The sequence below is a fragment of the Nothobranchius furzeri genome, chromosome 7, assembly GCF_043380555.1.
Source record: "Nothobranchius furzeri strain GRZ-AD chromosome 7, NfurGRZ-RIMD1, whole genome shotgun sequence".
NCBI lineage: Eukaryota > Metazoa > Chordata > Actinopteri > Cyprinodontiformes > Nothobranchiidae > Nothobranchius > Nothobranchius furzeri.
The window spans coordinates 26814728-26885225 of NC_091747.1; the positions used below are offsets into that span (position 1 = coordinate 26814728).

The 70498-nt window shown below is 45.5% G+C and overlaps 3 protein-coding genes across 6 annotated transcripts; all 3 read left to right on the plus strand.

The window, feature by feature from the left end:
• The first annotated feature begins 2785 nt into the window (after window positions 1-2785).
• On the plus strand, window positions 2786-5505 carry ifngr2 (interferon gamma receptor 2). Of its 2 annotated transcripts, none has more exons than NM_001360795.1 (7): window positions 2786-3152; window positions 4010-4121; window positions 4193-4356; window positions 4485-4630; window positions 4718-4853; window positions 4946-5094; window positions 5167-5448. In NM_001360795.1, exons 1-7 carry the CDS (start codon window positions 3035-3037, stop codon window positions 5278-5280), a joined length of 939 nt encoding a protein of 312 aa, NP_001347724.1. In that variant the 5' UTR covers window positions 2786-3034; the 3' UTR covers window positions 5281-5448. The 2 variants fall into 2 exon arrangements, with proteins under 2 accessions (NP_001347724.1, XP_054590932.2); XM_054734957.2 differs by lacking the exon at window positions 2786-3152 and adding an exon at window positions 3402-3516 and having other exon boundaries at window positions 5167-5505.
• Window positions 5506-20443: 14938 nt separating this feature from the next.
• Window positions 20444-57240, plus strand: parp4 (poly (ADP-ribose) polymerase family, member 4). Of its 3 annotated transcripts, none has more exons than XM_054734958.2 (36): window positions 20444-20557; window positions 23759-23885; window positions 24367-24595; window positions 25907-25970; window positions 26102-26180; window positions 26262-26366; window positions 26496-26654; window positions 30502-30639; window positions 30709-30879; window positions 30961-31109; window positions 31180-31311; window positions 31382-31480; window positions 31560-31743; window positions 32015-32156; window positions 32226-32368; window positions 32438-32569; window positions 32668-32754; window positions 32831-32995; window positions 35272-35318; window positions 35422-35503; window positions 35620-35757; window positions 35862-36051; window positions 36126-36196; window positions 36265-36452; window positions 42764-42863; window positions 45173-45343; window positions 49270-49350; window positions 49424-49504; window positions 49576-49671; window positions 49752-49859; window positions 52908-53174; window positions 53285-54327; window positions 54440-54506; window positions 55259-55361; window positions 56110-56242; window positions 56812-57240. In XM_054734958.2, the coding sequence occupies exons 2-36, from the start codon at window positions 23760-23762 to the stop codon at window positions 57017-57019; spliced, it is 5478 nt and encodes a 1825-aa protein (XP_054590933.2). In that variant the 5' UTR covers window positions 20444-20557; window position 23759; the 3' UTR covers window positions 57020-57240. The 3 variants fall into 3 exon arrangements, with proteins under 3 accessions (XP_054590933.2, XP_054590935.2, XP_054590934.2); XM_054734960.2 differs by lacking the exon at window positions 20444-20557 and adding an exon at window positions 23131-23238; XM_054734959.2 differs by lacking the exon at window positions 20444-20557 and adding an exon at window positions 23133-23242.
• Window positions 57241-66362: 9122 nt separating this feature from the next.
• On the plus strand, window positions 66363-67896 carry LOC129154814 (serine/threonine-protein kinase pim-1-like). The gene has a single exon (XM_054735034.2). The coding sequence runs from the start codon at window positions 66494-66496 to the stop codon at window positions 67814-67816; it is 1323 nt and encodes a 440-aa protein (XP_054591009.2). The 5' UTR covers window positions 66363-66493; the 3' UTR covers window positions 67817-67896.
• Window positions 67897-70498: the final 2602 nt, after the last annotated feature.

Here is a 70498-nt window from a genome sequence, read left to right on the forward strand (position 1 = left end):
CACCTGCATACTTGCTACCGATTTGCTAACTTTCTGTAATATTTGATATTTAAGTTGAAAACATGAAATGCTGTAACACAAATTCCAAATGTTCTAGTTGAGCACTTGTTTCTACTCAACTAATCATTATTTCTGTGATTAGTCAGCTTTTTTCTTTTCAATAAACACATGGAAAAATTACAATTATCTTACTGAAAAATGGTTTAACAGTGTTGCACATGTATAATAATCTGCACTGGTTTTCACAGTTACGGCATTCTTCAAACTATAATAATAAAATAAAGTGAAACGATATTTACAATTGATTACTTCCTACTATTTACATTTTATGCATCGATACTGTAAATGGCTGTTTACTAAGGCATACAAAGTCAGTGGAATGTTCTCATACGGGTTCTTGCCTAGTAAGCAGGGGGTTGCCTCCTGTAAAAATGGAGATGATTAGCCTCATTGTTGTCTTTCAGCACACTCCGTAAAGTCCTAAATTTAAAAAAATGTGGTTTGTGGGAGAGGCTCATCTACTTTCTAAGGCTAACACTTTTAAACTCCTCTTAAGCACACACTCAACTTGTTAATAACTAAAAGGATTGTTCAATACCTGCTCAAATAAACAAGGCAATTCTACAGACTCGTGGATTTGTAAGTAGCATTAATGAAGAATACAGGATCATATAGAACAGAAATATGTAGATTTACAAGCAAACTACCTGTGTACAGGCACTGACTTTGTATGCCTTAGTAAACAGCCATTTACAGTATCGATGCATAAAATGTAAATAGTAGGAACTTGAAGTAATCAATTGTAAATATCGTTTCACTTTATTTTATTATTATAGTTTGAAGAATGCCGTAACTGTGAAAACCAGTGCAGATTATTATACATGTGCAACACTGTTAAACCATTTTTCAGTAAGATAATTGTAATTTTTCCATGTGTTTATTGAAAAGGAAAAAGCTGACTAATCACAGAAATAATGATTAGTTGAGTAGAAACAAGTGCTCAACTAGAACATTTGGAATTTGTGTTACAGCATTTCATGTTTTCAACTTAAATATCAAATATTACAGAAAGTTAGCAAATCGGTAGCAAGTATGCAGGTGCTTCAGTATAGTGGCATAATCATCAACAGGCACGTTTGTTTTATAAGAGGTTAAAAGTAATTTGTTTTAACCAGCGTTTCAGGATCATGAGGACATTTTCAGTCATGTCTTGGTGAAGCAGCAATGAAAAACGTGTTTCTTGATTATGTAAATAAAAACATTTAAGAGCATATTTTAGCCAAGAAAGCTCATTAGCAAATTCTAGTTTAAGGCTTCTATAGGAGAACAACAAGCAGACATGTTTCAAACTTTAATTAAAGTGCTCTGATCCTGGATCTGGGAAGGTTCTGGAGTGGCTGGTCTGAGGAGCTGGAGAGTGATGATGGAGAAGCAAGACAGAACATCTTCAGAAGCTCCTGTAAGACAAGTATAACAGTCGTTAAAAAAAAAACGAAAAAAAAAAACCAATAGTGTGGCCAGGTGGATAAACGAGGGCTCGGGCGGGATTCGATCCCCAGACTCCCGGGTGAAAGTCATACGCTCTAACCAGTCAGCCAAAGGAACATTCCCTTGACTAAGTAGCCAGGGCGCATGATCAATCGGGACGTTGCGACAGCACACACTGTCACAATAGTAAATACTGAAAGTGGATGAACTTAAGAAGAATGGAGTTTTGGACAGAAAGAGCACTGATGTTTCAGCTGGACTCACGAGCCACGAGGACAGACTGATACGGCAGCCACACTTTTAAGTAATCATCAGGTCTGACTGAAACAGCGTTTCTGCCTTTTACAGGTGGACAGAAAAAATAATAATGTTGACACATTGTTGATAATATTACTACATTTCAAGGCTTTTTCAATACAGTGAAATTAGTTGAAACAGAGCCGAGTTGTATTAGAAAACAGCAATCCGCACAGCCCGACAGCCCGGCGAATCTGGGATGAATTAGTGCTGCCTCAACCTCCTCGTCTTTCATTGGGTCACTGGAGTTTAAATTAAGTGGATGAGAAACCCATGGGGAGGGCTCTGCATAAATGAGAGTAAAGTTGAATTTTAAACGCGTTAAAACTGTCACAAAGTGGCGTTAAAAGCGGCGTTTTATGTCACAGAACGGCGAAAAAAGCGGCGTTCAATGTCCGTACCAAACGCCGTATTTTACGCCACCCACACAGAGAACGCGTCTGGGATTAGGGTGACGTAAAAAACGGCGTTCAATGTCCGGAAAAAACGGCGTATTTTACGGGCGTTCTACGGGACCATTCAGAACGGCGTAAATTACGGCGTTCTGGCAGAGTTTTCGCCGTATTTTACGACGTCTTGGCACATCAAACGGCGTTTTTTTTTGCCATTTCTTAACTAGACGGGTTGGGAAAGTGGCGTATTGTGACGGTTTTGGCTTGCCATAGTTTTCGCCGTATTTTACGACGTCTTGGCACATCAAACGGCGTTTTGTTCGCCATTTCTTAACTAGACGGGTTGGGAAAGTGGCGTATTGTGACGGTTTTGGCTTGCCATAGTCTGCAGCCAGATGCTCTTGCAGAGATAAGCGACCACCGAAGCGAGAAGAGGTGATTGAATAGTGCGTACGTGGGGACGCTTGCTACTTATAGTAGCAGGGGGACGCGTACGTCACGGTCACTGGCCAATCAGGATTGGCGTATTGAGATAAGTGCTTCTGAGGAATCCGCGGAGGGGCGTATCCCATAGTGAGACATCGAAACGAATGTTAAGAAAGAGAACAGTCAGCTGGCTGATGACATGACTTTATTTTTAAAGGATTCTGCTCAGATATCTTTAGCATTAATATTACTGCTGCAGGACCAAAACTCAAGTGGATTATTGGTTGTCAAGTCCAAAGGGGTTCAAATGAAAGCAACTGGAGAACCTAACACAACTGGAGGTGGCGCTAGAGCACCACCGCGCTGTTTGCTGATGAAAACCACAAAGTAGAGGCGGGAGACTTCCTGGAGCACTGTCCGGTTACCGTTAGATGTTTGGGGAAATAAATCCAGCTGCTGAGATGGACATAAGGACACTCATGTCGTCATGGACGCGCGGCGGTCTGCTGAATATCGCGGTTCTGGTTCTGGTTCTGATACTGGTTCGAGGTAACTAAACTTTAAGTTTCGCTTTTGTTTCATCGATGTTTCTGATCAAACCCGTTTCCGGTGTTGCGCCAAAAAGCGACTGGCTGCCAAAAACTGATTAGCCACCGCGGGATCGCGCACGGTTAGGGTAATTGCATTTCTAGACGAAATTCCCCAGGATTTCGGCTTAAAACTCGGCATATCTAGCAATATGGACATTGAGAAAGCAGAGATAACCTCTTCCGGTACTTAAACAGATGCTTATCGCGGATATTAGTTTTTTCCAGTTCGGAAGTTGTTTTAAGTGTTGCTATTTGTCTTTAACGTTCACAATGAGGATATATTAATCCTTTTTGCAATATTTGCGATTGAAAGATGGTTTGTGGTAAGAACTGGCTTTCTTTATGTTACAGCCTTGATACTAAAAAATAAACAATGTAAAATGGCGCCCTGTATGGAATGTAAACGTTGTATAAATGTAAATAAACAATTGTCCAGCGTTTTGTTTTCCTCTTCCTTTCTTTAGTCCACCTGACATGGAGCCACAGTTAACTAGTTTGGGGCACATTTTTACTTGAACAATAGTATTTAAATTGATCAGACTTTGGCTTTACTGACACTGTGTAGGTTACTATCACGTTACTTTGCTCTATAAGTAACGAGATAAAAGCACTTCAGCACATCAAATTAAGATTGTCACGTGCCATCGAACATTCTTTAGATCGTTTGTATTTGTTAGATTTAAACACTAAACCGGAACCGGTTCTGAACATGAAACTGGATTAAAGTCGCTTTGTTTGTGTTTGTTAATCTGAATTGGACCAGTACCAGTTCTGCTGTGGTTCTGGTGTTTTATTCTCATTAAAATCATTTTCCAGTTGTTTCTGAGGAGGTTCTGGTTCCACCAACCCGTGTCCACCTCAACGGGTCAGAACTGAAGTGGACCGCGGGTCCAGTCCAGGATGACGTCACGTACTCCGTGTTTTACAGGTGAGTACTCACGGAACCGATGGCTGATCCTGATGCACAGTTCTGAACTGGTTTGGGCTTTCTGGTTCCAGTAACGAGTCCAGCGTGTGGGTGCCGGTACCGGAGTGTGACCACACCAGTCTCCTCACCTGTCATCTGAGTGCGACCCGGTCCCTCTCGGAGTGCTTCAGGCTGCGTGTTCAAGCCTCGCGTTTCAGATTGGAGTCAGAACCGGTGGAAGCCTGCAGCAGTCACGGTACTGAGCTGGAGGTTCTGTTTAGTCCAGAAGATGTTTATGAAAGCAATCGTGTGACCTTTGACCCCATCTTCACACCCAGCTGAGCTTTTTTGTTCCAGAACCTGAGAACCTCCTGTGTCTTCCAGGTTCCTTATGTTCTCCAGAGGTCCGCTTGAGTGCAGGGCCCGGTTCACTGACGGTCCTCCTGAGCAGAAACCACAGCCTGTTCCACGAACATGCAGATCACGCCATACATGTGATCTACTTCGGCGCTGAGGGAGAAGAACTGAAGGTGAGAGGTTCTGGTGGTGCAGGCTGAGGTCCTGCTGCAGGTCCACATCGGTCCGTCAGAGTCTGTTAAACCTTCTGTCTCCATCAGGAACAGGAAGATGCCTCAAAGCCCTTCAGAAACCTGGAAGTGGGTCGACGATTCTGCGTCACGGTCCAGTTCCGGCTTCACGGGAAAGCCTTTGGACCTGCTAGCTGTAAGCAGTGTGAGGTCATCCCAGAACGAAGTGAGACTTCCTGTTTCTGACGTTTGAGACAAATGGAACCAATGATCCACTGGAGGCTTCTAATCTTTGACCCGTGTTCTGTGCGTGTTTAGTTCTGGGAGGTCCGGAGCAGAAGATGATCATAGCGACGGTGGTTCTGGTCGTTCTGCTGGTTTCTCTGGGTGTCTGGCTCGCCTACGTCTTCATTTACAAACACAAGTGGATCAAACGGATCCTGCAGCCTCCGTACACCATACCAGATGTAAATACACACACAAACACACACACACAGGAAGTTACCGGAACGTCAACAAACAACCGATCTTTCTTTCAGTTTTTCCAGGAACCGATATCTGAGCGGACCGTCCCCATCCTCTGCCCCTCCCCCCTCGAGGAGCGCTATGACGTGGTCCTGAGCGTGACTCCTAGGGAACTGGGGGGAGACTGAACGGAGCCCCCTCCTGCTGCTCCTGGAGCTCTGAGCTTCTCATCCTGCTGCTGGAAAGCTAAATGTGAACAGTGGTTCTGCTGTGACCCGTTTGTCCCTGGCCCAGACGGAACCACTCTGCTCCTAACTAACAATGACCTGATTTCCGGAACTGCGCTGCTCTGGGCGGCTGCATGTTGGAGTAGCTCTGTTGACTACATGTAAGTTTTGCCTTTTCTTCTAGTTTCTCAGGAAAAACTGTATTTTTTGGACACTTTACTTTCCTGTTTCTGGTGCTGTGAAGCTTGGAGGATTTTTACTGCTATTTTTTTAAAAGCTTTTTTCACTTTTTGAGCATTTGTTATGATGCGTAACCATGGCAACAAGCTGGTTTACAATCGGGAGCAGCTGATTAACATTGGAAAGGCTGAAATAATACCTCAGCTGAAGCCACAAATCCCAAATGAGCTAAAACACAAGAAGCGTGGGTGCAGAGCGGGAGCAAAACGGAGACAGAGAAAGAGGAAATTCAAACCATCTCTTCCATCGATCATAATGGGCAATGTGAGATCACTGGCCAACAAGATGGAGGAACTCCAAGCACTTTCAAGGACTCAGCCAGAGTTGCGCAACCGCTGGAGGCTTCTTCAGTTTGGCTGCAACACCGACCACTACTGGAGATCCTTCCTGCCAACAGCCATTGTAATATACAATAACTCTTTGACGACTTGATTATTATTATTATTCTGAGCTATTATTCTGAGCTACTACAGCAATCAGTTTCCCTCTGGGATTAATAAAGTATTTTTGAATTGAATTGAATTTCATTTATTTCATTTGGTTCTGATGAAGACGGGTCACCAGGTCCGAATCTGAACTTTAACCTGAGATCCCATGATTATCCCTGTTCAAACCCAACCGACCTTCCAGCACCACCAGAACCAGCACCTGTTACTCAACAGGAGTGGGTCTTTGTTCACAAACAGCAGAACTGAAACAGAACTGGTTTTCAACCATCAGCTGAAACATGCCAGCCACCAACAGGAAGTGGAGAGGAGATGGTTCTGATGGAGAGCACTGGGACTTTACGGGTCATGTGACTCAGGATTTTGTTTTGGTGAATTTGTAGAGAACAGAATTAAATTAAAGAACCCAGAAAGAGTCAAGAACCAGATCCAGCAGAGCATCGGTTACAGCTGCTGCTGGATGATTTGGCTGATTGCCGTGTGATTTTTACGAACCAAGAATCTGATTTGGTTCTGATCCAAAACATCAGGCTGCTTGGGGGCAGAGCCTAAATGTGCCATAGGTGACTTTGTATTTAAGATGTTTGTAATAAAATAAAAGTGAACGGCAGACCCGTGTGGGGTAGTTACATCTGGTGTCCTGCAGGCAGTGTTGCCAACTCCCTAACGACTTTTTGACCCCCTTAATGACCTTTTTTCCATAAAACGCCTAGCGACATTTCTCAGGACCCGTTGCTACTTTCTGTAGAACTTTCTTGTAGATAATCCCCACAGATTAGCAACAAAGAAACCATTTGCACTCTGAACTGTTCTTCCGGGAGTAAGGAAAGAACGATAATCTGCACACGTGCACGAGGACTGACCAATCATAAACAGTTTTCGGCCGGGCTGATTCGCCGAAGACAAAGGTACAGCTGCAGAGCTGGAGACCGCCGATGCCTGCTGCAGACTCACGCTTCTACTAGAGATGGCGCAGGCGTCAACCTGCGATCTCTGGTTCTGCAGCTGTCAGACACTTTGGCTTTTCCTGCATTTGGCAAAACGCCAAATGCAAGCTTATGAAAAATTAATATATATATATGATAAAGACAGATTTCAATTAGAAGATGTGCAAAGCAAGTTAACAGAGAGATAACGATACAAAAAGGAAAGGAGATGGACCGTGTCGCACCGTCGTCACCCCCCCGGCCAGCTGCCCGAGCCACCTCAACTGGCTCCTCTCGATGTGGAGGAGCAGCGGGTCTACTCCGAGCCCCTCCCGAATTACTGAGCTTCTCACCCTATCTCTAAGGGAGAGTCCAGCCACTCTTCGGAGAAAACTCATTTTGGCCACTTGTATCCGCGATCTCATTCTTTCGGTTCCTACCCAAAGCTCATGACCATAGGTGAGGGTAGGAACGTAGATCGACCGGTAAATCGAGAGCTTCGCCTTCTGACTCAGCTCTCTCTTTACCATGACAGACTGGTACAACGCCCGCATCACTGCAGATCTGCACCAATCAGCCGATCTAGCTCACGCTCCAGTTTTCCCTCACTCGTGAACAAGACCCCGAGATACTTAAACTCCTCCACTTGGGGCAGGACCTCATCCCTGACCCGGAGAAGGCATTCTACCCTTTTCCGAATCAATACCGTGGTCTCAGATTTAGAGAAGCTGATTCTCATCCCAGCTGCTTCACACTTGGCTGTGAACCGCTCCAGCGAAAGCCGAAGATCACGTTCTGATGAAGCCAACAGGACCACATCATCTGCAAAAAGCAGAGACCTGATCCTCAGGCCACCAAAACGGATGCCCTCAAAACCTTGGCTGCTTCTAGAAATCCTGTCCATAAAGGCTATGAACAGAATCGGTGACAAAGGGCAGCCTTGGCGGAGTCCAACTCTCACTAGGTACAAGCCCAACTTAATGCTGGCAATGCGGACCAAGCTCTGACACTGGTCATACAGGGACCTAACAGCCCATATCAGAGGGCCTGGTACCCCATACTCCCGGAGTACCCCCCCATAGGGCCCCCCGAGGGACGCGGTCAAACGCCTTCTCCAAATCCACAAAACACATGTAGACTGGTTGGGCAAACTCCCACGCACCCTCAGGGTATAGAGCTGGCCCAGTGTTAAACGGCCAGGACAAAAACCACATTGCTCCTCCTGAATCCGAGGTTCAACAATCCGACGGACCCTCCTCTCCAGAACCCCTGAATAGACCTTACCAGGAAGGCTCAGGAATGTGATCCCCCTGTAGTTGGAACACACCCTGTGGTCCCCCCTTTTTAAAAAAGGGGACCACCACCCTGGTCTGCCAGTCCAGTGGGACTACCCCTGATGTCCATGCGAAATTGCAGAGCCGCGTCAGCCAACACAGCCCCACAAGATCCAGAGCCTTGAGGAACTCCCGGCGGATCTCATCCACCCCTGGAGCCTTGCCACAGTGGAGCTTTTTAACCACCTCAGTGACCTCAGCACCAGAGATTTGAGAGGCCAACTGAAAGTCCCCAGCTTCTGCTTCCTAGGGCTGGGGGTAAACGATTATTTTTAAAACGATTGTTCTAACGATTATTTTATGGAATAGTCGACTATTCTAATGACTATTTAGATGATTAATGTAGCAATTATTTTCTTATTCCACAATTAATAAAAACAAGAAAATCTCAAATAAATTCCTCAAAAAATTGATAAATTGTTACTGTAAGAGAATAAACACTACAGGCCTTCCATTTTGTATAACACTGCTTTTATTGTGTTGGTTGGTTATGTTCTGGTGACGTGTAGAACTTGGGAGTGCAGGCTGCTGCCTGAGAGGTGGTTGAAGATGGAGTGTCTCCATACTGCTTTGTTTTGGTCACTTATGAGCGTGAGGCGAGTGGTGTTACGACTCTTCCTGGGGAGTTTGGCTCGTGTGCAAAAAGGAAGGGACAATAACGGGATTTAAAAGTTAAAATGATGATCAGGTTTATTACAACTACACAAAATCATAAATCTTTCCATCCCACAGGTTGGGAATAATAAAACAAATTCTGCCTGTGGGGAATTAAAACAAAAGTACAAAATAACTAGGGATGTCCCACTGGGCAAAGATTACAGGGTTCTGGACCAAAATAAGGATCTCCAAAGGTCCAAACTCTAAAGTGGGCGGTTAAACCAAACTCGAGGTGATATTTTAAACTAAACCGAAAACCCACAACACTCTAAATGTAATTAAAGAGAGATCTGCGCCACAAAAAAGATTAACTGTAAACCAAAACGTAACAGCTTATCCAAATGCAAAAAGCTGTTAGCGAAAATGCTAACAGTAGCTTTACCAACGTTAAGTTAAAGTTACCAAGTTTAAATAAACCAAAAACACCCAGCAGCAAACAGGCCAGCATGGAGGAGAGACTGCTACCATAAAAACAGCTCTCCTAATGTCTGAAAGAAGCTCCTTTATGAAGGGAGAAACGCTCCCAATGATTTTCTACATCTGCGGTAGAGACGAAGCAGCGCATCTGACCCTGGAAGTTGTTTTCCGTTGCCGGGAGATGAAGGCGGGCTAAACAGGAAAGGAATCTAGTAGCAGACGGACATTGTTCCGGGTCTTTGGTATTTAGCGGAGATGTTAGTGAAGGCGGAGAAGAGGGCGAACTAGAGGAGGAAAAACTTGCAGGTTCCTCCTCTATTTACAAACTCCTGGGGATGCAACAAGTGGGTGTGGTGCGTCGACTACCGGATCTGACGTCGACAAATTTTTAGAATCGAGCCATCATCGACGCTTCGCCACAGCTATACTGCTTCCTCACTGGAAGACGTGTCGGTGGGATTGAGGAGGTCTTCGAAGTATTCTGCCAACGATCCTGAGTAGAGGTCAGCAGCACACTGTCCCCACTATAGATAGTGTTGGTAGCGCACTGCTTTCCACCCAGCGCCGGATGGTGGACCAGAATCTCCTCGAAGCCGTATGGAAGTCTTACTCCATGGTCTCACCAAACTCTTTCCATGCCCAGGTTTTTGCCTTGGCAACCACCCGAGCCGCATTCTGCTTGGACTGCTGGTACCCATCAGCTGCCTCTGTAGTCCCACGGGCCAAAAAGACCTGATAGGACTCTTTCTTCAGCTTGACAGCACCCCTAACTACCGGTGTCCACCAGCGGGTTTGGGGGTTGCCACCACGACAGGCACGACAATCCTGCGACCACAGCTCCGGTCGGCTGCCTCAACAATGGAGGCACAGAACAGGGTCCATTCAGATTCAATGTCCCCCGCCTCCCCTGGAACATTTTGGAAGTTCTGTCGGAGGTGGGATTTGAAGCTCCTTCTGACAGGAGACTCTGCCAGATGTTCCCAGCAGACCCTCGCAATATGTTCGGGCCTACCTGGATCCTCCCCCACCATCTGAGCCAACTCACCACCAGGTAGTTGTCAGTTGACAGCTTCACCCCTCTCTTCACCCGAATGTCCAAGACATGCGGCCGCAGGTCAGATGAAACAACAACAAAGTCGATCATCGAGCTGTGGCCTAAGGCAGTGGTTCCTAACCTGGGGGTCCCGACCCCCACAAGGGGGCGCCAAAGCCTCTCAGTGGGTCGCCAGGACCTCTCCACTTTAAGGGGTTAAAACTTCATTTATTACTTGTTTATAGCCTTTTGCTCACATTTTTTTCATGAGTGAAAAGTTTACTGATATTAAGACAGGAAATAATTAGTACAGAAAAAGTAACACACTTTTAAGAACATTTTGCTCAGCTCACTGTTTTATTTTCAAGTGTCAAAAGTTCATTAAAGATAGGACTGGTTGATTAATCACAGCCTTTACAGTAAATAATCTAGTATAAACAGTAATATACACATTTAAGTACATTTTGCTCAGTGTATTTTTTATGTGTCAAATGTTTATTGAAAGGAATGATTGATTTATCAGTGCTTACAAGAAACAGTGTGTTCAGAAAAGTAATACAAACTGTTAAGCACATTATGCTCTGTTTGGTTTTGTTAATGACTTTGTTCTGTACTGGAGCCTACTATTACTGTTATCTATTGAATCAAAGCATATTAAAATGTGCTTGAACAATTTTATCATTTCTTAATAATGTTTGTACTGGAAGAGAGAATGGGAGGGGGTCATCAAAAATTTTACTGGTAAAAAACGGGGTCCCTTGGGAAAAAGGTTGGGAACCACTGGTGTAAGGTATCCTGGCGCCAACAGCACATATGGACACCTTTATGTCTGAATATGGTGTTCATAATGGACAGTCCATAACTGGCACAGAAGTCCAATAACAAAACACCACTCGAATTCAGATCGGGGGGGTCGTTCCTCCCAACCACACCTCTACAGGTCTCACTGTCGTTGCCCACGTGAGCGTTTAAGTCCCCCAGCAGAACGAGGGAGTCACCGGAAGGAGCGCTTTCCAGCACCCCCTCCAAGGTCTCCAAAAAGGGTGGGTAGTCTGAACTGTAGTTTGGTGCATAAGCACAGACCACAGTCTGAACCCGTCCCCCCACACGTAGGAGAAGGGAGGCTTCCCTCTCATTCACTGGGGTAAACCTCAACGTACAGGCACCAAGATGGGGGCAACTAATATGCCCACCCCTGCTCGACGCCTCTCAGTGGGAGCAACTCCAGAGTGGTAGAAAGTCCAACCCCTCTCAAAGAAACTGGTTCCAGAGCCAGAGCCATGTGTTGAGGTGAGTCTGACAAGTGAGGGGAGACGCTGAGGGCTGCCTCGGGAGGTCAGGTGAGGTTTGTTGTCATGGTTACTATCATCTGATGAGCAAACATCTGTGACACAGAGGTCAAAAGACTTCTGTTCCAAATGAGCAATGATACAACTAAACCACTGATTACCATGGTAACTCAGTGGGCGGAGCCTATTAGACAGCAAATAAACGTTATGTTTAAGAAGAGGCTGAAAAGCAAAACTGATCCAGATTAGACAGCTGGGTCAGAAGATCCTCTGGGTGTCCGCTCTGAGAGGGTTCTGGTCTGCAGGGCTTAGAACCAACCGAAGCTGGTCCCAGTCAGGAACTGGTGTTCTGGTTGGTCGGTGGACGTGTAGGGATTAAATCCTGGCTCCCTTCTCAAGGGCCACTATCTAGCCCGTCTCAGTTGTTGCTCTGCTTCAACACGCTGCAAGAGCCTCCTCTCTAAACTTGCGGAGTAGTCACTGAAGCACCTGGTGGCTGTCCCGACACACTGTGTGGTTCTGCTTCATAAATGCCACAGGTCCTAGAAATGAGCTCAGGTGTTTCTGGATCATATCCAACTCCTCCTCACCCACTCTCTACCCTAAAAACACAAACCAGTATGTTAGGATTAATGTGCTCATAATTCAACCTGCTTATTATCAGAGGCTTTTCAGAGGTTACTATGACAACCAAGCTGCAAATCTAGGCTCTGGGGCATGGGAAAATGTTAAGTGACAGTGTGACGTAGATCTGTCAGGCTTTTCTAATCCCAGAGTTTCATCAGAAGCTAATGCAGGAGATAGGTGTAGGAGACTATTTTCATGTTCAGCCTGCATGAAACACTCAGAATCAGAAATGGTCATTAAAATGTGGTTTTTCACTGTTCCACACCCTTAACGTTCATGGACTCACCCATCTGGACTCACGGGGGGTGGGGGGGGGGGGTGGTTCTTGGTTTAGTCTAGGAAACCGCAGAGAACGTCTCAGCTCATAGAAGCTAACCATTAGCATTAGCAACTCCACCACACAGCAGAACTCCTCCAGGCTTGTGCTATTTGTGGAGATTAAACATCAACGCTGCAGAGCAAACGAAATCAGTGGTAGAGTCATGTTGCTGTCAGCCAATCAGAGGAGAGATGTCCAGATATCAGGAAGTAAGGCTATGTTCACACTGCAGGCCTTGATGCTCAATTCCGATTTTTTTGGAGTAAATTTGATTTTGCACCCCGCCATCTTCCGTGACCCCACCCACCCTGCCCACTGTCTGTTTGACCTGTTGCCCTCAGGGCGCCACTGCAGGTCAGTTAAATCACACCACCAGGCTTTCCAACAGCTTCTTCCCTTGGGCCATCAGAACATTCACCCCCCCCCCACCCCCCCCCACCCCCATCAGTAACGTGGACTCATCTGTGTTTAAATGCTTTTAAATTGTTGTTTTAGCAGATCTGAACCACCACTTTGCTCTGCACTTTCTTGGTGTTCTGCTAAATGTTTTAATTGCTTTTAGTCCTCTATGTTTTTGATATTTGTTGTTATTTATTGTCTTGTGCACCGAGTACGACTGCACATGTATTGATTAAACAAGTGTCCCACACCTTTAAAGCAGCATGGTTCGGTTACACGTAATGTAAAGGATGGGTAGTTTACATCTTAATTATGAACCATAAAATGTGAGATTCCATGGAAACATGTAATATCAATCTCATGGATCTTTGAATATTTTAACCAGAAGATCAGAACTTTTTATTGCAGGGATTACTTGACACTTTGTATTAACTCCAAGGAAAGAGAGAGAGAGTCAGGTTTAAAATAGTTAAGAAATTTATTTCTACACAATTTAAACAAGACTAACTTAAACACTCTGTGTACTGATGAACTAGGTGGAGTGAGACTTGAGATGAATGATGTGTGTGTGTGGAATGTGGTTATCAGAACCTTGGGATCCGGAGAAGCATTTAATTCTGAGTGGGAGTGAATGTTTCGTTCTAAGCTTTAGTCGGAGATTTATAACACACATGAAACGCCATCTGTCAGTCTACGTACCCCAGGGGAAGCCTCCGATTAGATCCAGAATGTCGAGGTCCTCTTGGACCCTCTTCCTTGGAACCGAAGCCGGTAGAAAAGCAGCGGTGCCGACCAAACTAGTCTTGGAATGCTTCCAAGACACGACAGGTTCATTGGCGTCAGCGAGACCCTGAAGGGGTCGTGAGGTTCAGCTTTTATTCTGAAGGAACCATTGCGGTCAGGTGTAACTTGCAGCAGGTTATTATCCAGCTTGTCGAGGTTCTTTATGGCTGAAGAGGAAGTCCGGATGGCCTGTCCGAGACTTCTCTAGAACGCTTTGAACTAACGAAAAGGTGGCGTGGAATAGTTTTTATAATTGTCATATTTTGATTTACTGGCGAATCAGAATTTGACATGCAAAAGAGGGTTTATACAAACACCACAGAAAACCACGCCTCACGCCAGAAACTAAGGTTCTGATTGGATCGTAACAAAGGAAATGTGTCATGTGACTTTAGCATTACATGTCCTTAGTGTCTAGTGCAAATGTCCAGGATTATAATTACTTGTAAAATATTACTGATCACAGGATTATAATATCAAGTAATAACATTGTCATTTGAGAGATTGATTGAACATTGGGCTCACATTATTATTGGTAAATAACAAAGTTGTTGATTATGCGTTTGTCAAAAGAGTTCTTCGTCTTTGTCTTGAGCTGTAACAGAGGTGAAGCAGTTTAGATGAGCAGAGTGCATGAAAGACCTTGGCCACTATCTGTAGATTAGCCTGTCAGAGACTTTATGTCTGCTAATGGCATCAGATTGGTGCCAAAACCCGCGTGCACGGGTCCACATCGCGGCGTGCACGGGTCTACATCGCGTGTGTGAACAGGACTCATGCGTGGAAGTTGGAACCTCTCGAGTGAAAATATACATAGCGAGAGGTCATTTGTACACTGAGAGGGAGCAGACTGTGTCTGTGAGCGCACAAGGATGTGCACAAATGACAAACCTGCGTGCGCGCATTGGCCAACGAGCACAAGGCAGAGGAAAACATGCGCGCGGCAGCCTGACTGCGTGTGTGGCAGCCTTTCTGTGCGCTCGGCTGTTGGGAGTTTTGGCACTCTGGATGCGTGGCCTGTGGCTGATCTTTTCTGTCCTCTGATTGGTAAGTTTTTTTCCGCTCCTTACCCTCCACCTCATTGACCCATTGGTTTCCTCTCGGAGCACAATGGGGGTTGCGGAAGAACAAATCTGATTCAACCTTAAGCAAGTGCTGTCATAGCTCAGCTGGTAGAGCCGATGACTTCTACTCGGTGTCACGATCTGCCCCTGCCCTCCTGACTGTGTCTCTCTCCTGCCCTGATTAGTCCAATTGTTCTCACCTGTCCCTCGTTAACCTGCCCATGTTCTCCTTATTAGCCTTGTGTATTTATACCACCTGTTTTGCTCCTGTCCTTTGTCAGATCATTGTTGTTTGTTGTCACCGTTGTGTTTGTTCCTGCCGTTCCCGTTCATTAATTAAATTCGTTTTTACGTTATCCATGCCTGCTTTTCTGCCTCCGGAACCCACCACCACACATGGTCCACCATCTCCACCCGCAAAACGTGACAGAATGATCTGACCAACCTGGACCTGTGGTGAGCTACCATCTGTTTTTGGAGGATTATTTTTTCTTTTTCTCCTTTTTCAGTGGAGGGAGATTCCAGCCTGAGGGGCTTCGGCGCATCCTACAGGTTTTCGGGGTGGTCGAGCCCGTTTGGGAGATTTTGGCGCATCCTACCTGTTCTCGGGGTGGTCAGAATCATTTCTCCTCTCCTGCTGTTTTGCCCCGTCCTGTTTTTTCCCACGGAAGCTGTGGATCCTGGAGTTTTGGTGAGATAAACACCCCTGCGCACGCCAGCGTTCTTCGGAGTGGTAGGGCTGGTCTTCCTGCTCCTTTCCTGCTTCCCTTCACCCGAGCCTCCGCCGATGGACCCAGCAAATCGTGATGTGCACCTGCTCTGACCAGATGTCGAGTACCTGCCGCCGAGCTGGGCTTCCTCGCGTCGCTCCTGCTGTTCAGCCACTTCCTGGTCCACGCCTGCGGGGCCTACGCCTGCAGGTCCTTCTGGCTGCAGCCTTTTCAAGTGTCCTGCTACTGCAGCCCAAACCAGAGCTCATGGAACTCAAAGAGCCCTCAGAAGCCAGAGTTATGCCGCCTATATCAGAGGCTCCTGCTCTGCCGTCCCAGTGTTCGAGTTTCAAGAGTTCCTGTGTGTCCCGAGTCAAGAGTTCGAGTGTGTCCCGAGTCAAGAGTTTGAGTGTGTCCCGAGTCAAGAGTTCGAGTGTGTCCCAAGTCAAGAGTTCGAGTGTGTCCCGAGTCAAGAGTTCGAGTGTGTCCCGAGTCAAGAGTTCGAGTGTGTCCCGAGTCAAGAGTTCGAGTGTGTCCCGAGTCAAGAGTTCGAGTGTGTCCCGAGTCAAGAGTTCCTGTGTGTCCCGAGTCAAGAGTTCGAGTGTGCCCCGAGTCAAGAGTTCGAGTGTGCCCCGAGTCAAGAGTTCGAGTGTGCCCCGAGTCAAGAGTTCGAGTGTGCCCCGAGTCAAGTCTTCGAGTCCCCAGTCAAGTCTTTGAGTCCCCAGTCAAGTCATCGAGTCCCCAGTGTTGTGTGGCCTTGTGGGCGTCTGGTGTCCGCCCCTTAAGAGGGGGGTACTGTCACGATCTGCCCCTGCCCTCCTGACTGTGTCTCTCTCCTGCCCTGATTAGTCCATATTGTTCTCACCTGTCCCTCGTTAACCTGCCCATGTTCTCCTTATTAGCCTTGTGTATTTATACCACCTGTTTTGCTCCTGTCCTTTGTCAGATCATTGTTGTTTGTTGTCACCGTTGTGTTTGTTCCTGCCGTTCCCGTTCAGTATTTAAATTCGTTTTTACGTTATCCGTGCCTGCTCTTCTGCCTCCGGAACCCACCACCACACATGGTCCACCATCTCCACCCGCAAAACGTGACACTCGGAGGATCCAGGTTTGAATCCAGGCAAGGACAAGAGATAACTTATAAGTTTTTTTTTTTATTATTATTCCAGTGATATCTTTTACAGTTATGACCTTTCAACTGTCATTAAATGTCCAAATGTTTGCTGGAAGTGCAGTTGAACTTGAGGAAATCATATGACTCTGGAAGAGAGGGGAAGATGGCCATTGACACCTCAGCTCAGTGCAGTCAAGAATTACTGGTGTTTGGGTAGTCCTGAGCATGTTGTGATGCCCCCACCGTCTCATTGGGTTTTCATAGTGTTTTTTCTTCTGTTGCAGGCAGCTCGTTAAGCAGCCTTGGAGGCACCTGGGCTCAGGGTGTGGTGCTGCTGCTGTCTATAACCCCTCCTTTCTACCATCTCTGGAAGCTTTTCTCCATTTCCGCGTCCGATTTCCTGTCTTTCCTTCCCCAAAAATGTCGAACTTGACCCGTTTCAGAGGCGTAGCGCGTAGAAAATAGAACCGGCGCGTAAGGGCCGCGACATGCTGCTCCTGAGACGCGGCCGGCTCGCGCTGCTGACGGCTCCGGTGGAAAAGGTTCTGTTGACCACAGCGGTTCCTGTCAGCAGCTATGACGTGCTGCTGCAGGAACGTGCTGCTGACGGCTCCGTCACGGCTCCAGTGGAAAGGAGGGGTAAAGCCTACTGTTTTTCTGCTTTCACTGGGTCTCTCCTGTGTGGTGGAGAGTCCTCACTGGCCATTTTCTGTTCATTAACTTGCTTTAGTAAATCCTTACTTTGGTTAAATAAATCAGTTGTTAAACCCCCACTCTGTTTGGTCCCCTTTCTTGTTACAGCCCACCACTCCGAGACTGGATTGTAACAATCTGCAGACAGATTTCTGAGTATCTCCTCCTTTGGTATACAGACCTCACTGAGCCAAGTACTGTGAACAAATAGTTGCTCCATGATGTTATTATCCAGCAAGGTCCCGTTTTTTGGAAACAAGGGTGAGGTAATGAAAAAAATAGGAAAAACTCGTTGATAGGTTGCAGCATATGGCCTGTAAATATGGGGTCTTTATGTGCCTGTCAAACACTGACCATGGATGGTAGAGAGCTCAGAAGCATGCACAAAAAGTGAATCAGGATGTCATATGATGTAAACCTAAAGAAATTGAATACATGTTGATGTAGATGTTCATAATTGAACCATCATAGTGATCATAGCATAATCAGTCTCATGGAACCAAAGCTTCTCTTCTTTGTTCATAGAGTTTGTGTTTATTGAGAATATTTGACCCAGAAAGAACCTGATCAATAAACCCATCTGATTGGCTTCTCTAATGTTGGTTCAGATATAAAGTTATATCTGTGATCTGGTTCTGATCCAGATGTGATCTGGTTCTGATCCAGAATTGATCCAGTTCTGATCAGGATGTAAACCGTTCTGACCCAGATGTGATCCGGTTCTGATCAGGATGTGGTCCATTCTAATCCAGTTCTTATCCAGATGTGATCTGGTTCTGGTCCAGTTGTGATCCATTCTAATCCAGATGTGATCTGGTTCTAAACCAGTTGTGAACTGTTCTGATCCAGATGGTATCTGGTTCTGATCCGGTTCTGATCCAGTTGTGATCTGGTTCTGACCCAAATGTAATCATGTACAGATCCAGATGTGATTCATTATGATCCAGATGTGATCCTGGTCTGATCCAGACGCTATCTGGTTCTGATCCGGTTCTGATACAGTTGTGATCCATCCTAATCCAGATGTGATCCCTGGTCTGATCCAGGGTCATCATTTATTGAGCACTGGTAGAAACTGTCCTGTATTTTTCCCTAAGAATGAAATCTAGAATGTTCGTACGAACAGCCAAAATCCTGATTAATGAAAGGGGCGGTGCCTGGCTCATGTTTCAGGAGTTTAGATATTTTTTAATAATTCCGTTGAAGCATGGTTGAAAGGTTGTGTCTGACTTTCAATGGTTAAATTTCATAGAATTTTTTTTATTAATATTATTTATATAATTCTTATTATTACTTTTGTCAGATTCAAGTTATTTCAGTGACCATAGAGCTCTGGGAGTTGACGTCACTTCTCCCGGTATACAACAGTTCAAATCGAAATGGCGCCATATTGGCAGGCAGAAGCCGGCAGCTGGACTATTTGTTATTGTCAGAAAACTCAATCAAACCAGAAATATGGTAGATTCCTGTTGTGCCCCCGGATGCAGAACAGACGCGGACGACATAAGGGATGAGCCATCTACAGGATTCCCCAAAATCCGGAGCGCCGCAAACATTGGATCATTGTAATAAAACGCGTTAGTGACCGGGCTAAAAAGAAACTGTGGGATCCCGAGAGTAAAGGTTTTCACTTATGCAGCGACCACTTCATATCAGGTACTTAAACCAACGTTTCCTCAACTGTGTATGGTGTTTATTTTAAATGCTTTTTTTTATGATTCTTAGTGGGCTTCCTAAACTTATTTTAGCGTGGCTTTTTCTGTCTTATTACTCATAGCAACAAGTAAACATCACGTAAAACGTTGCCTCGTGAGTTCTGCGTGCTGCCGTTTACGTGTTTTATGATCACAGCAATTAACCGGCTAAGCTGTATTTAATTTTTAACCAATGGCTGATCAATTGTCAGATCACACATAAAAAGCACTTTGGATTGCTATTATCTGTCTCACCGAGACAGATCTCAGACAGATCCTGAGATGCTCCTGCCTGACATTTATTTTATTCACAGAAAAAAAAAATCAGACTAGTGATTTCTCTTGGTGTTCAGTTTATACATTCAAACAGCACAGCACTCTATTTAAACTGCTTACATGTAAATCTATGTTATTTGTCCATCCATCCATTTTCGTCCACTTATCTGGAGTCGGGTTGCGGGGGCAGCAGCCTAAGTCGAGAGGCCCTGACTTCCCTCTCCCCAGCCACTTGGGCCAGCTCCTCTGGGGAAATCCCAAGGCGTTCCCTGGCCAGGTCCGGTAAGAAGTCTGCTCCGACAGCTTCTGGCGGTTTTAAAAAGTATCCCAGGGGCACGGTAAGGGTCGGAGATGTTTAGTCTATTTAATTTCTGACTATATAAAACGATTTCTTCGGTTTTAAAGTGTGAAGTAAACTCTGACAAAGTAAAATCCAAGCGGATCCCATTCATTTTGTTTCCCTTTGTTGCCTGCCAACATGGCGTCTACTCTGAGAGTCACGTGACGTCCGGAGCTCTATTGTGGGTTTTTCTCTCATTGACTGAAGGGTACCAACTATTTTTACCAAGTCTGTAATTTGAGTTTGAGGAACACGTGTGGATGACAGACCTTCAGTGTTGGGGTTCCCCTGTTCTACTCCAGATGCTGTTGTACGCATGGTCAGAGCTGTTCATGTATTTAGATTCATTTCTACACACTACTAGATGGTAGATACCACACAATTTGTAAAAGAGGAATTAAATACACACAGATTTGCTCTAAATCTAAAAAATCATGGTTGAAGATTTCATAATTCATGCATCAAAGGGTTAAATCTAAGCGTTACTGTACTTTATGCCTTAATATTTCAAAGTTCCTTGTTGTTTGATATCACTTTTATATGTCAATTGGAAGCCTATGTTATTCCCCCGTTTATGCCTTGTATACCCCTATTTCCTTGTGTTCTCTTGTATGGTGACTTTGATTTATACTATGTTGATTTTTCTACCTCTACGAGATGTTTTTATTTGATTTGTTCTTCAATAAAGCTTTAAATAAATAAAATCAGTTTCCTCAGATGCGTGTAGTTCCTGGTTCAGCCACACGAGGAAAGTCTGACCTATGAACACGTGACTAACTGGAAGTTTGGAGTGAACCCGGAAATCAGCTGGTCAGCAGTTAATAGTCCGAAAATCAGCTTTTATTGTGAAGCAGCTTACTTGCTCTGATTTACCCAGGTGAGTTTGACTCAAATTACAGCTTTTTATGAATTTAACAAACCTGAGGCAGATGTGTGTAAACACCAAAGCAGGTGAAACATCTGCAGATGTTTTAGATAAATCCGTGTCCTCTTCATTTTGTTTACTTTCCATTTTGTTCCCTTTATTGTTGCTTTGTCGTTTTTGTTTTCCCTCTTCCTTCCCAGCTTGTGTTTCTCCTCAGGCTACCGACATTAGCGCACTTGTAAAGAGTAGCATTGCGCATACAAGGTGTATTACGGTTTTGCAGCTGAACAAATGAAATGGAGGAAACGAGGCAGAAACATAAAACGTGTTTTATTGACAAGTCTCAGTATTTCATGTATTTACTGTAGATGTTTGGAAACAAAGTCAAACAACCCTGGAATGCAGACACAAGTGATGCTTTTGTCATTTTCAGGAATTTCTTTCTCCCACATTGTTACACAGTGAAGTAGTAAGTAAGTAAGTAAAAGTGTATTTATAGAGCGCCTTTCACAGACATAAATCACAAAGCGCTGTACAACATGATAAAGATCAGGGCAAATACCTCTAACCAATAAAAATATCAGAAAAACAATATCAGTGATAAAATAGTAAATAAAATCATGAGTATAAACAAAGTGAAGGTGTGAACCCGAACAAAGCCATCTTTTAAAACATTTAGGGAGGGAACGCCTGGATGAAAAGGTGAGTTTTTAGATGATTTTTAAAGACCTCTACAGTGTTAGAGAGACGGAGATTTGAAGGTAGACTGTTCCAAAGTCTGGGTGCAATAGTCTGAAAGGCCCTGTCCCCTTTGGTTTTCAGTCTGGTTCGAGGAACAGCCAGGAGGTTTTCAGATGTGGATCTAAGGTTCCGAGAGGTGGTGTGTGGGGATAAAAGCTCAGATAGGTAGCTTAGAGCCTGGTTGTTAAGAGCTCCATAGGTCAGGACTAAAACTTTAAACTGAATTCTGTATGCTACCGGGAGCCAGTGGTGAGGACAAAAGAGACATGCTGACTTGGTTGATGAGCAAGGAAAACCAGTTAAATTTCCTCTGGTCAAAAAAAATTCAGAAAATCCAGCAGTCTTCAAAATAGCCACCCATCCATCTCTCTTCCAGTCTCAGTCACTTCCAGAGAGCGGTCTCTTGCCACACCCAGCAGTCCATATACCCAATCACCCCAGCCTTTCACAGAAGATAATAAAATGTTAACATTCATACCACCTTCAGCTATTTTTGATAACTAGATAGTCTACATGTAAATCACATCAAATTTACAAATAATTCATTCTATGCCTTTCTTTAAAAGTTCTCCACTCCGGCATTTTACTGTAGAAAGGCAGCTCTTTAGCTGGTTCAAGTTGGCTGCCACAGAGGACAATTCCTGAGGGTAACAAACAAATTCATGTTTAACACAGATTACATTACAGTCCTGCATGAATACTCTTTAGTTAAAGAAAGCAGATTGCTTCTCAACACAAATCCTAACAGGGAACAAAAGTTCTGTTTGGAATATGTTAAAGGTCACTTCTACACCCAGGATGAATAAATGATAATTTTACTGTAGATTCTTGGCAAAATGGCCTCATTATGCATTTGTGGGAAATAAATTCTCCCAAATTCTACAGTAAAATTATGAAGTATTTATTCAGGTCATAGCAGAGATGACCCTTTAGCATAGCTCAAGGAGTACTTGGTCACCTCCAAGGATTTGAGAGAAAGGAAATCCTGAAAATGACAGAAACCCATTATCTGGTGGAGACGATGACCTCCATCTCAGAAAACCCACCCACTGCATCCCACTGTGGAGGCCGTGGACAGCTCCTTCAGAGACAGACTGACATCCCAGATGTAAAACGGAACGCTACCATAGGTCATCCATCCTCTCTGCAGTAAGAGTGTAGAACTCTTCATTTGAACTGGTACTGGCATTTTCCTGGTACTCAATACCACCAATGCAATACTCAGTTTGTGTACTTGTGCAAAACCAGATTTACATATTATGTTTGTGCCCCTTACAGTGTGCTGCACAGTTCTGGAAACACAAGTTTAATTTATTTTTTGTAGCCGAAGGTTACAATAATAGCTTACTGCCTAAATATATGTGCTTTTGTTATTATTTTCTTCACATTATTCTCTTGGTGTCTGTACTGCTGTAACAAGTGAATTTCCCCACTGTGGGATCAGTCTATTCTGTCTGGATCCACGTAGTGACGTATTATGTATTTATCCAAAAAGGATATTATAAATATGGAATGTTTGCACTGGATATTATGTCAAAGCAGCAGGCATGTCAATAAAACAATGTTTGGTGTTTTTGCTTCTCGTTTACATTTCTTGTTTTTCAGCCGCAAAGACAACGTTCTGTTACCGTAATGCACCTTGTATTCGCGAAGCTAAAACTTGGCCAAACCAAACAAATTCAGTCACAGAAGAATACAAATCTCAGAATTTGTAACTGATGTAGGAAGAGCTATCGCTGATCAGTCAGGATGTTCCCCACGATCGGGAATTTTTTCAATCCAATTTTTTTAGATTTTTTTTTTTTTTGATAAATCAAACCTGTTCTCCAGGGCTTTTAATTTTTAAAGCCACCGGAAGTTGAGCTGCTGTTGCTGCTTGCTGTGAGCTTTGTGATCCTACAGACAGCAGCTGCTGGAGTTCGGGTCGGTTCTGTTCGAGGTTTATTATTAAAGTAGGTATGTTATGGTGGTGACTTTGATTTTTTAAAACTTGTAATCTAATTGTGTGTGTGTGTGTGTGTGTGTGTGTGTGTTTACCGGAAACGCGCTGTTAGGATTAGTTCAAAGTTACTTTCGTGTTTCTGCAGGTGTGTTCACAACTAATCAGAGGACACACCTGTAACTGGTGATCTCACCTCATGTTTATTATTCATAGAAAAGTTTCTATATTTTATTAGAAAACTGGAACCCAGCAAAGTTTCTGTTGTCGGAACTCGATGAGGTCAAATAAAATTCAAATTTATAGTTGAGTTGAGAAAATTCAGATTTATAGTTGAGTTGAACTAGATTGTTTGGACCGGTTTGGACTCGGTTCTGGTCCTGATCCAATAGAAGTTCCTGCTGGTTCTGAGGAATTGTTGTACGCATCGTGTTTTTACCTCCCCGTCCTTGCCCCCTTTAAGTTTGGTGGGTAATGGTTCTGGTTCTGGTCTGTGGACTGCAGCTGATGGTGACTCCTGGTTCTTTCCTCAGGATGGGGGTGTTTGACAACTGCTCTGTGCTTCTGGAGCTCAAAAGTCTGGCCTTTAAAGAGAAGAAGAAGCTGAACGCCATTGTGACGGAGAATGGTGGACGCATCTGTTTCATCATCAACAAACAGGTGAGAAACTGGTAGACCACGAGGAGGTTCTGGGACATCCAGGTGCCTCTCTTTCGCCTGTTTAATAAGATCTGTTGGTTACTTTTTTCTTTGGTCCTAATCCCATCGGACCCGTTGACCTTCCTGAGCGGCCTCTGTCCAGAGAAATGGGCTATGCCCATCAGGATTGATGGGTTAGGGTTAGGCTAGTCTAAAGGCTAAAGCTAAAGGCTAGTCTGAGCACAGCCAAGACTAAACCAACTGTTTAACAGTTCTAATATCTCTCCTTTAAACCAGCTCCAGTATGATTTAGTGTCCTAGTGTGAATCTGTCTTTATAAACCTGAATGTCTGAAACTATTTATACACACACACACACACACACACACACACACACACACACACACACACACACACACACACATATATATATATATATATATATATATATATATATATATATATATATATAATCTCCCTGTTTCTTCCTACGTTACCCACAGTGCTCTCTAGTGGTGACCAGCGACGTCGCCAACCTGAGCTCCAACCGGCTTCGCAGTATCCAGAAGCACCGCACACCTGTGGTGGAGCCAGATTATCTGCACCGCTGTGTGGAGAGAGGAGTTCTGCTTCCTGTGGACCCATACCAGCTGGAGCCTTCATCAGCTCCTCCTCCTCCTCTGGGACAAGCTCATCGAGGGTCTACATCAGCTCATCCTCCTCTTCACCAAGGTGCAGTAGAGTTCCACTCATTCAGGCCCTGTCCACACGTAGCCGGGGATCTGCCAAAACGTAGATGTTTTTCTACGTTTTGGCCTGTCATCCACACGAAAACGGATCTTTTTAAAAACTCCGGCCAAAGTGAAGATCTGCGTTTTCTCCGTTTTGGGTGTCTGCGTGTGGACAGACAGAACCGGAGTTTTAAGGTCCGCAACGTCACTTTCCGCGACAAAAAAATGCTGACATCACGTGTGCGACCTGTGTTTACACTAGCCGACAGCATGGATGCCCTCAGAGCTGCGCTCGCTTCATCAATTGTCCAAGCGCTTTTTGCTTGTTTGTTTTTGCAAGCGGAATTACTGCTCCTTGCGGAAGACCACAGATGAAGGACGAGGTTAAGAATGGGGGAATTACTGCCGCCTACAGGTCTGGCATGTCCTTAACAACGTATTTATCCGGGTACGTGTGGACAGAGTTTTTTTAAAACGAGGTGGTGTGGATGCAAGTTTTTGGAGGGGCGGATATTCGTTTAAAAAAAAAACGGCTACGTGTGGACTAGGCCTTAACAGACTAAGTCTTAACAGCTCTGGAACGTTAATCCTCAATAGGACCCGCCCAGTTTCACTGTGACTCACACTTCCCATCAGCTGATCCATGACTCAGCAGAAACAGGAACCATGATTTGTTCAAACTAAACAGATCAGCTGATTCATAAACATCCTTTAAAGCTTCTTTCCGGAGTATTTCTCTTATTCGGTGACAAAGCATATCACACAAAAATCAGTTGCTTTGTTTTTTTAAGATGACGACTTCACGTTTCTGTTTATAAATGTGCTTCTGTAGCCGACAAACAGCGCTAAAACACGCTGTTTTACGAGTATTATTCTCATGTCATGTTGTGTTCTCATATATTTATATTTTAGAGACTTTCTTGTCCTTGAAAAGTTCATCAACGCTGAATCAGCCGGGGTATTCCTTAAATTTGAAGCATCTAAGCGGTAGCCTAACGCTATTGGTTAGTTCTGGTCGGTGCTCAGTTTCCTATTGCACGGAGGGGGCGTGCTTAGTTAAAAAAAAAAAGACATATCACTTACATTTTATCACAGTAAAGTGATATTATCACTTTTACGTATTTCAGAAAAATCATACATCATTTCTGAAACAGGAAAGCTCCGGAAAGCTGCTTTAACTCCGACTGAGGAACCGCAGATCCAGATAGATCTGCAGCAACCAATCAGACAAGAGCATCTTCCTGTTAGTGTTTTGGACCGCAGGGGCCACCGTAGAGTCTTAAACTCAACGATGACTGTGTTTGTGTTCCAGCCTGGAGTCCAAACTGCCGAGTCTCACCAGAACCAGCAGAAGAGACGGATCCGGAAAAGCTCAGGTGAAAAACGTCCTCATGTCTGTTTTTCTCTCCTCCAGTTTCAGGTTTTTTTCAGTTCCTGAAGACTCCTAAGTCATCGCTGAGCATTCCCGGATAAATCCGCCTTGTGTTTTTTCTGTTAAATTTAACAGGATTTACTCTGAATCGGACCCTGATCTCCCAGCTTTCCCAGATAATTTCCAGGTGGCAAAATATTCCATTTTTGCCAAGGTGAAGCCAGATTTCCTTTGGTGTTTTTGCGGCTTCCTGTGCTTCTGTTGTGTGATTCTTGTTACGTCGGCTTCTTTGCAGACGAACAACAGAACCTGGTGTGTGTTGGAGCTGCAGAGCGTTGGAACTGAGTCGGGTCGGCGTTATCGTGTGGTCCGATACTGGAAGGACGATGTGACTGCAGAGGTGTGATGTCCATAAACGTTCCTCCTCAATACCAGAACTTTCCATCTAATAATTTTTATCTCAGAAACTTTTAGGAAAAATCAGCGGAAGGTGCTGGAAAATCTGGATCTCTGGTCTCTGTTGTTGCAGGAGGTGGCGGTGAAGGACCAGCTGGTCTTCCTGTCCTCCTCAGAGGAAGCTCTGGATGTTTACGAGGCTTTGATGGACCAGCTGGACTCTACTGAAATGGAGAGGATGACCGGTGTCCCTCCAGAGGTGCAGCACATAGGCTCCGCCCCCCTGCAGCAGGTAGGACACCTCCGAGGGCGTGATGGGTTGTGGTTCCGAGTGAGATGGGTGGAGACCTAAGGCTGCAGCAGATTCAACTCCAAACACAAAGATGTAATACAAGCTTCTGCCTGAGGGTGACCAACCAGAACCCGCCCAACAGCAGCAGAACTTTTGTTATTGAAGATTCAGAGTTTATTTGTCCCGGAGACTTTTGGTGGCTCTGCAGCGTCTGATCTAGATGAAGGGAGGACAGCTCAGACCTGGTGCAGCGCTCAGCTTCTTTGATCTCTCATGGGCTTTATGGTCTTGTGTGATGCATGATTGCTGTAAAGACTCTTAACACAAGTCAGTGACTCGATGCAACCGGCTGGGTTCCTTATATAGGAAACTTTTTACTGATTGGCCTAAGGACCTGACCTGTATTGGAATGTTTACTGTGTGAAGGTCCTTGAGACGACTCTTGTCGTGGTTTGATGCTTTATAAATAAACTGAATTGAATTGAAAGTGAAGAAATCATTTAATGGAACAGAATAAGAATCTTTTTATTGCGGTATCAAAGTTTGGTCATGTGCAGGAGACTTGTGCCTGCAGATAACAAAGCAGGAGAGAGGTTGTTGTTATGATGGCTTTCCCCGATGGCAAAGCTACAGATGGTTTTTGTTACGGTATGAAAAGCAAACAACATTCTGGGCAGAAGACTTTTGCTGGATACTTCATTGTCTGGTGACCTCTGACATTGACTCCAGACATTACATGTTCTCCACAGCAGCTGTGTGAAAGGTTCTTAGAATCCCGGAAGAGACCCCAAATCTCCTCGGCTACCTCAGGTGGTAGATAGATCCGCTGTCTCGTCTTCTTTACCCGAGTGTGGATGTGGGTGGTGGTAATCCAAAATCACACTGCTGAAGTTAGAATCCACTTACCACACTTATTGCGGTAATATGTCTCCACCTTTACAGGGAGTGTGGTTGTTTACCGTCTTGCTGTTGGCTAGCTGTTATAGTTCTGAACGACTCATTAAAGGAAATAAAACACTATGATTGACTCATTATTCACTTCACACACATTCCACTGTAATTTTGATTGATAGATAGATAAACTTTATTGTCCACCTCGAATTGAGGCAGAAATTCGCCTTTGACATGACTCGCCTTACAATACAATCCATATCGCATTCACACAAATACATAAAAGACAATTAAAAGGTATTAAAATTTTATCATCGTAAATAAAACTTTTAAGAATTCAAAATTGTAATTGCGGTGGGAACAAATGATTTCTTATAGACACCTTTCTTGGCCAATGGAACTCTGAACCTCCTTCCTGATGGAAGTAACTGAAAATGTGGGTTCATGGATGGGTTGAGTCTGCACTGATGAGGGTAGCCTTCCTGTGCGCTGCTCGCTCGTGAAGAACAGGAAGTGGGATCTGAGGTGAACCTGTAATTTTGCTGCCTAATTCAACAATGCGAGAGAGTTGTGTTTTGTTTTTAACTGTAAGAAAGTTATACCAAGCTGTAATATTGTAAGTTAGAATGGATTCAATCAGTGATTTGTATACAATTGTTAGGATGTCCTTGTTCACATTGAGTGCTCTTAGCTTCCTTAGCAGGTGGAGTCTTTGCAGCGCTTTCTTGTAGACACCGTCGCTGTGATTTGCAAAGGACAGGTGGTCATCAATTTCTGTTCCCAGATACCGGAATGACTGAACCTGCTCCACAGGCTGACCCTGTATGCTGAGGGGTTCGAACAGGGACGCGTCTGCCTCACTGACTGCCCCTCAGCACATTTCTTTAGTTTTTGAGATATTCAGCCCCAGGTGAAAGTCTCCAAGTGTCTGGACCAGATTGCTGACCGCCTGCTGATATTTAGACAGGTCCTCCGATGTCTTCACTGATGCCACCAGTGCCATGTCGTCTGCATACAGGGCCATTCTCTCACTATGGCACCGGATGTTTGTGTAGACTGAGGAAAGCGCTGGAGACAAAACACAGCCTTGTGGCAGTCCAATGCTGATGACACTTCGTGGATTTAAATCCTCTTAAAAACACTTGTTGTGGTCTGTCTTTCAAAAAGTTGTGGATCCATAAAAGCAGCGTCGTGTGGAGATGGAGATCTGAAAGCTGTTCCAGCAAAATGCTGGTGTCTACTGTATTAAATGCAGAAGAAAAATCCATGAATAAGATTCTTGTGTATGGTTGTGTAGAGTCCATGTGTTTAGTGACAGCATTTAGAAGTGTGAGACTTGCATCCTCATCCTCTACACCACGTCTTGCCTTGTAAGCAGATTGTAGGGGATCCAGCTGGTCCCAGATGGATTTTGTCACGTGTCCTCCCACTACCCTTTCCATGCACTTGCACACAACTGATGGAAGGGCCACAGGTCTAAAGTCCCCCAGTTCTTTTGCATGAGCTTTCTTTAGGATCGGAGTTATCATAGATTCTTTCCATTGATCTGGAACGCAGCCAAAGTCCAGAAGGAGCTGGAAGAGTCTGGCGAGTACCCCACCTAGCTGGGTGGAGCATTCTTTCAGAACCCTGCCACAGAGCCCATCAGGGCCAGAGCTCTTGTAGGGGTTGATGCAGCGCAGGATGGTGGTGACCTCCTCCTCGCTGATGGTTAGCGCTGGTTCAGTGAGGCTGTGGGTGGGTGGGGGGGTTGGGCGGGTGGAAAGAGGGCGAACGCCGTTGAAGCGGGCAAAAAAGACGTTCAGCTGTTCTGCAAACGAGATGGAGTCATGGCAGTTGACTAGCGAAGTCTCAGGGTCTCTTCCCATCATGATGTTCAGGCCCTGCCATGCCTTCCGTGCTCCACATTCTGTTTGTGTTTCCTTTTTGCAAGGATGGCTTTTCTCTGAACGTCTTTCTCCAGCACCCTCACACGCTCATGGTCCTTCTGAAGGAAGGCCCGTTTGTTCTCCACCAGGCACATTTTAAGTTCCTTTGTGATCCACTTTTTGTTGTTTGGGTGTATTTTTATTTGCTTGGTTGTGGTGACTGTTTCTTCACAAAAGAGAATATATGAGGTCATTATATCTGCCAGCATGTTCAGATCGTTTCCACTGTCATTAAAAAATACGTCCCAATCAGTCATTTCAAAACAGCCTTTAATGCTTCACTGGAATCCTCGTTCCAAACCTGGATAGTTTTTGTTTCCACTTCCCCTGTCTTCACTTGCGACCTGTATTTAGGTAGTAGTAAGACTACATTGTGGTCTGATCTACCGAGAGGTGGACGTGACTTTGAGATGTATGCATTTGGGATGTTGCCATAACACTTGTCTAGAATCTTGCTCCCTCTTGTGGCTGTTGTGACATATTGCCCTAGATTAGGTAAATATGTTATGATGTCGCATTTATTAAAGTCTCCCAAAAGAAATACTGGCTGGTCTCCGGTTCTGTTGACAACCCTGTTGAAACTATCTGCTATGGCGTCAGCAGCTAAGTAAAAATCCATATCCAGCTGTTGGTTGTTGAAAACGTGGCTTGAGGTATTTTTAGGGCCAACTATTTGCTTCTAATTCACAGTTCGCATTGTTAGCGCTGCGTTAGCCTCTAGCCTGCTTTAGCAGATGTTAGAGTTAAACAAAAAGATATAGTGGCTTCTTAGGGGTACAAGAAGTAACATCTGGGTCGCTCCTGTTTGCTGGCTTTGGAATAACTGGTTGGAGCAAGTAGAGTTCTTCCTGACTACCAGGGCACATTTAAGGAGGGTTCAGGTACTTGAGGCATGAGGGGTGAGCTAGAGACTCGTTAACGATGTAAGGTGAGCACACCTGTCAGTCTGTTGATGCTGTAAATGACCCATTTCCTGTTCTGCTGGGTGGTTCTCGTTCTGATTCTTTCTTTTTTTGTTTGACTTACAGCTGCTACTGGAGGAGAAGCTGAGTACAGGAAGTCTGTCCCAGGAAGTAGCCGTGTTTGTGGAAACCCTGTGGACCGAAGCTCTGGGTTCCCTCAGTGAGGTTCTGAGTGTTCCCATCAACAAGCTAAGCCTAAACGATGTGAGGTTCTGACCCATCTCTGGTCCGTTTAGGCTGTAAATGTTCTGACGAAGCTGATTGTGTGTTCAGGTTAGCAGAGCCGAGGGCTTGTTGATCCATCTTCAGAAGATCCTAAAGGAGGAGAACGAAGTGGAGGTGTTGTCTCTCCTGGAGGAGGTTTTTGTCTTGCTCCCTCACCTACATCGCCCCGAGACTCCTCCCACCAGGTCCTTCCTCTCCCAGAAGCTGGACCTCTGTCAGGTAACTCTGACCTGAGCTGGGCTCAGATCCAGAGCTCACCCTCCGATCGCCATGGTAACGGGACCTTTGGTTTTCCCCCAGATGATCCGAGATGTTCTGAACGTGAGTGAGATGATCCTGAGGAGTCCAGAGCCGTCAAGCGTGGGGAAGTACCGCGCCCTCCGCTGCAGCATCCAGGTGGTCCCCCCCAACGGCGCCGAGTTCCAGAGCGTTTCCGGTCTGCTGGACGGGTCTGTCAGAACCAGAACCAGAACCCTCAGCCCACCCCTCACAATGCCTGACTGTGTGTGTGTGTTGCAGTCCCATCCAGATCCATCAGGTGTTGAGTGTCAGCAGAGGGGTGGAGCTTCAGACCTTTAGAGCTGACCTGGGGACCGTTAAGCCCCTCCTCCACTCGTCCAGTCCCAGTAACTTTGTGGGAATCCTCTCCCGGTGAGGTCAAAGGTCGAACTCTGCCTTTAATCCAGATGTTTGGTTTGTTTCACGGTAACTTCCTCCTCAGGGGCCTCCTGCTTCCTCGTGTTGCAGTGGAGCATCATGGGATTGAGCGGACAGACGTCGGTAACCTCGGCTCTGGGATCTACTTCAGCAACTCTTTGAGGTTTGTGAGAGCAGTTCTGGCCGTGAGCTGGCGTGTCCCGGAGGTCTGTGGTTGTTGAGTTCTCCTGTGTTCCGTCCAGTACCATTCTGAAGTACTCCAAACCCGGACAAACGGACCAGTCTCGGCTTCTGCTGGTGTGTGATGTGGCTCTGGGACGGTGCAAGGAGGTCCGTAAGAAGGACCCAACTCTGGACCAGGCTCCTGAGGGCCACCACAGTGTGCACGGGGTCCGCCGCACCAACAGCATCCAGTCAGACTTTGAGGTAGGAAGCCGTAGAGCAGCTGGGTCTAGTCCTGGTCCTCAAGTCCTCACGTCTTCAGTCAGCATCCTGTCCTCAGACTTCTGCTCTAGCAGGCGTGTCGGGGGGCGGAGTCTGCTGTTCCCTCATGTGGATCGGGATGGGTTTGGATCCATGAGGAGGAACAGCCGGTTCCATCTGGGTTAGACATGTTTTAGTAGGAGATGAAGGCGGGATTGTGGACACGAGGACCAGGTCTGCACAGTAACACCTGCTGATGACTTCTCTGTTTCAGGACGATGAGTTTGTCGTCTACTCGCCAGATCAGGTGAAGATCAAGTATGTGGTTCAGTTCAGTGTTGAAGGAGATGGGCTGAAGGACTTTCAACCTGCAGTCAGCATGTCTGCTGTGACGTCTCAGTCAGAGACAGACCAAGGTGAGGTTCAGAGATCTCCATCCCAGGAGGTGGAGGTGTGTTGTCCCGTCTGACTGAGTCTGTGTGCAGAGCTGCTTTTAGTGGACGAAGACATGGACAACATTAAAAACCCTCTGGAGGACGTGACAGCTGGACTCCTGGACAGTTCAGGACAGCAGCTCCCCCTGCAGGCCGTCCATGTGAAGTGTAAACTGATGGATCTGCTCTCTCAGGTGACAAACGAAGCTCCGCCTCTGGCGATGTCTCCTTTCAGGTGTGTTTACGTTTCTGTCGTCTGTTAGGTGATCATTTTCCAGAAATACACCAATCTGAGCTCGTTTCCTATTGAGGCGAAATACGTGTTCCCGCTGGACGATTCTGCTGCCGTGTGTGGGTTTGAAGCTTTCATCAATGGGAAACATGTGGTGGGACAGGTAAGGTTCCTCTTAATGAAGCTTCTTTCTAACGCTGGTCACCAAAGAGAAGAAAATGACTGGTTTATGGTTTTTTTATCGTGATCAAATGTTTTCAGGTGAAGGAGAAAGAAACTGCTCGTAGGGAATATAAACAGGCAATAGAGCGAGGTCATGGGGCGTTCCTGATGGACCAGGATGCTCCTGTAGGTCCAGCATCGTCCTGATGGATCACAGAACTTCCTTCTGGCCCAGGGTGATGTTTCTTCTTTCTGGCTTCAGGATGTGTTCACCATCAGTGTGGGCAACCTACCGCCTGGAGCCACCGTCCTCATCAAAGTCACCTTTGTGTCTGAGCTGGTGGTCAAAGATGGGAACATCCTGTTTTCCCTGCCAGGAAGCGTGGCTCCATGGCAGGAAAGCGCCGCCCTCAACCAAACCACACAAGTAAGAGGAAGAGCCTGGAAAAAAAGGGGTGGAGCCTAAAGGTCAACAGCCAGAGGCCAAAGGGGCGTGGCCTATAAATCTGTGCCCTTTCTCTAAGGATTTTAAGTCCGATACCCATATCCGATAATGATGTCGCTGTTGTGGCCGAGACCGATACCGATAATAATGTCGCTGTGTAATGTACCAAAAGGGTCAAGTTTTCACCATCTAACTGACCGCTGTATAACTCTTCATCTACAGGCGTAAACCCTATCTGTCCTCCGAATCCAGAAGGTTCTACTCGGTGCTCGTTTACACACAAGAAGACATAACATTCAGAAAAACACTCTCCCAAGGTCTCCTACGCTCTCTGCGTAAAAGCCAGACTGCTGATTCCTCACCTTAAATAAAAATCAAACCTACTTGAAGCTCCTACCTGACTTTAGTTATAAATTAAATAATCATATTTGATGAATGAACAAGATGTTTAAATCAAATGTTTGAATTATCTGTGCTTAAACCACGATGGCTTTGAAATGAATATTGTTCTTACAATGATCCATTTCAGATCTTCTGATCAGTTTGTGTTTGATTTGACAAGTTAATCAACATCTACACTCATACACATCACAATAAGATACTCATTAAGGTTAATATTCACCTCACATAAGAGTTTTAAACACCTTCGTATCTGAAGAAGGCGTGGCTTCTGAGGGATGTTGGTAAAGACTCAAAAACTTGTCAAACTGATTTGCCAAACTTGGCCAAAACTCATAACGTGCTTTATTAAAACAAGAACTACTTCCCGATTAATTCGGTTTCTAGCCGATTCTCGAACCGGCCAATTCGGGAACAAGCAATTTTGAGACATCTCTTTTGACCTTCAGTCAAAGCCTCTCTGCGACGCTGCAAGTTGATACAGCCAGACGGCTCTTTTAAGAGCTACTTCACACTCGGGACATCTAACCACAGACCCCGGGTTGCATCTCATGACAGGGGAAGCAGAACTCAGAGGAAGCTACTAATCTCTTAAGTATTGTGGTTTCGACGTCGGTGATCTCACCACTCGGACCGCCCCCTCCGGACCGCCGGGAGCAACTCATACCAAGGGTATCGTAGCCTGCATACTGGTGTCTGATGACTTTTATAAATGAACAACTCTCTAGTATATAACCAGACAACAAATTCTTTTACAACCCAGACTTAACCAGACTTCCATCACACCACCTCACACATCACATTAAACCACTTCATATCCACTACACCACATCTCATTATTCATATATTGTCATGTATAATCCTTAGTTTAGGAAAAATAATTAAATTCATTTTATAAACTATTTACTGACGCTGTCTGAATTAATATGAAGTGTGTTCATGGTCCCTAAAGAAGCAAAGAACCCTAGAATCTTCTGATTAAACATTCAAATATCAGTCAGGTTGATATTTCATATTTATATGGAAGTATCACATCCTATTGGTCAAAATTAACTAATGTATTGTAGCCGATACCGATAATAATATCGCTGTTGTGGCTGATGCCGATAAACATGACAATGCTTCTAAAATCAGCAGATTTTGTATAGAATGAAAATTATTAAAGCTGAATTTACGATATGTGCACATACCACACACATTTACACTTCTGAGACAATTACATTCACTGTCACATGACTAAACAAATCCACGTCACGTCCCCACCCCACCCACCGAAACAGATAAACAAATGGAAACCATATCGACCCAGTTATATTCATCAGACCAATACCGATATGTTAAAAAATGACTAACATCAGCCGATACTGATATTGATGCTGTTATATTGTGCATCCCTACTTTTCTCAATACCCAAGGACGCTAGTACATTCTTGTGTACTTAACAAGAATGTACTTGGCAAGGACACCAGGAAATCCATTCTCCAGAGCTTTCTCCTTTGACGTTGGGAGTATAACGGTTGTGACACAATGCACTATGGGATTCTTTGCTGTCCCAAGTCCGCAGCAGGATGCATTCTCGATAAAATAGGCGAAGCCAGAATACACCGGGAACTTGCCATGAAGCGTACGTAGAATTGGAACAGTACTCACCGTTAATGACATTTCACCAGTACACAAGTTCAGGCGAGGTCACATACTGAGAAACGGCCCAAGAGCCAGGAGCAAAGGGGAGGGGCCTAAAGCCTTCATCTTTTTTTGAGGTGTGGATGTAACGGGACCTCTTCATTATCACAGAAACTGTCCAGCTGATGGAGTGTGTTCTGGTGGATTAAAGCTGATAAGTGTGTTTCCTGTCTCAGGTGTCTGTGCAGAAGGTGTGTGTGACGGATGAAGTAGCAGATAAAAGGTGATCTTCAGGCTGGGCAGCAGCTGACCTGCAGGTTTTAGTGAGTCCTGTCTGTTAGTGAACTAACTGCACAGATGAGCATCGTTGTGTTTCTGGCCCTCAGGGAGTTCACGTTGGAGATGTCCGTTGAGATGCCCCACGAGATCTCCAGTCTGGTCTGCATTACCCACCAGATCCAGATGAAAGTGAGTTTTAGGCATTAACGCAAGGAGCCATCTGCATATCGGGATCTATTTAGCAGATTGTTGTCTCTGTTTAAGTTTTGGTGTGTGTGTGTGTGTGTGTGCGTGCGATCACTTAGAGGACTGCCTGTAAGGCAGTGGTCAGGGTTCTGCCGGATCAGGTCCTGGGTCCAGAAGGTTTCCAGCTGTCAATCAGTCTGTCGGAGACTCACCTACCCAGGATGTGGGTGGAGAAACACCCTGACAAGGACAGCCAGGTCCGTTTCTTAAACTCTGAAACATCTTCTAACGTGTGTCATAAAACTTCATCAACTGGATATCAAAGGTTCTGAAGGATCAACAGACCCGTTCTCTGCTGCAGGCCTGCATGCTGGTTTTCTACCCGGACTTTAATCCCATCTCCCATTCTGAAGCCGGCGAAGTCGTCCTGTTGTTGGACACGTCTGAGTCCATGAGGGGGGAGTCTCTTCGCCTGGCCCAGCAGATCGCCCTTCAGGTTCTCCGGAAACTCCAGAACAGCACCAGAATCAACGTGATTTTGTTTGGAACAGGTTGGACTGGATGGAGTAAATCCAGTTTCTGCTTTGGAGTCTGTCTTCATGTTTCTGGTTTATGTGCTCATCAGATCACACTGAAGCTTTGCTGAGAACTCGGAAGCTGGCTGAAGTTCATCTGACAGCCCAGAGCTTCATCAAGGTGAGTTCAGAGTCCTCCCAGTTGCTCAGCTGACGAAAACGTTGTAAACCCCCGCTCTGTTGTGTTAGCACTGCTCCCTAGTAGGGGGCAGCACCGAGCTGTGGCGGCCACTCCGGGCCCTCAGCCTGCTGCCGCCGTCCCGCGGTGTCCGAAACCTGCTGCTGCTCTCTGACGGCCACATCCAGAATGCCGCTTTCACCCTGCAGCTGCTCAAGGACAACGTTCAGCACAGCCGCCTCTTCACCTGTGGCCTGAGGTAGGAACAGCTCCCGGGGTCAGATGTCATGGGGTGGGGCTTACCGATGCCCAGAAATAACCTGATCAAACAAGTAAACCTGTATCACCACCCAGAAGGCTTTAACCACCTCTAGTCCTTTAGACTTCTAAGGGTCTGTCGTGGACCACCTCCTGTTCTTTTAGCATAGCAGGAAAAGTCCTTTATAAACATAGAAAATAGCAAAACACAAGAAGATGCTTCTGCTGCGATGGACTGGCTTTCAGTCCAGGGTGTACCCCGCCTGATTGCCCATTGACCGCTGGAGATAGCCCCCCCCCCCCACCCGCGACCCTACGTGGACAAAGCGGGTTCGGACGATGGATGGATGGATGGATGGAAGATGCTTCTGACCATCATCTAAAAACAGCGGCTGCTGTTCTGATGAACATTCCAGTCATCAGGAGCTTTCACAGAAAAACTCTCAAACAGCAAAAAGATCAGGAGAGTCTGTGCAATTATTCCACGGAAACCTTCTCAAAGCTGCATATTTTATTATTTAATTAAGATATCTAGCCTCTGCAGGAGGACCAAACACCCCTGAGTTACATCAGAGGAAGTTGAGTTTAAATAAAATATATAATAAATAAATGTTTTATTGACATTAAAGCTAAAAGCCAGCATAGAACATTTAGATTTAGTTTAGACTTTATCTCGATGCACTGGAATCTCCCGTTATCCCACACCGAGTGTTGTCTCTGTCCTTTTAGATGAGTTGGGATCGGGTCACCCTAAACACAGGTGAGTCAGGTAAAACTAGAATCTGGTGCTAAAGTCCATATGTCAGTAATCCAGCTCAGACTGAAAGACCGTCTAAAGGGTCAGGAAGCCTCTGCAGGTGTTCTGGGTTCATCAGCTGACTAGCAGTAGCGGTTTTAGGCACGGGCAGACAGGGCAGTTGCCCGGGGCGGCATTTTTTCATGACACAAAAGGGGCGCACAAGCGCTGAGTAAAAAAAAAAGAAAAAAGAAACCTGCGCCGCACCGAGGTTTTCTATTATCTGTCATATGACAGTGTCTGGATTGGAAACAGCAAGTTGGCGCCCCCTGCAGCTGCAGGCGCTCCGTGCACCGTGTGTGTGTGTATGGAGAACAGGAAGGGGAGGGGTGCGGCGGGAGAATTCACCTCTGGGTGGGTCCAAATGAAATGAGCTAGGGGCTGAATCAACTGTATCAACATGGTTAAAGTCGATCACATCTTGATGTTCTTCCATATTTCATTCATAATATCATAAACACAGGCCTATCATTCTTTCAGGTGTTTCTGAATTGTGTGAAATGGCCAAATAAAAAAGGAAAAACAAAACGATTTTGTGTTCACCCCCCCATCAAGGTCAAATTGTTTAGTCCTGACTAAAGGAAACTTATTGAGTCAAGAGCCAAACAGAAGAGATGAACATAAAAAGGCTAAAACCACCAGGTGCCCGATTCAGGAAAAAAAAAAGAAAAAAGAGGAGAAAGATAAAGGTATGTTCGCTCTCATGATGCATGTTTTCAATTTTTTGAACCAGTTAACTGGGATTTTAACGGTTAAATTTGGTCAACTAATTGCTAACAGAGCTAATAGCGCTGAAATATTGAAACAAATATTCAAATGGTTCGAAAAAATTCCTTGAATCGTTTTTAACTGATTCAAACTAGGATTTGTTAAATGCTCGCTGCAGCCTGTGGCCTGCCTGAACAACAACAAACACATGTTGATCATGTTCACATAATAATAAATAAAACAACTCTACAAGCAGAAGAAAACTCCCCAGTCACCACTAACTATCCTGTTTATTTATTGCAGATGGCTGCACTGATTATTTTTTACATGATTTGTTCTGTAAAAGTTGGCATTTTTGGTAGTCTACAGTTTTTTTATGTCAGTTTAAATTACAATTTCAGAGGCAATTCTAAAATATTATGGGTCATGATAAAGATCTATTGGAGATCTACCCCAACTTTTGGACTGCTCTGCCAGTCACTGTGGCTCAAGCTGAGAGGAGCTTTTCAAAACTTGATCAAGTCATACCTGAGGTCACCTATGTTTCAGGGGCGGCTCACTAACCTGGCTCTGATTAGTATCAATCACTCAGTAGGGGAGCAGATTTCATATGATGACATTATTGATGACTTTGCATCAAGGATAGGTTTTAATTTTAGTTTGTGTTTTCTGTTCTAAGTGCAGTGCTGTAGTGATTATCTTTAGTTTGTTATGTGTTAAATATTTTTGCTATTTAGAATATTTATTATATATTATGTGCATATATTCTTAATATTTAGTTAGTTTAGTTGTTTTTGTATATTTGATTCTATATATTTTGATACAGTATATAATGTATATTGCTTTACATTCTGACAACTTCATAGTAATTAATGTAAATATGTGCAACTTAGAAAAATGAATGTTCAATAGTCGTTCTAATAAAACATGCCTGTTTGTAGAAAACGTGTGTTCGTGCAGGTGGGGCGGTGTGGTGGTGGTGGGGGCGGTTGGGGGGGGGGGGCGCTCAAAGGGGGCCTCGCCCGGGGAGTAATTCCATGTAGAACCGCCACTGCTGACTAGAGTGACACTTTGAGTCTAGAACAGCGGTTCCCAAACTTATTTAGCCGCGCACCCCCTTCTATGTCCCGACCGTGTCGACGCCCCCCCCCCCCAGCCCCCACATCGGGCCATCTCTCTCTCTCTCTCTCTCTCTCTCTCTGTCTCTCTCTCTCTGTCTCTCTCTCTGTCTCTCTCTCTCTCTCTCTCTCTCTCTGTCTCTCTCTCTGTCTCTCTCTGTCTCTCTCTGTCTCTGTCTCTCTCTCTGTCTCTGTCTCTCTCTCTGTCTCTGTCTCTCTCTGTCTCTGTCTCTCTGTCTCTGTCTCTCTGTCTCTGTCTCTCTCTCTCTCTGTCTCTGTCTCTCTCTCTCTCTCTCTCTCTCTCTCTCTCTCTCTCTCTCTCTCTCTCTCTCTCTCTCTCTCTCTCTCTCTCTCTCTCTCTCTCTCTCTCTCTCTCTCTCTCTCTCTCTCTCTCTCTCTCTCTCTCTCTCTCTCTCTCTCTCTCTCTCTCTCTCTCTCTCTCTCTCTCTCTCTCTCTCTCTCTCTCTCTCGAGATGTCAAGCTAAACAGAGAGGGTTAAAAAAAATTCCCCATCACTTTCATTTTTTAAATAGTACTTAATAAACATTCGATACCATTACAATTTCCTTTGATTTAATTTTAAATAAATATTTAGAGTGCCCAGGTAGCACATAAACAATGCAATTTAACGGTTTTCTTAAAGTAGGAACCTTTAACCTGTGCGGCCAGAGCACTCTCCTTCCTTCTGCTCTGCGTAAACCTGAGATGATCACCTACTTGTGCGTAATCAAATGTCTATAGGGGACAAGATATAGCCATGATGTTCACTTTTACCTCAGACCGACTTATTGCTGTTTTATGGTGTGGCTGAATCTGTGATCTGCTGCCAAGCGGACCGGAATAACAAATGCTGCAGTAACATGAGATGTGGTCAGGTTCATGAGGAGTCACTGGCTGGAGCGGATCCGACTCATCCCAGAAGCTAATATCTTAATTTGACCTTGAATGAAAAATAACCTCTTAAAAGTTTTTATCACGGTGAAGGCAGCGTTCATTTCTGCCTTCAGTCTGACGGCGCGCCGGAGTTAAAGCAGCGTGTGCGCTTATTGAATCTGTGTGTGTGTGTGTGTGCGCGCGCACGCGCGGCACAGCCGCTCAAGTCACCGCGTCTCGTTATCGGCGCTATTTAAACCAATGTTGTAAAATTCCTTCTGCCCAGCCCAGATGTGCTCACTTGTGCTCCCGTGAGCCGTGGTTCCGCTGGAACGCGTCTGACCTCTGACAGACGCACTCTGAACTTCAGATCTTCAGCGTGCTGTTAATAGCCTGAATGGGAATCATTTCTTGATTTATTTTGTTACATCCACAATGTTCTGTGTGTGAGGTTTACAATGTCAGAACTCCTGCATGAGACAGGTGTTAATTACAATCTGCCAGAATGACTCGCCACCTTCAGATTCCTCCAACACCGTTAAAAATGATCAAATACGGAACATATCGGCGTGCGCAGGCCAGAGTGCTGAAGCTCGGCGCATTGTTATTATGAAGCTAGGGCACATGCGGAGGACACACACGCAAAAATATACTTGTTTTCAATTACATTTATTGTGCCCGCTTACTTTTTCTTAGGCCCACCCACAAATGAGTTTCTACGCTAATGGTGACATATGACAGACTTCTCTGAGCTCCGCAGCCATTACACTTTTCACCTCGCGCACCCCCTAGCCGCAGCTCGCGCACCCCCAGGGGTGCGCGCACCACACTTTGGGAATCCCTGGTCTAGAATATTGAACCTTTTCACAATATTCTGATTGAGAATCTGAATGTGGGGTTTTCCTCATCTGTAATCACTAGTATAACAAATAAAGGCTGAAACATCTGGATTTGCCTGGGATGAGTCTGTCTCATGGATTGGTCTTACCTTTTAGGCTGGATTACAGACATAAATAAACTTTTGCTCCAGATTCTCAGTTTTCACCCATAGACCTGAGAAATCAACAGAAAGTCTGGTTTAGGGTTTTTTAGTCATTCTTATTTATTTTTTATTCTTGTGAATGGCCTCGTGATTTTTATCTAGAAACGCCATTCAAAATGTGTGTTCTTCTTCTTTAACCTGACCAGATCAGGGTTTAGATCGGATCAGGGTTTAGGCCAGATCGGATCAGGGTTTAGACCAGATCAGGATATTTAAAATTAGCTGTCCCTGTAAACCACTGGTTGTGCAGCACCTGGCTAAAGACCAAAGGAGACAGATCATTTGCTGCTGTGGCCCCCAGACTCTGGACCTCTCTCCCCCTGAGCCTGAGATCAGTGGACTCAGTGGACTCCTTTAAACTCACCTGTTCAGGTTTGGTGGGACCTTCATCACCATCCTCTCCTTGTTCTGCTCTTATTCCGCCTTTCCTGGGATCCACTGATTTCCCTCTTTCCTTACATTTATATTTTTATCACAATTTTTATTTCTTATTTTAAACATGTTTTTAATAATTTCTTGAAATCTTTTTTGTACTTTAATTTTTGTTCTTGTGAAGTGCCTTGTGATTTTTATCTTGAGAGGTGCTATAGAAAATATTGTTTTCTTCTTTTCTTTCTAAATTAAACACATCCTTTACAAGCCTAGGTGGTAAAATATCTTCTGGAGAACCAGATGGTTTTATGTCCTGCACCACTTTGTGCAAGTCACCTACAGAAATGGGGTTAAAACCTCAAGAAGGAATCAAAACCCGAGGTTTGTGAAGAGGAAGAAATCACCTAGCCATTTTAACCTTGCACAGGAAAAAAGAAGCAAACCTATTACACGTGTCAGAAGACAAGCCAGAGTTTTGCCAACGTTTAAAATGCTATCAGTTGTATCAAACAAAGTCAGGGGTGTGCCAGAGTTCTCTAGTCTACATGGTGGGCCGTTTATATGGATCCACCTTAATAAAATGGTGTTATTAACGTCCTGTTTGATGCACATTAGTGTATGTGAGGGGGCAGACTTTTCAAGATGGCTGGTGATCATGGTGGCCATTTTGAAGTCGGCCACCTTGGATCCAACTTTAGTTTTTTCAATAGGAAGAGGGCCATGTGACACACCAAACTTATTGGGAATTTCACAAGAAAAACAATGGTGTGCTTGGTTTGAACATAACTTTATTCTTTCATGAGTTATTTACAAGTTTCTCTTTGTTCACTGATATGAACCCTAACTTCAAAATGGCCACCATGGTCACCACTTATCTTGAAAAGTTTGCCCCCTCACATATGCCACAAACAGGACGTTAATATCACCAACCACTTCTATGTTATTAAGGTGTATCCATAGAAATGGCCCACCCTGTAATATCAGTGACGAATTTGATCCAGGCGTCCTTCACTGCCTTCTGGTATGCCGTCTGTCTTGCCTTCAGTATGTCCAAAGATCCTTGAAGGGCATCATTCTTCCATTTACGCCCTGCATTTCTGCATTCTCGCCTTACTGCACAATGAGGAAAGTAATGAATTAGAAAAGGTAATCCGGGATCTTGAGAGACAGAATTGGTAGAAAAAGCAGCAAGAAGAGAAGTTGGTGAGGAAGAAGATGTTGGAGAGGAGGTCAGAGCAAAGCCAGCCTCAACAGGTGATTTTTCAGCTGCTTTTCAAAGAAAACCACTGAGTCCACTGACTGGACCGGATTAGGGGTTTTAACCGGACCGGATCTGTGGTTTTGGACAGAACTGTTATTGATTATTTTTTTAAATCGTGTCAAATGTTTTGCTCTCATTTCAGCTCGACAGCCAATCGCCATATGCTGAGAGCTTTGGCTCAGGCAGGGGGCGGAGCTTATGAATACTTTGACACAAAAACTAAACACAACTGGCCTGAGAAGGTGAGAAGTAGTTAGTGATTTAATCTGACATGGGTTTTCTGAACTGGAGCAAGATGTTACTGGTTCTGACTGGACCTGAACCAGTGGCGTTACCATCCAGAATTATACCCTCTAAAGCAGGGGTAGGCAGCATGTTTTAGTTGTTTCTCTGCTCCAACACACCTGATTCACCAGTTCGGCAGCTCATTAGGCTCTGCAGGCGCCTGTTAATCACCTCCTGATTAATATCAGGTGTGTTGAAGCAGGGAAACAACTTAAACATGCTGAATATCGGCCCTCAGGGAAGAGAGCTGCTTACCCCTGTTTTGTTTTTGGGTGTAGGTCAGGGCCAAAAATCCCATTTCCCTTTTTTTTGGGGGGGGGGGGGGGGGGGGGGGTAACATTTCAGAGAGTTGCGGGGGGCAAAAAGAAAATGGCTGTCTCTTGCTGTTTTGCTGCTTGCAGGATGGACCTCCAGCATGGGCAGGTTAACAAATAAACCAGCTGATCAGAGGTAGATGTCAGCATATCAGTAAATGATAGAGTACAACTCCACATCCTGCCTTTTTCCTCTCCAACTAACTTCTAGTTCCTGAAACAGGAGCACCAGAGCTTTTCCTCACAGAGATCAACTCATATGGCTTTCATTTATACTAGAGACCAATGTGGATGTGTTGAAATAGACCAGTGAGCTTCTAAAAGGTTAAGTCCTACAACCTTTCTGGAACCTTTAACAATAAAGAGAAAACACCATCTATAAATATAACGTCATAATAAAATGTGACTATAGTAACAGGATGTGGAAGCTGTTAAGACCCAAAGAGTTTCCATCAAAATAATATTAAATGTAAAAAATCAACATTTATTTTGTGTCCCTCAGTGAGCAGCTGTGATCAGCAGCAGCAGGGATGATGCTAGCTGCTGCAACAGCATCACAACCTGGTGAAACATTAAATCTGTCATGTTTACTACCTAAAACTGATGTTTTAATTAGTCTAAGAAGTTAAGTTCAACCTGCTGCTCGTCTGAAATGTTAAATAGATTTATAGATGTCTAGAGAAAACATCCAGTCTGCCTATAAGTGTTAAAATAACCACCGATTAGCTTTTAAAAGATGTATTACTTCTCAAACTTCATTCCTAAAGCAGTCGCCAACATGTCCTTAGAATAATATTTATTAGTAACTAAATAGCTGCTGATGCCTTTAATTTCAATGTTGACTAGTAAGAATAATACTTAGACTAGGTCAATGATACTGTTGCTATGTGAAAATAGAAATTACTGATTAAATGTTAAAAGGGCCTTCCACAGATCATGGGGTTACATGTTGGTGCTTTATTTAGCTTAGCTCTGTTTCCTTTTACTTTAACTAAACTCAGCAAAGCTTTGATTTGTTGTCCGCCCACCTGGAGGGTTGTTAACCGCCTGAGGATGCAGCAGGGAGACGAGCTGCTTAACAGCACTTTTTAATGGGAAATTAACTAAGTTTAGCAGAGAAAAAGATGTTTTCAGCACCTGTTCAACAAGTGCTGGTTATTAACTTACTCTGTTTCTCTCATCCTGCTCACTCCCGCCTCCGGGAGCATCTGAGCAGAGACAGCCCGCCAGTTCGGAGCAGCTTGTGGACCATACCAATGTGAAGATTAGTGTAGGGGGAGTCATAATCTTTGAATGAATAAAAACACCTTGTTTGGCGGGTTTATTGTTTTTGGTTGTGCTCTGCTTTCATTGGACAGTACTATATCACTTTTAAATATGTTTACATGCTCGATCTTTAGGGGGGACATGCTGCGTTGTTGGTTCTTTTTTAAAACACAGAAAAGGTTTCTTTTTTTACCTTGCTGCTGACAGTTGAGTTCGCGGATGCAAACTTCCTCAGAGCTGACGCTGATGGTGGCGTCACTTCCTGCTCCGTTTATCCAATGTGTATACATTTGATCGCGCATGGGACTGCATCATCGGAGAGGGGAGAGCGGGCAGCAGAGGGCGACACGTTCTCTGCTGCCCGCGGATAAACGGAGTAGGAAGTGACGCCACCATCAGCGTCAGCTCTGAGGAAGTTTGCAGCCGCGAACGAAACTTGTCAGCAGCAAGGTAAAAAAAGAAACCTTTTCTGTGTTTTAAAAAAGAACCACCAATGCAGTTAGAAAAGCTGCACAGCAAGAACATACCAAAAAAAGGGTTGGGACATGTCCCCCCTGGGACTTACGCCCATGGTGTAGGTGTTTCCTCTGCAGTTCCATCAGAGATGAAACATTCTCCACACAGCAGATGTCAGCGGTCAGTGGTAAATGTTGGCATGCTGCTACCTGTGGGTGTTTTTGCTGCAGGTGTTACGTCAGGTGGATCGTATGTCATCTCCCGGCTGCAGCTCGGCCTCTGTGAAGTGGCAGCAGTTCAACCCGGCAGCTCCTCCTCCTGTTCAAGCCCCGAAGCAGCTGCATGCTCTCTTCAGTGACTGCTGCACTCTGGTGTACGGCTTGGTGCCACACTGCACTCAGGTAAAACACCTGGGCCCGCTTTCGACGTGCAAATCAACCAGGTTGTACGATCGTGTTTTTAACTTACGCCTACTAGCCAGAATGAAGGCCCTGCTGGCCAGAGTACATCTAGAGACTGTCACACACGCTTTTGTTGTTCCAAGGCTCGACTACTGCAATGCATCATATGCCGGCCTTAGTCAGGGTGTGGTAGCACGCTTGCAGTTGGTACAAAACTCAGCCGCTAGGTTCGTGACCGGCACTAGGCGCAGGGAACATATCACCCCTGTGTTGGCATCCCTTCATTGGCTGCCTGTACAATACAGGGCAAAGTTCAAGGTCTTGGTGCTGGCATACAGGGCCTCACTCAGAACTGCTCCAGCATATCTTGGCAACCTTTTGCATAGACACGCCCCCTCGCGGGCCCTTCGCTCAGCCGGCAGGGAGCTGTTGATCGTTCCACGCACTAAGTGTAGGTCACGGGGGGACCGTGCGTTTTCTGTGTTGGTACCTGCACTTTGGAACGAGTTGCCTTTGGTGGTGCGTCAGTCACCCCCATTTGGGGTTTTTAAGACTCGCCTTAAGACCCGTTTTTTTGTCAAGGCTTTTCAGGATTAGCAAATTTTACCTGGTTTCGATGCCCCGGCCTCTTAATCTTTTTCTGGATTTTATTTTTTGCTTTTACTCTCCTCTTTTAATTGATTTAATGCAGGTTTTACGATTGTTATATTTTATTTTGATGGTTTTATGTTTTTATTGTGTTGTGTTCAGCACCTTGGGCGTCTGCTTTGGTCGCAGAAGGGGCTTTATAAATAAATGAAATGAAATGAAATGAAATCCATCAACCATACTTAAGCACACACCTGTGCGTATTTCATTCATAGGAACAGTTTTACACTGTGTGTGGTATTTACCATCTGGTACTAGAGGTGTGAATCTCCACTTGTCTCCTGATTTGATGCAATTACGATTATTGGGTCAACGATGCATTTTGATTCGATGTCCCGATGCATCACGATTATTTCATATTGATTTGTTTTCATCGCTAAATAGAAGATGTCAGATAACTGCTTTTTATTTTTAGTTTTTTTAAATTTTTTAAATCAAAAACGTAATTGACACAACCTGCCATCCCTCAAAAGCTCTCCATTCACAACAGGTCAGGACAAAACATTTAAGAAGATTTAACAAAGTAAAACATCTGTTTCCTCGTTCAACACCACGCCTCAGGCTGAGAAAACACGCTTTGCAAAAACTCACAAAATCTAAAAAAGTACTGAAAACCTACAGGACACATAACGTAATAATAAAATCCATAATGGGTTCATATAGGAGTGTTTAATGTCTCTGAGCAGCTCTAGAGTCAGATGTTTATGCTGCAGTTGAAGGGTGTCAGAAATAACACCAAATGAAATGTTTGACTTAGTTTATTTTATTTGAACCCAGTGGTTCATTTCTGAAATGTTGGAGAATGATTCTACACTTCCAATAATATTTAAGATGTGTGTTTTGTTCTTCCTGATAATAAAACCAGCAGAAGGCTGTGGGCTGGATTAGGATTAAATTACCCAGCTGATGGATCTCCTTCACTAACCAGCTAACTACAAACCTTTCCACTAACCTGTGTGACCCTCCTGTCCATGCTGTCTCTGGAGGAGCAGATAGGAAACAAGATCTCCTGTAACTGAACCAAAGCTTCCTCCCTGTTTCTCTTCAAGCTGAATTTAACATCAGTTTATCATCATGAAACAAAAGAATAAAGTGGAACAAGAACTTCTATTTCACTCCTCTTAACTTTTCCGTGTCCCTAAATTAAAGAGACAGACAATCACGCTGCAGCTGCCGTCCTTGACCCCGCCCCCTCCCCAAGACCGGATCTCCCGGCATCACAACACTCGGTCTGACTGAGCGCTTCGAGGAGAAACAATCATGAAATTATGAAAAGAATAATGTGTGTTTGGAGCATCGGTTTGGAGGAGCGTCCTGCGATCTCTCTCTCGCTCTCTTTCTCTCTCGCGCTCTCGCTCTCTCTCGCTCTCTCTCTCACTCTCTCTCTCTCGCTCTCTCTCTCACTCTCTCTCTCTCGCGCTCTCTCTCACTCTCTCTATCTCGCTCTCTCGCTCTCTCTATCTCGCTCTCTCACTCTCTCTATCTCGCTCTCTCACTCTCTCGCGCTCTGCGGAGCGCACTGCGTGACAACCCACTCAATTAACATAATTCACGTCCGAAATCCAACAGAACCGGTCGGGCTGATTCGGTTCTGGTTCGGTCTCAGGTTACAACTCAAGCGCTCAGTCCTGCAGTACAACATTAAGGCAGAGGTAAATGTGGAGGACGCTCACTCTGACAGATTTGGATGCTGTGCTGGTGCCGCTGTTAAAAAAACAAAACTACATTCCGTTATAATCGATTATGGCGTACTCTTCTACAATGCAGAATCGTTTATGTCCGCGTCCCGATGCATCGATTATTTGATTATTTTCCTCAGCTCTATCTGGTACTTCCATCCATCCAGTCTCTTCTGCTTATCCGGGGTCGCCCAGACTTCCCTCTCCCCAGCCGCTTGTAATCATCATATATTTCATGTATCATACATTCTGCTGGGATTTCCTCTCGTTACGTAACAGACAAGGTTATCAGCAAAAATAAGTTGATTTAGGTGTTACTCGCTCTTTAAAAAGGCATCATTATGTTTGGGTGGACAATAGCAGAGAGCAGCACGTTAAACACACCTGTTCTGTCAGGAATCCAACATTTCTGCCTCCTGATGAGGTCAGAAGCTCTGCTGATCCAATCTGATCTGACTCACCCTGAGCTCTTACCTAAAGGCTAGAGTTCTCTGGAGCATACTGCTGTGTGTTGACATGAAAAGGAAATACATCAGCGAGCAACTTGGAGAAGCAAAGTTTTCTTGTCAATCTGGGAACGATCTAAGTACATAACAATGTGTGAGATGGATAAGGTGGATTTGGTTCTTACCTCCCTAGTTCTGCTTTAGGTGTGATGTAGCATGCTGTTCACGGAGTACCAGATGAGGTGGTGACATCATATCCTGTCCTGCTTACTTTAAGAACGCTGTAATCCACTCACTTCTTAGAGTCTTGACCCCTCTCTCCATAGCAGCTTCAGACCCATCTCTAAACTTCCGTTCATCTCCAAGATCTTGGAAAAGGTGGCTAAACAACTCACAGCTGCTCTTGATGAACAGAACATCTATGATAGCTTCCAGTCAGGTTTTCGTAGAGCTCATTCTACTGAAACAGCTCTTCTTAGGGTCTCTAATGACCTTCTGACTCACAGTGATGCAGGGGACTGTTCTGTTCTGGTCCTGCTGGACCTGACTGCAGCCTTTGACACTGTTGACCATCACCTGCTACTGGAGAGGCTGAGAGACTGGGTAAGCCCATCAGGAACTGCTCTGGATTGGTTCTCCTCTTATCTCTCTGAGCGCTCCTTTTCTGTGGCCGTCTCCAAGTTTAGGTCCTCCACCACCTCTCTTACCCATGGTGTCCCACAAGGTTCTGTGCTGGGGCCTCTACTCTTCCTCTTCTATCTGCTTCCTTTTCAGCACATCCTGAGCTCCTTTAAAGGAATCTCCTACCATCTTTATGTAGATGACATCCAACTGTACATCTTCTTTAAGCCCCATGAGATAGATGTCTAAGCAGCTGCTGCTACACACCTGCTTAGACTGCACTAAAACCTAGATGGCTGGGAACTTTCTGAACAGGTGAGTTTAAAGGAGACCACTGAGTCCATTGATCTTAGGCTCAGAGGGAGAGAGGTCCAAAGTCTGGGGGCCACAGCAGCAGATGTTCTGTCACCTTTGGTCTTTAGCCTGGTGCTGCACAACCAGTAGGCTTTGATCATTAAAACAACAATTTGACCTCTGAGGCAGCAGATCTGCTGAAGCTGAGAGCTTCTGTCTTCTGTCACGTCTTATACAGGCGACTCTTTTTGGGAACCTTCATGGTCAGGAGCTGAAAACTGTGGTGTCCACCACGGAGCTGCAGATGACCAGAGGAACGGTAAGGGCCTGCTCATCTCACTGTAGATAAATAAAACCATAGAAACCAGCTGAATGACTGCTGGTTTGTCCAGTTCCTTCACAAGCTGACAGCACGGGCGTTGATTCGGGACTACGAAGACGGGAGTCTTGATACGAACGAAGCTCAACACGAGGTACGTTTACGTCTGAGTGTCCTTGCTATCCATATCCTGTCTCAGCTTGACCCGCTTACTCATGTTTCCAGGAGAAGAAAGCAGAGCTGAAGTCCTTCATCATTGAGCTGAGTAGAGAATGGTCCATCCTGTCTCAGTTCACCAGCTTTGTGGCCGTCGAGGAGAGGGTTTGTCTTTTTTTTCTCATTCCTTGACTTTGAATCTGTTCAAATTTTCCACCAAACCAGTTTCATCCGCCCTGTTTCAGGACTCCGAGCAAGCTGAAGACGGCATCACCGATGTCAACAAGCTGATTGCAGAGGAAGATGTGGACTTCCTGCCATACATTGGCTGGGCCATCAGTCAGCAGGACGATGTGAGAATCTCTCATTCAGTTTCCACTCACAGAAACATTAAAGTGACACTAAGCAGCTTTTTACACTTTAACCAGGTCCTTTAAAAGTGGGCTTCCGTGATTGTGTTAGTAGAAACTTCACATGCACCACTCTGCTGTTCTGTGGAGCAGGAAGATGCTCTAGGGGGCGCTCTTTACCTGCTTAACAGCTGTTGGCTTTTTTCTGGGTCAGTAGCTAGTAGTAACATGCTAGCACTTAGATTTTTTAGTTTGCCGACTGTCAGTAAAAAAAGGAAAGAAAAAAAGTTTGGTTTTCTGTTGGCGTCATGGCGGAGCCTGGAAGGAAAAGTAAGAGGAATGTCTTTGGAGGTTAAGCAAAGAGCTAAAATGAGAGCGAACATCGGAGCGGCCTACGCTAGTTTGAGGGAGCAAAAAGAGGCTACAAAATCACAAACTGATGGTGACCTGGCTTTGCTGCTACTATACTTGTAAGTAATAATAATTTTGTCCAACAGTATGGATCTTTTTACTTGGTGGTTTATTTTGGTGTTGGCTCATTGTTAGCACTAGCTACAGCAGGCTGCTGCAGGGTTGTTTACAACTGTTGTAATTCCACTTTTAGCCAGTGGGCAGAGGAGCAGGAAGCTGTTTAGTGTCTCCTTAATGTTTATGTTTAGCTCTTAGTTATGAATCATACTGGTGAAACTGGAAACATTTGAATCTGGTGTAAAAGTTTATTTCTGTCTGTAATGCAGCCTAAAAGGTGAAACTAATCTCTGAGACGGACTCATTCCTGCAGATCCAGATGTTTCAACCTTTAGCTGTTCTAACCGGATTGTGGCGTACAGCTGAGGAAAACTCCACATTCAGAATCTCAGACAATCAGAATATTGTGAAAAGGTTAAATATTCTAGACTCAAAGTGTCGCACTCTGATCAGCTGATGAATCCAGAACACCTGCAGAGGCTTCCTGAGCCTTTAGACCAGTGATTCCCTACCTTTTTTGTCTCGTGGACCCCCTGAGCCATTTTCTCATACCACAAATACCCCTCAGCCAAACGATTCCCCAAAAGTAGGATGTACAACTGATTATTAAATGAAATAATTTTATTAAATCTCCTTGACGCTGAACCATGTCTCACTTCCTGTCTGGCTCAGGTGAATTATTTAACTTTAACAATCCTCATGCAGGGGGCTGCGCAGTGGTGCAGTGGTTAGAGCTGTTGCCTTGCAGCAGGAAGGTACTGGGTTCGCTTCCCAGCCTGGGATCTTTCTGCATGGAGTTAGCATGTTCTCCCTGTGCATGCATGGGTTCTCTCCAGGTTCTCCGGCTTCCTCCCACAGTCCAAAAACATGACTGTTAGGTTGATTGATCTGTCCAAATTGTCCCTAGGTGTGAGTGTGTGTGTCTGCATGATTGTTTGTCCTGTGTGTGTCTGTGTTGCCCTGCGATGGACTGGCTCTCTGTCCAGGGTGTACCCCGCCTGATTGCCCATCGACCGCTGGAGATAGGCATCAGAACCCCCCCTCCCCCGAACCTACGTGGACAAGCGGGTTCAGAAAATGGATGGATGGAATCCGATTGAACCTGCAACCTTCCCATTACTGGACAACCGGCTCTACTTCCTGAGCTGCTGCTCAGCATGTAAATCAGTTGGGCTGAAGCAGAGACATGGAAATAAATCAATCAATCGATTGATCAATCATTTTATTTATAAAGCCCCTTCCCACCCCCAATCAAAGGGGCCCAAGGTGCTGAACATGCTCTATAATAAAACTACAGAGATAAAAAACATTTAAGAACAAAAAAAGGACCAGAAACAATAAAATTAGTGATCTAAAACATTAAAATGTGAATAGAAACAATTAAGAAACAGATCTAGAATACAGCTTAAGCCCTGCTTTAAAAGCGGGCAGCGATGTGGACGGCTTGATTTCTTGTAGGAGGTGGTTCCAAAGCTGAGGAACCAAAACTGCAAAGGCACGATCACCCCTAGACTTGCTGTTTGACCGCGGTACCACCAAAAGGTCGCTCCGACCCGAACGCAGCGATCTAGTGGAAAGGTTGCAGGATGCTGGTTTATTATTCATTTGGTTAGGAATGGGTCATGTGACCTAAAACCCATATCACAATAAATTCTTTTACCAGATGAATTTCATCAGAACAAATACTTCAGACTCTTCAGGCCTGTGGATGGAGCTCATGGAGGAGGAAGGTGACCAAGTGTCACACATTCATCTGAGAAGCTTTCTGAGTGACGGAGCTTGTTTGTGTTGTTTCCAGCATGCCATCCTCTTTAAGAAATGCTGAAATTAAAATGAATTAACTACGATTTTGGTTTCATTCACAATTAAAATGCCATTAATGAAACCCAATATACACTGATTGGACACTTTATTGGGTACACCTTGCTAGTACCCTTTTGCCTTCAGAACTGCCTTAATCCTTCGTGGCGTAGCTTCAGCAAGGCAGCTTTATTTCTGGAGCACATTTCAAACACAGAGGCATTTCACTGTGCTTTACAGTTATCAGGACATGATATGAAAACACATAAAAACACAAATTAAAATACACACAGGTAGAATTACAGTTTAGAGCTAAAGGAGAAGACCGTTACATCACAGATTACAGAGGAGACGATGCAGCATAAGAAACCATTCATGTAAAGGCTGATGAGTACATGAGGGTTTTAGTTGTTTTAAACAACACTAGGGTTGGGGCACGTCTGAGGTCATGGGGAAGCTGATTCCATATGTGAGCAGCACAGTAATTAAAAGCATCTCCACCATGTTTGGTTCTGACCCGAGGTTCTACCAGCTGATTGTTTCCTAAGGATCTCAGAGCCCTGTTGGGTGTGTATACAGGAATGAGATCAGACATGTATTCTGGTCCCATGCCATTGAGTGATTTATAAACTGGTAGAAGCACTTTGGGTCCTGGGGATTGGGTCCCAATTTGAAGGCGGAAACGCATGGCTCATGGGGCCCCAGGTGGACAAATAACCTCAGACTGTGCAGCATTACCAGGAAGTAGTCTGAGTCCTTTCTGGTTTCATGTCTCTGTTACAGGACATCCTGGTGTCCAACTACTATCTGTCACTGGATTTAAAACCTACAGATTCCAGTTTTGACTGGGAGTCTCCCACTCCTACAGGAGAAGGTTATGAAGCCGACTTCTTTGAACCTGATCGTCTGTGTCTCATGGAACCAGAGCTTCACTGCCTTCCCTCAGCTGTTGGTGCTGAAGCAGCATCTGCAGCTCTTGGTCTCCGCTTCAAACGTTCTGGTCCAGACTCTCCAAGCCCACCTGCTCCTGGCATCCATCTGAACTCTGCTGTAAGAACTTGGACTCAAAACAATAGAGCACATTTGTGTTTATCATTTAGATCAAATACATTATCTTCAGCTTGAAATATTTTCCTAATTCCTTCTTTTGATCTTTACAGGATTTTTCTGGAAGTTCGGAGTTCCTCTTTAAACGTCTCACTCCTTCATACAGCTCGTCTGCACCATCTTTCAGTTTTGGATCCACTGCTGCTCCTCCTCCTCCTTTTGCTGCTCAATCTTCCCAGCCTGCTCCTCCTCCTCATCCTCCTCATCCTTTTGCTGCTCAATCATCCCAGCCTGCTCCTCTTCCTCCTGTGTTACTATCCACTGCGGGCCCTCCTCCCCCTTTTGCTGCTCAATCATCCCAGCCTGCTCCTCCTCCTCCTTTTGCTGCTCAATCATCCCATCCTGCTCCTCCTCCTCCTTTTGCTGCTCAATCATCCCAGCCTGCTCCTCCTCCTCCTTTTGCTGCTCAATCATCCCATCCTGCTCCTCCTCCTCCTTTTGCTGCTCAATCATCCCAGCCTGCTCCTCCTCCTCCTTTTGCTGCTCAATCATCCCATCCTGCTCCTCCTCCTCCTTTTGCTGCTCAATCATCCCAGCCTGCTCCTCCTCCTGTGTTACGATCCACTGCCGGTCCTCCTCCTCCTTTTGCTGCTCAATCATCCCAGCCTGCTCCTCCTCTTCCTCCTGTGTTACGATCCCCTGATGCTCCTCCTCCTCCTGCTTTGTTTAGATTATCTGCTGCTCCTCCTGCTGCTTTGTTTGGATCATCTGCTGCTGCTCTTCCTCCTGTGTTACGATCCACTGCTGCTCCTTCTCCTCCTCCTGCTGCTCCATTATCTGCTATGTTTGAATCCCTTGATGCTCCTCCTTCTATTTCGCTCCGTGCTCTGGCTCTTCCTGATTCGCCACAGCCAGAGTTTGACCCCCCCAGGGGTCATTCTGGTTTCTCCGGCTCACCTTCTACCATCTCCCTGAACTCAGGGATTCGTTCAAAACTCACACGGACAAGGAGAAGGGACGTTGCTTTGTACCTAGACGAAGACGAGGAACCGTTACATTCCATGGAGATGGAACAAAACATGTGTGCTCGGCGTAAAAGAGACCATAGATGTTCATATTTGCTTCGACCACATGTCTCTAGACGCCTGCCTTTAAAGTGAGTCAGAAACCCATTTGAAAGTAGACGTGTTCAGATCTTCATGTTTGTGCAGATGTTTCTCAGACTGTGTTCGGAGGAGAATCCTCACTGAGGTTCTGCTGTCATTTAGATCTGCAGAGGCACTGCCAGAAGAACCACAGCATAAGTGGACTAAGATCTTTCAGCTGCAGAGTTTGGTGAGAAATGTCCACCTTCTGTAGGACCGTTATCAGTGTCTGGTGGTTCAGCAGGAACATCTGCTGAGAGAGGACAGGATCTTGTGGTGGAAAAACATTTTCCAGGTCTGGGACACGTTTAGTCATTTAGCACAATCATGAGCTGAATCTGGTACCGAAAGACCAGATCCTCCAGGAGCTCTGAGATGTTCCAGATGTGGACAACATGGATTTATTTAGAGTTGAAGACGGAGTGTAGAAGAATAAACAAAAAGAAAGTTGTTTTTATTTATAAACGATATGGATTACTGAGTGAATCACAATCACACACACATAAATCCTGGAATAATATTCCTCCAACCTCTGGTTTTCCTGCTTTCCCACCAGGATCAGTCTCCAGTTTTCTACCACAAACAGAATGTTTCTTCTGTAATCTTCTGATCTCGGGAGGAACCTGTAGGTCTCATATTTACAGACAGCAGTTGTAATCAGACTCACCTGCTAGTTTCACTACCATGATTGATAATCAGCTCAGATCAGCTCATCTTCTCCATGTGTGGGTGAAAAGTTCTCCTGATGGAGTGGCTCCACCTCAGAACCAGACACTTGGTCTCAGATGCATGAAGGTCGGTTAAGACCCCTAACTAAACCAACCAGTTAGTCTGGTGACCCACCCTGACCTCTCCTCAGCGGGAGAATCTAGTCGGGTTTTGTTACCATTCAGATCAAACAGATGTCAAATCTGATCAGGTGTTTGCTGGTCTGTGTTCCAGGATGGATACTGGGACCTGAGCCCAGGACTGGGAGCTTTAATAAACCTCAATGTGGACGTCTTTGCTAACGTGTTCCTGAAGAACAAAGGCATCTGTTCTCTGGGTGAGTTTTACCTCAGCATCAGCATCCCTGGTTGGTGTGGAAGCACCTCCTGCACCACAGCCCCAGGTGACCCTCTGTCTGTCTTAGCAACCGCCGTCTCCATGGTCGGGTCTCGCTTCATCCAACTTTTATGTTACCGTATAAACACACACACACGTCCCTTCAGAACCAGGATTGAGCATCTAAACCTGATGTGGGTGCTTTCTAATGATCGTAAGCTCCAGATGTTGCTGAATGTGTTAGCCCAGGTGTGGCGAGTGGGGGTGTAGAGTGACCCAGATGTTGCTGATACTGAATGTGTTTACCAGAGTTGGGTAGATGCTGCTGGTGTGGGACCTGATGTTGGGTCTTTTACAGACACCGACCCAAATGGCATAAGAACAAGCCTGGTCTAAGCTAAAGGATGTCGGTGAACACGAAGACTGGCCCAACACTCCTTTTATACAGCCATCGTGTCATCCTTTGTGAAAAACACATAATGGCACCACAGGCTGACCATCTATAACTGATTAAAGAGTCCCTGATGTAGCACCATGGTTGGTTGAGACAGGCGTATGGCAGCAGTGCAACAAGAACATTTACTGACTGTTAAAATCAGACAAACTGCTGAAAGTTTTCAGGATATTTTGGGTTTTTTCTTAATGTTCCATTCTTAACTTGTGAAAGTTTCTAAATCTCCTATTTAACGATGTGAAATGCTTCCAGTGCCTTTGTAACATTTCATCTCTGCTGCTTCACCATGCAACAGGCATGAAGGCCCATGCTGACATCCTGAGGATGGTGGCCACTCTCCTGGTTCTGCAGCTGCTGAGGTTGGAGGAGCTGGACGAAGGAAAACTGCTGCAGAGTCTGTTTCGCTTGAAGGAGTTGCCACAGTTCAGGTCTGAGCCCTGACACGCACCCTAGTCCTAAAACACACACTCAAGAGCTGAGGCTGGTGCTGAAATAAAAACATGACCACAGCAGAGCCCAGAGCACACCGGAGGTTTGACGAGCAGTTCAATTCACTTTAATTTACACGTACAGAACCACATCAGGACCAGTCGTCTCAAGGGTTAGGGTTAGTGAACAACCCAACACAGGTCAGGTCATTAAGCCAATCAGTAACAAGTTTCCTATATAAGGAACCCAGCAGGTTGCATTGAGTCACTGACTAGTGTTAGTCTTTACAGCAATCCTCATACTAAGCAAGTATTTAGCGACAGTGGAGAGGAAATAAAGAAATTCCAGCATTTTTAAAGATTTCAGAAGTCACTGAGCAGAAAAATGTTTAGGCAGGAAAACAGCAAATGAGCAAACGGAGAAGCTTCTGCAGCAAGGCGAGACAAGAACACGTGTACCCACATCTTGTCCGACTGCTGCAGGCGCAGAGGTTTGTGTAGGTGAGGTGTTGCTCCTCTAAATCAGTTGCTGTGATGGTTCTGAGGTGCTAAATGTGTCACCCCTGCAGGCCCGAGCGCTGGGAGCAGATGAAGAAGGCTGTGGACTGGGTCTGTTGGGCTGACCAGCAGTATCCGTGTATCTGCAGCCGGCTGGAGCTGGGTCTGAGCTGGGAGTCCTCCACCCGTCAGCTACTGGGCTTCGACAGCATCCCACCGTTCTCTCCTCTGATTGGTCTGGACCTGCAGATGACCACCTCTGCTGTACCGGTCTACTGAGGAGCCAGCAGGAGAAAATCCAGCTGAGAGGACGGAGTCGACCATGTTTACAATCCGCTATAATTAACCAAATTCATTTGTGCTCAAGAGTCACCTTTCAGACTCCCACAGCTGTAATCATCCATGTCAACAGCTGAGCATCTGGAATGAATCAATAAATAATTCTTATGTTCTAACAAACAGGATAGAATAGAGAAGTGACCAGCGTGACCAGGGTGTAACGTGATTTTTGCTAATAATTGGTTTCAGCAGAACTAATGGAAGTTACGGTGTAACTATGGTTCTGTGAGTTCCTGGATGACTTCCAGTGGCAGTAAACAGAGTGGATGTATCTCCTCGCGCTCTGTGCAGGTCGAGTACTAATACAAACGAAGTCACGCACGCGACATGTAGCGCACCTGGTCGCGAGTCTATAAAATACGCGCCGATAGCTACGTTCGGGTCTCCCGGGATCTTCTCGCCCAAGAAGTTCCGAGTGACCCCTGTGACTGGCAGTCATCCAGGAACTCACAGAACCATAGTTACACCGTAACTTCCGTTCTGTTTCGTTCCCTCCTGACTGCCAGTGGCAGTAAACAGAGTGGATGACTAATGCCAGCAGTGTCACGAAGAACGTAAAACTTACCCCAACTCAGGAGGTAGCTGCCAGAGGCAGCACCGCCGAAGCGAGCATGGACCCGTGGCCAAGGTTGAGGCGGTAGAAGGGTGCAAACGTGCACGGAGTTGCCCAGGACGCCACCGCACAGACGTCCGCCAGTAGCACGCCTCTCATCGCCGCCCAGGATGTCGTAACACTCCTGGTGGAATGGCACACGATCCCAGGGGGAGCCACTGCACCCACTGCCGCATAAGCCATAGCAATGGCATCCACGACCCAATGTGACAGCCTCTGCTTCGAAAGGGCTCGACCCCTGTTCACTCCTCCGTGACAGACAAACAACTGGTTCGACTGCCGGACAGTGTTTGTGGCCACAATATAGAGCTGCAGTGCCCGGACCAGGCACAGCAAATTCGCCCGCCGTTGTTCCTCCGAATGAAATGGGGGAGGGAAATACGCCCCCAGCTCGATTGCGGCATTTACGTAGCCAGAGGGCAGAACTTTGGGAAGAAAGGCAACGTTGGGCCACAGCGTCACCCCCGACCCATTTGCCTTCCACCGCAGGCAGGCGGGGCTGATGTCCAGTGCGTGCAGCTCACTGACCCGTTTAGCCGTTGTCACTGCCAAGAGAAAGGCGGTTTTCACCTACACCACTTCCAACGGGGCGGTAGTCATCGGCTCAAAGGGTGGCTCACACAGGGCCTGCAGGACCAGGGGAAGGTCTCAAGCAGGTGCCGGCCTGCACAAGGGAGGACGCAACCTTCTCACGCCCTGCAGAAACTGGGTCACCAAATAGTGAACCCCAACGCTCCTGCCATCCACTAAGAGGTGTTTGGCCGAAATCGCCGCCAGGTGTACCTTAAGGGTCGAGGCAGCCCGGCCCTTGTCAAACAGGTGCTGGAGGTACTGCAGAACCTCATGCAGGGAACAAGAACCAGGGTCCACATCCCTGCCGGAACACCAGGTAGAGAACCGCTGCCAACAGCGAGCGTACGTGGCCCTTGTAGACGGAGCCCTGGCACTATCCAGCACCTGCTGGATGGAGGGCTCTAAGCCGACTGGGGGCTGCCTGGCCCCCTCAATGGCCACACCGTGAGCTGAAGATGATCTGGGGACGGATGCCAAATCCTCCCCTCCATCTGAGACAGGAGGTCCCGCCACGCCGGCAACCGCCACGGCTCCCCGTTCAACAGACTGAGAAGCAATGGAAACCAGACCCTCATGGGCCAGTCTGGCGCCACCAGAAGGACCTCGTGTGACGAGTCCCTCGCCCGATGGAGGGTCGGTAAGATCAACGGGAAAGGCGGGAAAGCATACAGCCGAACCAACGGCCAGGCATTGGCGAGGGCGTCCATCCCCAGCGGGGCGTCGGCCTCTCCCAGGGAGAACCACAAGGGGCAATGCGTGCTGCTCCTCGAGGCAAACAGATCCACCTGGGCCTCTCCGAACTGATGCCATACCCTCTGCACCACCTGAGGGTGCAACCTCCATTCCCCCGGGGGAAGACCCCGCCGAGACAGGCAATCTGCCACAGAGTACCTCCAACCCGGAAGGTGCAGCGCCCTGATGGAGGCCAAGCGAAGGTAAGCCCAGGTCAACAGCATCTGAGCCTCCCTCAACGATCGCAATGACCTGGTGCCCCCCGATGGTTTATGTGGAACACCGCTGAGGTGCTGTCTGTCCGGACGAGCACGTGATTGCCCCGCAGAAAGGGCAGGAAGCGCCTCAGCGCCAAGTAGTCGGTCTTCAATTCCAGGACATTGATGTGAAGCCATGCAACTCCACAACCCCCGGACCGACCTGCACTGCTAATGCGCCCCCCACCCCCGGGCTGACGCATCCGTCGTGATGAAAATCTGCCGGCCACCAGCCCATGGCCCTCAGGCCGTGTCCCAATGCCTGTTCGGGGCCCTGGGGGGGGGGCGGCAGCCCCTGTCCTGCCCCGAGGATCCCAGTGCGGTGCCTGACCTGCCCCCGAGCGTCTCAAAGTCCCTGCCGCGGCCGCGTTCTGCTGGGTGACCTGCAAGGGGGCAGCCGGACGAAACTGGCGCCGAGGGTCCCATGCCCCTCGCGGCCTGGACTGTGGCACCGGGAGGACCCCTGTCCTGCTACGCCCACTCCAGGCCTCTGCGGCCTGTATGGAATGCCGCCGACGTTCCAACGCCCTCTCAGCCTCGGGCCCGAACAACTGGCCCGGCACCACGGGCAGTCCACGCAGGCTCTGTCGGCAGTCATCCGACACCAGGGCCTGCGCCAACCAGACCTGACGGCGAGTCACTACCAGTGTGCCCAACAGCCGACCAAGCTCCCTGGACATCAGCCCAAACGCTTGCAGGGCTGTGTCATTTGTATCGCCCAATGCCGTCTCCGCTGCACCTGACTGCAGCATCTTGGACTGGGCTAGCAACAGCACAGACGGCGAATTGCTGGTGCGCGCCATCCTTGCCCCGATGTTGTAAGCCTGGCACAGTAAGCTGTCGGTCACCCGACACTGGGTGCTCGGACAGCGGATCCTGTCCCTCAATGCCTCATCCGGGGAGAGCACCAAAGAAGCAACGCAGTGGTCCACCGGGGCATGTGGTCCAACCCGTAGGTTCCTGCCTCCCGCATCGATGCCATGGTCCTGGTATCCTTACCGTGGTGGGAGAGCTGCCTCGGGTCCCCCTAGCACCGCTGCAGCTCTTCCACAAAGGCCAGCGATGGTGGGACCTGAAACGGGGGCGCCGCCGGAGCCCGGCGGAAGAAGGGATTCCCCGCCGGACAGGCCACTGTCACATCGTCCAGTTCAATCCTGGCCAGTGCTGCTCGCAAAATCGCCCGCAACTGACAGGGGTCCTCCGCCAGCTCCGAGCTTGCTGAGCTATGGAGAGACATCCCCGAGTCCCTGTGGCCTCCCAGGCCCAGGAGCTCCACTACCAGCCCCTGACTACGACCCAGAGAGGGGCCCTCCTCCCCGAGGGACTGAAACTCGGAATTTGAGGCCCTCATAGAGATCAGGTTGTACGTCATGAGGGGAGCCCCACATGACGTACACGCCAACATCCCTACCGATGTGGGAGATGCCAGCGACTACACAGGAACTGAGCGAGGACTTCAAGGAAAACTGAAGAACGCGATTCAGTCCTGGAGTTGTTAAACAGCACACAATGTGTGTGTCGGCTGGGTAATCTGAGTGTGACACCTCCACGGTCAGAATGTCCAGCCCCACTTACCTGTAGCGCTCGCCGGCCGCACCCCCCTCCCCTTTCACACAGGGGAAAATAGCGACCGCCAGCGAGCCCTATCCGAGCCGGCAGCGGCGGTCCGAACGGTGCCGGCCGCCCGCTCTCGGTAACAATCGAAGATAACCGCGTCAATCCACCGCCCCAGAGGGCTGCTCTGAGCGCTCCGACCACCCGGTCTCGGGCAGGATGGCGCCAAGTAATAAGTGTACTCACCTCTAGACCGACAAGATCCGAATCACGGACTTACGGAGCGATTGACCCGCAAAGCACGCCCAAGTCAACAGCGAGAAGATCAAAGAGACCCGAACGTAGCTATCGGCGCATAATTTATAGACTCGCGACCAGGTGTGCTACATGTTAAGTGCGTGACTTTGTTTACATTAGTACTCGACCTGCGCAGAGCGCGAGGAGATACATCCACTCTGTTTACTGCCACTGGCAGTCAGGAGGGAACGAAACAGAACAAAGGTTCCCGTTAGCACCTCAGGGGAGGAGGTGCTGAGTGTGATGGATTTTTGGGAATCAGCAGAGGAATAGTGAATATCAGCTTGTGTGTGATGTCATAAGAGGATAGGGGACTATCCCCATCACATGATGGAAATTGTGCTTAATTGCTTGTAAGTGAAAATCAATAAATGGTCGCTTCAGAAGTCAGAACGTTGAGTCGGGGCTGGGTGTGTGTTCTCCCTGCAGGTCCCAACTTCTCTCACACAGGCCAAGTTTCACCAGGAAGCAGAAACACCGACTGGCAAGAGGTCTCAGGGGCCGGTTGTCATGGTTACCCATGACATGACGTCAGGAGCGGACTGGGACCAAAATTCAGCCCTGACGTTTTCACGAATTGTCGGCCCTCCCCAATGGGAGAGCGGTGGGGGTTGGTGGTGTTGCCGCCCGCGGACTCGTGTCTGGGCCGAATGTGAGATCTAATATGGACTGGGACTGTTAAATTACAAGCAGGGCCAGACCGCCGCGACCGGGAGCCCTGGCCTTCCAGATCAGCTCATTCTCCACAGGCGGAGATCAGCGGGACTTAGCTACATGCTAATGCGGTAAAACAACTCCTACATTATCGCTCTACCGCGTTTTTCTTGTTACAAACGCCTGAAAAAACTGTTAGCTTCGGGTTAGCATGTAGCTAATGTTCTGCAGATCGCCAACTGTGGAGTAGTATCGGCCCAAGCTGGGCAAGTAGCCCACTTGTCTAAGCGGCCCACCGAGACAGTGCCAGAATGTCAGATAGGCCAGTCCACCCCTGCCCTGCGTGCCGTCAATAAGCAGGTTTGCACAGTATTAAGTGTTTTGCATTGACCATAAATAGCAGTAAGTGGCTGTGTAGGATGTGATCCAGAAACACCTGAGCTCATTTCTAGGACAGGTGTGGTTTGTAAAGCATATGCAGGTTTAATCCACCTTTTTCCTGTCCCCCACGCGTGAAAAATGCAACCGACATCTGGTCCGTGTTCCTTTAAATTGAGACAAATCAATCTCTTCATGGCATTTTGGAGACGGACAATGTGCGAACACCAGCTGAAACAAAACACTTGCAGTCCTTATGCCTGCCAGATAAATTCAATAAATAAGACATGAAATAAATATCTACATAAAGAAATACTAGAAAATCATGTAATCTGACAAATGATATAAGTAAAATCTAAGCTCAATATGAAAATTTTTCATTCTTTTAAAATGTCTTTTAATGTTTTTTCAATAATCCAAGTTAATATTGAGCTACTTTTGTTTAATTCATTCAGTTTTTATTACATAACATCTTTTTAACAGACAGCTTTTATTTCATAATAGTGTTTTTCCCATGGCTGATTTATTTCACATACTTTACAGCAGAATGTTTCAGTCCATCAGTCAAGCCAGTGGGTGTGGCCTGCAACACCACTGGTTAATCCTTCAACGTTTGGTTTTCCTGGATTTCTCTAACAGAACAAGGCTAGGGGGTAGATCAAGATGGCGCTCTGAAAGGACGTTCTTGTGGAAGCTCCGCTAACCAACACGTACTGTAGGTATAAAGGGATTTTTTTTTTCTTCAGAATATAGGTTTATTATATGCGAGATTACAGTAAGTCAGAAATACGCTGTAGTATCGAGATGAAAAGCTCAGAAAAAAGAAAAACCGAGCTTGGACAAACACCCGCGGCTAACTTGGCTAACAAGCCTGCCAGCTCAACACGTGTGCCGCTAACTGGAACTAAAATCGCCCCAGCGGTTAATATGCACAACTACATGGGTGCAAAGGCTGATGAAGAAATGTTTGAAGAGCTTCCTCCACTGCCTGTAACACCTTCCAAGCCTCCAGCGGAGAAACAAAGACGGGTAGACGCAGGGTCCGAAATTAACACTCGCCAAATGCGAGCAAATTGCTCCATTTGGCAAGTAAATTTTTGAGCTCTATCTGCCACATAGCGAGTAAATGTTTGCACCAAATTAGTTATGTTCATCAGTCATCTTCCATGGATTTCTGATACTCCTCCCGCCTGCTTGCATCGTACACAAATGTATGTGAAACGTGAGTGCCGCATCCAACGTCATTTCCACCTATCCCATTCAATCAGTTTATCAAGTTAGAAGTTAGCTTCGTGTTAAAACTAGCGGTGAAATGTGGCGGTTTTTAACTGGAGTCAGCCAGTCTTCCAAAAGAAAACTTGTCGAACTGGAAGAAAAACCACCAGGACCAGTGGCAACCAGAAGATTTTGTGAAAAGTGGCAAACTGGAGATGGCGGAGTCGTGAGACAATGGCTACATTATGATGGCCACGTAGCGTTGCTGCCTTTCACAGACAACTGTCCCTCGGCATTCTTCAAATATCCAAAAAATGCCAATACTTCCGACTTTGTCTTCTTTGAGGGATAATAAATGTCCCGAGTGCTGCCGTCTCCTCCTGCCATTATTTCAGCTTTAGCTTAAAGAAAGTTTTGGTCGTAAACAACAAAGTGCGCATGTGCCGCCGGCAACTTCAGCAGATGATACGGTGGCTGGTAAGGGTCATCGCTCCTACACCGCAGCCACGGTAATCCACCGAGATAATATATATATATATATATTTAAAACAAGACTGTTATTATTGTCAACCTTTTTTTACCGGGGTTTACTGCTACACCGGTTACCGTGACAACCCTAGCCCTGACACACTTTCAGATATTCTCATGGTGCAGCTGTGTTCTCCAGAGATCAAGGACTATGACCCAAATGAGGCTGTAATGCTTTGGCACAAAGACGGTGTCAGAAGCAGGAGGCCAGACTTCATGGACAGAGAAAACAAGGAGTCTGACTAGATTTCAATGAAAGAGTTCATAAAAACATCTCTATAAATAAATAGATAAATAGTAAAAAATGACAAAGAGTTGTTTTTCTTATTAATTGATGTTTTAATTATTTTGTCACTCTGTTTGGAATCAACATAATATAGAATAACATGCTTTAGGTAGATCTAAATCATTTAGAATTTTGGCCGGTAGAAGATATGCTTGGCCGGTAGATTTTCATCATCTACCAGCCAACTTGGTCGGTGAGTAAAAAATTTAATTTCGGACCCTGTGTAGACGATAAGGAGGCAGAGTGCTCCAGTTCATGGGTTCGGTCCAAGTCGTCATCGATACGCCTGGAGAACAGAGAAAGCTTCAACAGGAAGCTCAGGTGTGGTTCCGATCTTTTCAAGTGGTTCTGTGGAATGGTAAAAATGGTAAATGGCCTGTATTTGATATAGCGCCTTCTAGAGTCCTGCGACCCCCCAAGGTGCTTTCCAACACAATCGGTAATTCACCCATTCACACACTGGTGGGGATGAGCTACAATGTAGCCACAGCTGCCCTGGGGAACACTGACAAGAGGCAAGTCTGCCGAACACGAGCCCCTCCGGTCCCTCTGAGCGCCACCAGCAGGCAAGGTGGGTTAAGTGTCTTGCCCAAGGACAGAGACAAACTGAGCGGGGCTCGAACCTGCATCCTTCCGATTACGAGGCGAGTAACTCCTGAGCCACTGTCACCCCACGTGACTGCGGGTGATGGTTCTTTGAACTAACTCAGATTAGTTTTGACTGGATTGTTAGGCTAACAGCTACTTTGAGTAAGACCAAAGTGGATTACTGCCAGCTTACAACAACTTTTATCGCCAAACTTTCAAAAAAATAAAAACATTTTCTAAAGAAAACAATAAACTTTATTAGGCCTCAGATATGTTGGAGGTTTATGTTTAGAGACTCTTATTTTAAAAGGATGAAGGAAGTTGTATTACACTGTTGCAGAGGTAGCCAAAATTCCATCTTGCCTGGACCCTCCATTACAACAACAACAACAAACAACAACTATAATAATAATAATAATAATAATAATAATAATAATAATAATAATAATAATTAACTTGTAATTTCCTGAAGAAATTTTAAAAGGGATCTGCTGGCTGGCAAAAGAGAGTGCCTCTGTGTTACAGCACCAAGTCATGATACTTGGGTGATGTAGGGGTGAACACTCCAAAATCATAACAGCACTCTTCCCACAGCTGAGCTGGTTGTTTTGATGTAACATTTGTGAGGGTGCACACTCCTAATCAAGAGATAATTTTCTCTGGTGAAGAGGAAGTGGAAGAAGAAGTAACTAGAAAATTCCTGAAGACATTTTTAAAAGGGTTCCTGCTGCTGGCACAAGACAGTGGCCAAGTGGTATAGAAGCCTAGAATCATAATATTGGGGTGATGTTTGGTTTATCACCCACATATCACAATACAACACTTCCCACGGCCGAGTTGGTCGTTCTGATGTAACATGCATAGGGGTGCACGCTGCCGTTTGTACAAGTGTAATGATACTGTGGTTACCTTATCATTACATATAATTAATAAATACAGTAAGTAAATAATTGTTTGCATATTTAGTTATTATTTTGAAAAATGAGACATACACACACTGAAAATGATTTTTTTCAGTGTTTTTTGCTAATAGTTTCGCCATGGTTCATCAGACCGCTTGTAAAAGTAATTGGAAGAATAATAGTAAAGTAAGTACATTTTATTTATTTAGCATTCATCACAGACAGAGAATTACAACGTGCTTCACATAGATCAACAACAAAACAAATCATAAAGTCATAAAATCATAATGATCTTAAACGAAACGGAAATAAATACAAATAAAACAAACTCATAAAATTATAAAATATCATAAAACCAATAAAAAATGATTACAAATTTGAGTAAAAAAATAGGACAACAAAACATTTTGGTAAAAACAGCTTTAAATAAAAGGGTCTTCAGCTGTTTTTTTAAAGGTTACCAGACTGTCAATACTACATAAGGTTAAAGGCAGTTCATTCCAAAGCCAGGGTACAACAACCTGGAAGGAGCGATCCCCTTGACTTTTAAAGCTGGTCTTTGGAACTTCTTGGGTCGGATCAGAAGAAACTAAAAAGGATATAATCCTCGGGTGGAGAGCAATAAGGGCCGCCAAAAAGCAGCATCAGCCTCATCTTTGCTCTTTCCCTTGAGTTTTCCTCTTTTAGAACTTTGCTTTATGACATCATCATCTTCATCATCATCATCATCAATTCCATCATCAGCATTCAGTTCTCAGTGACGCACCGTCAGAGACAGTCGTGTTTGCTCGTTGTTCGATAGTTTTTCAACTTATCGTCTACGTGTTATTTAGCATTATGGGAGATTCTTTTGCACAAAAGAGTTACTCTCCAGCTCTGGTTAAAGATTCAGAGACTTATATTAGCATGGAACAACCGCATTTGTCAGAGAATCGTGGTTTAGTTTCAGCAACCAAACGGAAAGCTGTTTCAGACCCTGGACCTCCCACAAAAAGGTTTAAGGTTTCTGATGAAGGCAGACTCGCTGAAAACAACCAGAACATTATAGGAATTGACAAATTCACAAAGAAATCCATTTCCTTTGATGGTGAGGGATCTGAAAATCCAGACAAGGAATGCAGATATTTGGTTCCTGAGAAAGGATCGTCCTCTGCCAAAAGGAAAGCTGTTTTTCATCACGAACCTCCCACAAAACGGTCTAGGGTTTCAGATGAAGGCAGTGTCTCCAGAGATAACCTGGATGAGACAATCAGAGTCTCAAAGAGGTCACGCTCCCCAGATGGTGAGGGATCTGGAAGTCCAGCAAAGAGACTCAGACTGTCTGATTCTGAGAGTCCCTCGCTTTCAGCCAAAGATCAGTTCAAGGCAAAATACAAGCAAAAAGATCAGCTCGGAAAGGGCGGCTGTGGATCTGTTTATGGTGGCTACCGCAGGGCAGACAATTTACCTGTGGCAATCAAACATATACCAAAGGAAAATGTAGTCTGGACAGATACGGACGAGAACGGCCAGCACCTCACCATTGAGGTAGCCGCCATACTAAAACTCCAGACAGAATCAGCTGATTCGGTGGGGAAGTCAGCCCCAATTTCCCTCCTGGACTGGTATGACTTCGACCAGGAACAAATTCTAGTGTTGGAGAGACCAGTGCCTGCAGTGGACCTCTCACAGTTTATTGAAAATAACAAAGAGCCCCTACAGGAGAATCAGGCTAAAACTATTATAAAACAGCTGGTTGATGCCGTCAAACATCTGGAGGACACCAACATCTTCCACAGAGACATTAAACCAAAAAATATTCTGATTGAAACAGGATCAGAAATCCCGCGACTGCGACTGATTGACTTTGGACTGAGTTGTTTCACCAACACAGAATATGAAGACGGCTGGTTCCACGGCACAGCGAAACACGCCCCTCCTGAGTATATTTCTGAATGCATTTATGAGGCAGGACCAGCAACCGTGTGGCAGGTGGGAGTTGTTCTCTATGAAATGCTCCACGAAAGTTTGTTTGACTCAAGAAAGTTACTCGACAACGAACTCAGAATCAGGACGGATCTCTCTACAGACTGTAAGAGATTCCTAAAGAGCTGTTTCTGTTTGAGCCCAGGGTGGCGTCCCACCTTAAAGGAGCTCCAGTGTCACCCTTGGCTTTTGTAAAACAGAAACTAGTCTTCAAAGCTCTGGACCCAATTCTCCAGCTCTGGTTAAAGATTCAGAGACTCATATTAGCATGGAACAACCGCATTTGTCAGAGAATCGTGGTTTAGTTTCAGCAACCAAACGGAAAGCCATTTCAGACCCTGGACCTCCCACAAAAAGGTTTCTGATGAAGGCAAACTCTCCGCAAACAACCCTAACAATGTATAAATAGACAACTTCTCAAAGAGAATCGTTTCCTTTGATGGTGAGGGATCTGAAACTCCAGACAAGGAATGCTGATTTTTGGTTCCTGAGAATGGATCGTCTTCTGCCAAAAGGAAAGCTGTTTTTCATCACGAACCTCCCACAAAAGGGTCTAGGGGTTCAGGTGTAGAAAGCAGGTGTAACATGTTTAAGATAGAAAACTGAAACATCATAACTGCTGATTGTTTCTTTCAGATTAACTCAGCTTTTGTGTTTAGGACGTACCCTACAACCCTAACATGTTCAACCAGGTAAGCACCCCAGTGGGTCGTGGCAGACGGCCACTCATACTGAGCCAGGTTCTGCTGGAGGTTTCTTCCTATTAAAGGGGAGTTTTCCTCTCCACTGTCGCTACACGCTTGCTGTAAATTCACTTACTTGACTAGTCAGTGACTTTACAGCAATCAACTGGGTTTCCTTACATAGAGACATTCAACTAATCAGAATAATGAACTCAATCAATTGTTCACTAATTTGCTTCAACTGTAGTGTTTGCACTTTAAAGTGCCTTGAGAGGATTTGTTTAACAAATTGGTTATATATAAGTTAACTGAATTAAGTGAAATAAAGATGGAGAATAAAATGTTATCCAACTGAAAAAATAAATAAATAAATAAATAAAACTAACTCTGCCAGAGTGCCCCTCTCTGTGTCACTTCTGCCGGTCCCAAGCCCGGATAAAAGAGGAGGGGTTGAAATTGTGACACAGATGAAACATTACATGAGGTATTCATTCATTTATGGTTTTAAACACATTTACATGAAGGAAGAGATCAAGTGCTGCAGATGCTTGTTAATCACCCATTCATTGAAGTCAAGTGTGTGTGGTGACTGAGAGGGCAATATGGAAACCATGTATGGCAGGGGGTCCCGAGGACTGGATTTGAGAATCACATGAACGTATTAGCGTCCTCGAGTATTGAGAAAATGACCTGGCTGCAACAAAAAGTGTACACATGGCCCTGCTATACCCAGATTCTTTATGATGTCATCATGCTGTGTTGTGATGTCATCACATCAAAGCAGAATAGAGTTCTTTTGTCCTACAGTTCATCAAATGTTCAGTTCTCAGTGAGACACCGACAGAGACAGTCGTGTTTGATCGTTTTCAACTTATCGCCTATGTCTTATTTAGCTAGGCTCATCATTTAGAAAGAAAAAATACTTTATTGGATGTTTCTGTTGAGACAGAAAGGGACCAGCAGGAACCAATTTGGTGTTCCACCCCAAAGTTTTCATTGGCTCCATCTGGCTGCCACTGTGGAAAGTTTCTGGGGGCACCACTGCTGGAGGTGAGTCCTCAGCCCCAGGGGGCGATCTACAACGAGACAAGGAGGGGAAACTACACCTACACCCAGCTAACACACTTCTTTTGTAGGGGACCTACAATGCAGTTAATCAGCAGTCTAAAACTGATTTGAGCCTCTATAAAACGTATATATATATATATATATATATATATATATATATATATATATATATATATATATATACACACACGCATATATATATATATATGTATATATATATATATATATATATATGTGTGTGTATATATATATATATATATATATATATATATATATATATATATACATATATATATGTGTATATATGTATATACATATGTGTGTGTGTGTGTGTGTGTATATATATATATATATATATATATATATATATATATATATATATATATACACACACACACACACACACACACACACACACATACAGTATATATTGTTCGCTTTCTCCTCGGAACTCCGAATTCCAGACTAGAAGAACACGCTCTAAAGTTTGGCTTCACTTTACTAAATGCGACGGGTGATTGGGTGAAGACAAAACCAGTGACAACGATCTAAGTGTGAGGCATCATCGTTTTAATCTGCTCCAGCAGCTAAATAAACTGTTCAAGATAACATTAGCTTGGTATGTTAGCTTCCATTTCTACCAATGTTATCAGCTAATGGTGCGTTCGCTTTCTCCTCGGAAATTCTAACTTCCCAATAGGAAAAATTAAATGAAAAAGGACGGCAAAAGGAATGAAGATACACAGTAAATTTAGTTCACAGTAAAGATGTTTGCTTCAGTTTAATTATCAGCTTATAAAACTACAAGGACGACGTTAAAATACTAACAGTTGAATGTTATTTATCGTGATATATATCAAAAATTGTTATATATTGAGAAAAATATATATTTAATTATAAAAGAAAATTAAAATAATAAACACTCAAAAGTATCGAAAATTGGTACCGTTAAGTACCGGTATCGATTCGTAGGTACCGGGAATTAGTACCGGATCGATTCAAATGTCAAAGGTACCTATCCCTATTTGAAGGTGATCTGAATTGTATCAAATGTGTACATGTTACATGTGTATAACTTATTGCTTTATGCAGTTTAAAACGTGTAGTGGAGATAAATCTACCTACA

What these genes read in the sequence shown, in the direction of transcription:
- ifngr2 (NM_001360795.1), top strand. Translation starts at nt 3,035, where the DNA reads ATGTTTGGGGAAATAAATCCAGCTGCTGAGATGGACATAAGGACACTC. An exon ending in ACGTACTCCGTGTTTTACAG is followed by an intron (nt 4,122 to 4,192) that starts GTGAGTACTCAC and finishes TTCTGGTTCCAG; the next exon opens with TAACGAGTCCAGCGTGTGGG. An exon ending in CTGAGGGAGAAGAACTGAAG is followed by an intron (nt 4,631 to 4,717) that starts GTGAGAGGTTCT and finishes TGTCTCCATCAG; the next exon opens with GAACAGGAAGATGCCTCAAA.
- parp4 (XM_054734958.2), top strand. Translation starts at nt 23,760, where the DNA reads ATGGGGGTGTTTGACAACTGCTCTGTGCTTCTGGAGCTCAAAAGTCTG. An exon ending in GGAAACATGTGGTGGGACAG is followed by an intron (nt 32,570 to 32,667) that starts GTAAGGTTCCTC and finishes AAATGTTTTCAG; the next exon opens with GTGAAGGAGAAAGAAACTGC. An exon ending in CGAACGAAGCTCAACACGAG is followed by an intron (nt 49,505 to 49,575) that starts GTACGTTTACGT and finishes TCATGTTTCCAG; the next exon opens with GAGAAGAAAGCAGAGCTGAA.
- LOC129154814 (XM_054735034.2), top strand. Translation starts at nt 66,494, where the DNA reads ATGGGAGATTCTTTTGCACAAAAGAGTTACTCTCCAGCTCTGGTTAAA.